Consider the following 72,089-nt stretch of genomic DNA (forward strand, 5'->3'; position numbering starts at 1 on the left):
GTAAAAAAAGCCTTCCTTTCCTAAACATTTTTTTTCACAATCTAGGCTTCCATGCCATGAACTTTGCGAGAAATTTCAAAGCTTCGATAAAAAAAACTCAATTCGGAAATTTGTGATAAATGAGGAAGGATTGTGTAAAAAAAATCTGATATGCACGTGATATTCACGTGCATATTAGTTGAACGTCGCTATTAAGTATTTTACGACTTTTATCTATTTAAATAGTCTAAGATAATACGCTGAACATTGAATAAATTTCCTGATTGACTCCAAAATTCCCTGAGATTTCTAGGATCTTGCTAGGTTAAATAGAAACTCCTCATAATTCCTGATATTATTAGTGTTTAGTGTTAGTGTTTCTTGAGAAAAGCACAGCAGTTCCATTTCTTCACACTCCGCTTCAATATTGTAGGCGTTATTTTTTTTTTCTCCGGATGAAAGTGGCAGATCTGCTGCTCCCCCTCTTCTGTTTGTCGGGTCTCATGCTGCAGCGTGACGGCACACTTCTCGTCCAAAATCTGTCTACACTCCACAATTCGTACCCGACGGTGCGCTCGGCTGCGTCGGTAATGGCTGCTTTGACTGAACCCCAACAGTCCTCTATGGCGCCTTTAACGGGCTACGCTGCCTCAAGATGCTGCGCGTATATCAAGGCGACATTCGATTGTGTCGGGCGCCCTAGCCCGTACCGAGGCGGCCGTCGGTATCGTACATTGTTGCTTACAGGCAGTTTTGGGCGCAGTACACATGACCATCCCATAATTCGAGCTGCTTCCTTGGCATCATCAGTTCCTTCGGAACGCACGTTGATTATGCTGAAGTTGCAGTTGACCCTTGATTCTCAATCTGCACATTCTTTCGTCGATAGGGTAGACCTCCCAACGTTCGCACGCGCACCATGGATCCTGTCGAATACTCCACCTACAGCACTACGATAAAGAATCCGCGATGCTTCAGTGGGTCTACGAGTATTCGGGTGCTCCTGATGGAGTTCACCAGTTCTACGGATCGAGTTTCCAATCACACGGATCGAGTTTCCAATCACACGTTCCATGTTTTCTTTCGTCGCTTGGATCGTTGCATTGGTCTCGGTTCGTATTACTCTTTTGCTGATTTTGCGTTACAATGATTTTTACGGATGGCTCTCCGGGCCTTACAGCAATTCCTTAACTTTCCGGAGGGCCAGGGTGCACAGTTGAGCTTAGAGTCCTTCACTGATACTCGAACGTTGGTCAGCCGTCCCTAATGCGAGGAAGAGACGCTATTGTAAGCAGCTCCTACTGGACAACAGACGATCAGTCTTGCAAAAGTAAACACTTCCCTGTCAGCCTACGGTCAAAATTCCCTCTAGTTGGTTACCCGATCTTCCTTGAGGTTGCTCGCAGTTTGATCGGTGCCACGAGGTGCTACGACTACATAGGGTTTTTGACCCCATTCTCGGCACTACAGGTAAACAGAATTGTGCATTACCTAAATTCACAACAACACGACCATTTTCGTCCACTTCTTCCATCTGAATCAGATACCTTATTGCATGAACTTGTTGTTAACAGTGATTGTTGTGAAGGTTTTCTGCCAGAAACTTGATTTTGAACGAGTTTACTGCACCTAGTCCAGCGCCAATTCCCGGCACCAGTGCCGAACTTCCAGCAAAATCAAATGGGAAATCACTTCGGCATCTATCGTTGTGCTGACGAAGTGCAATCGTCTGCGTGTAATAAGCGGCTTCAGAGTGAAAGTGTAGCTAATTGACTGTGGATCGCGTTGCGGGAGATGATTGATTACCTATGGAAGTGCGTTTTGGAAATATGCGGCAAGTGATATTTCGATTTGTTTTGCTGTGAGGTGCCGGGAATTGGTGCAGGTGCCCAAGTAGTTCAAAACCCTATTGCCTAGCCTTTACCGAGCAATGCAAAATATTTGTTACTGATGAAACAAAAGTCTATTAAATAAATAAATAAATAAACATAATTCTGGGAAAATTATGGCTTACTAGTGAGGAACTTGCCACATGCTTAATTATGAATTTATTATTTTCTTTTGCAAATTTCTCCACTCTCTTTACTGTATCATCGCTTTTTTCTCCTTCTGCTCTTTCTTCTTCTTCTTCTCTTTTTCCTCTTTTTCTTCTTCTTCTTCCTCTTCTCCTTCTTTTTTTCTCCTTCTTCTTTTCTTCTTATGCTCTTCTTCTTTTTCTATTTCTTAGCGTAACGTCTAAGCTGTTCCGAATGATCGCTTATACAGCTATTAACTGAAAGCTATCTCTCAGTCAATAAATATCTTGTATGCCGGGGCCCGTGGCGTAGTTGGTCACACGTTCGCTTCATATGCGGATGGTCATGGGTTTGATTCCCAGCCCCGGCACTTGCAATTTTTCATCAGTTGCTTTTCCCCCGAGAGCAACTGACACTGACCCTCTTCTGGGCCCCATGGCTCAAACGGACCCGGATACCTGGACATCAGCGAACTGCTACTCATAATGAACCCCCAATCAGACTGGAAAGGAACAACGGCCATCCATCATCATCCTTGTGCTCATTATTCTACTAGGTATAAAGTAGAAAAAGTGAAAGCAGCAGAAAGGCAACCAGTTCGATAAAGTAGAATAGAATCTAGGCGCTGTATAAAAATGTAAGTGCAGCTGTCAATTGAAATTGCTCACGTGGTGCCCCAGTGGACAATAGAGCTGTAAATTAGGTTAAGTGATTAAGAATAATAAAAATAAATAGCTTGTATCTTGCCCAAGAAAATCATGAAAGTTTTCATTACGAGAACTTTCTGAACTTGGGGAATTAGTGGCCCGTATGGTTAGGGTCGTCACCAGTCGTCTAGCCGCTTCGTAAGCCTTGAAGTGTGGGTTCGATTCCCGCTCCAGTTGGTGAACACTTTTCGTCAAACGGAAATTTTTCCGTGTTTGTTCAGTCTGTGCAACCTTTGGATGAAGATCAACAAATCCATAAAATATGTAATTCTGTTAAAAATGTCTGAAAAAAATCCGAGAGGAAGTGTTTTTAGAACGAATTCAAGATGTAAGCTCTAACGGAAAAGCCTGCAAAAAATCCTATACAGAATATAGGTAGGAATACTTGAAGGAATCCCAAGAGAAATCTCTAATGTAATCCATACATACAGAGGATAGACAAAATGATCGGGACAGCCAAAATTTTCACTATTCAAAATATTTTCAAGTGGTTGTAACTTTTCGAAAAGTGCATCAAATATACTTAAGTTTTCACTGTAACAAGATAACCTAGTTGTGTATAGTGGTCAAAATTTGGAAAAGATCGGGCTATTCTGCACGAAGTGATAAAGAGTCTAGAAAAAGGTATAATTAGCCGATAGCTAACTTTGAGCTGTCATATATCCGGATTTAAAGAACTGAATGCTATGAAATTTTGACCATTCATGACTTACATAATGAGCTATGAAAAACTTTTGACGAAACTTAAAATTCTCAACACGGAAGAAAATTATAACGTTTCAATTATTTTTCTAATAAAACACCACATTATTCAAAACTTCAACATCGTTTCAAAATTCAAGATGCTAATTATAGTTCATTTAAATTACCTCTAATTGACTTGAATATAAATATGTTTTGAAGGAAAGTAACAACATGGTCGGCAATAAATTGGAAAAGTAATAGGATGTACAGTATCGGACAGTAAGAATGCACCAAGGCCGTTTTACCATACAAACTAAAGACCGGTCCAGAAAGTATGGACGCAGTAAGAAAATACTGCCATTTCATAACTATTGATGACTAGTTCTTTTTGAAAGCTACATCCTGTTGGTCAACCTATTTCCTCAGCATTTGTATGACGGTTTTTGCGGTTCCAACAGTGTATTTCAAAATACATGAACTTTCAACGGAACACAATTGAAAAAATGTGCACAACCGATGTACAGAGTTTGAAAGGTCACTTAGGAAAAGAACAAAATATGGTGGGAGTAAGTTAGAAAATTGTGCAACCAGCAATTAGCAACCACGATGGAAATAACACGTTAAAGCATAGGCAAAAATTGGGTAAAAATACAAATCATGCTATCCCTCGTTTGGATAAACAAATAATTAAGGTGTTTGAGCACAACAAAAAATCTTCTAAATAACACAGAGCGGGGTATGACCAAAAAAGTTACCCTTTTCAGTTCCAATGTTAATCGTGGCAACAAACGTTTGAATTTTCGATCCTTTAGTAAGCAGAAACAGACAAAACGGAGCCCGAAACAAGAACCATCGATCAGGTCCAGACAACTGAAGACTAGGTGCGACCATACTTTCTGGGGCAGTCTTTAGTCAACTTTGGATTGCCATATCTCAGTTATGTCTCAACCGATTGTTTCTATTTTTCTGTGACGAACCACAAAACATTTCAATTTTCAAAAACTATTCAAAAATCTCAGTGATAACTATTGATACAAAAGTTACAGATAGGTTGAATTTTGACAGTAAAAATGCACCAAGACAAAAAATTGAGTAGCCAAAAATGCTGAAGTTAAATCACTATGGTGTCTTCGTCAAATATGTTTCTTGTGTGATGACCAATAAATTTGCTGAAGACACCATAGCTATCTGACTTCAGCATTTTAGGCTACACATTTTTTTTGTCTTGGTGCATTTTTATTGTCAAAATTCAACCTATCTGTAACTTTTGTATCAATAGTTATCACTGAACTTTTTCAATAGTTTTTGAAAATTGAAATGTTATGTAGTTCGTCACAGAAAAATGGAAACAATCGGTTGAGACATAACTGAGATATGGCAATCCAAAGTTGACTAGTTTGTATGGGAAAACGGGTTTGGTGCATTTTTATTGTCCGTACTGTATATTAAAAATATACCAATTTACTAAAAAAAATATAAAATAAATGAAATCGCTATAACTTTTTCTCAAAGTTGGCTATCGGATAATTACACATTTTTCTAGAATCTTTATAACATCGTTTAAAATAGCCCGATCATTTCCAAATTTTGACCACTGAAGTTGATTAACTTACAGTGAAAATTTGAGAAAATTTGATGCATTTTTCGAAAACTAACAGCTAGTTGAACATATTTTGGAAAGTGAAAATTTTGCCTGTCCCGATCATTTTGTCTATCCCCTGTACAATTTTGGAGAGATTCTACAAACAATTAGACCGATTAAAATATTGAATTTGTTTTATGTCAACCAAACCCCCAAACCTGGACCGACCGAAAATCAAACCCGTCACTCTCAGCATGATCATGCTAAATACTCACGCCTTCACAGCTGTGGCTATAGGGACGATTCAGATAAGTTCCTTTCGTTACAAAAATGACCTTTTCCATAAAGGGCCGTTCATAAACCACGTAGACTTTGGGGGGGGGGGGGGGGGGGGGTGTTCTGTGATGCCCAAATCTTGGTCTACGTGATTTATGAACAGCCCCTAGGAAGCTCCCAGTCGATAACTGTGGAACTACTTATATTTAGCAACAAACATTGTTCCAATTGAGAAGTTACACCTCAAGAACATGAAAAGAGAACGAGATTTTACGGATTTTGTCACAAAATGCGTCAAAATAGTCGCAGTTAAAATTGGATTCCCGCCTGTTTCATCTTAAGATGTCATTAAGACCATTTAAATCGCTTCAGAGATGGAGTATCAGTGCTACTTTGACAGGCACTATAAATTAGATGCAGTGATAATGAAACAGGTCGTAAAGTCTGCTTTATATTCGATTATTCATCAATAAAACCGAACATCCAAAACGATTTGCATCACGCTAATCCATTTGAAGGTTCTTTTGTCGCCTTTCGAGTATCTATCGATTTGACTGCGTTCCGGTTCATCGTCAGTTTCGAATTTGAATAAATATTCAATGATTTAGTAGATTAGTCAAAATATTGTTTGGAAACTGACCTACGACGTATTCTTTATTTTTTCGCGAACCATTATGGGGAGACAATATTTGTTTTTTTTTACCAATTTTGATTTTTTTTTTGTCACACTCCTTATACAATAAACCATTTCTACGTATCGATCTCGATAGGAAAAAAAACTAAAATATCACTTTCGAAGAAGCATCGTCTTCTATGTTTATTCTTCATTCGCTTCCTTTCACTTTCCTCCGGATATTTTTACCCAATACGAATCGTGGGCGGAACCCGTTCTCGTCGGCACTAAATTCTATGTCGTAATATAATCCATCCTCGAATGGTTGGGCCCAGGTTCCCTTGACCGTAATAACCAAGCTGCCGTCAGAGGTCGTTGTTAGCGTTCCCACTTCACTGCGCGTAACTCCGTTGGATAGTGTGTACCTGTTGATAATAATTAATTAAAAAAAATGTTTTAGAAAGATGTAGCTCGATAAGCAAACAGTTAATATGTGACAATTTCAATGAGGAAGTGGAACCATCTTGGCAAGGCTCCTATTTTGGACACTTTTCTGCTATAACTCAGCCAATGTTGAATCAATTGACACATTTTTTGCAACGTATGGTATCTACCCGTGCACAAAATTTCAAGTCAATTGGTTTGGAATTGACTGAGATATAGCTAAAGGTGCCCCAAAATACTGACCACTGCCCAATTGGCTCGCTACCCTACCATTGTTTTACAGCATTTTTGAATTTGTTAAGCCAAATATCATTTTTATACAACTTTTTTGAAAATATAAAAATGTTAAAACCAAGGTTTAAACAATATCAGGTGTTTGGTATTTTTTTCATCTTTCAATTTGAATGGGAGAATTTACAAAAAAAAATTCAATCTCAAGTCATTTAAAATCATTTATGAACTTCATCTACTCATATTTTCCCTCCAATCTTATTATTATTATTATTAGCTTTATTAGGGAGATTTTCAGCCCGAGGCTGGTTCATCTCCCCCTCCAATCTTTACAATATTGTAGGAAAATTATTAAAAAAAATGTTTTCTTTTTAATACTGTATAGGCATCATATGAATAGATCATACTATTCGTCACTTTAAAGTTTATGAATGGAACTATTTTTTCTTTTCCCTATTTAACATTTCATTTACAGAAAAGTTGTATTATGTTTCATATTTTTTGCAGCTACATAGATTTTACAAACTTCACTTACATCAAATCGTATCCTTCTGGGGTAATTTCGTTTATTACATCTCCTACCAGTTCAATAGGAGCCGCATGGCACACAATAACTGCTACCATAATTCCAATAACGAACGTTGACAGAATCCGCACATTTCCCATATTTCACTTTCTTCAGATGCCCACTTGACAAGGAACACAATCTCGCTCGGAGGCAACAGTAGGTAGGCTCACGTATTTTTATCAACTGATAGAATCAAACTCGAAGAGATTTTTTTAAGTCGTGTTTATATATACGAAAAAGTTTCTCTATCTAGGTATACCCCGTACGCAAAACTAGTTTTGCATTCTATGCATTTTCTTCCATGATATGACGACCGACGGCACGACGACGGTTTGTTTGATTTTGTTCGTCGTCACTTATGCTAGCTCATCCTAGCTAGGCCGATGTTCTCTTTTGCTACGTGGTGAAGTGTGGGAGCAACCCAGGTTGATAGAAGTGACTCATGTGGAATACTAATGGGGAAGATATATGTCTTGTTGAGAGCAATATCTATCGACATAAGCTTTATTTGTGAGCTTTTATCCTGAATGCGGTTCAGCCGAAACGTTTTTGTTGTTAACAGGAAGTGTTTCAGTTTAAGTTTGTTAGTCATCTTACTACCTTACTATAGGATACCGGACTGTAGGTGGCTTAATTATAGCCTCTCATGCCACATCTTTTCAGTCAGTGTTTTTATCTTCTTTTTTTCTAATGTTAAGATGCTGTTTATGTAATTCTGATCTCCATAGTGTATTCTTGAGTAGATGATGAAAGTTTTAATGGACAAGGGGTCGAATAGATCTTGTTTGCTACCAGCGACGAATGGATGCACATAAAGTCGGTGGTGCACCAAGCGGTGGTCTAGTGGCTTCTGATTCGTATGCAGAAGGTCCTGGGTTCAATCCCCGGCCCGTTCCTCTCCTCTTACTTTGTATATTCTATATACTTTCTCTCTCATCTCTACATATACAACTCATGTATACACATGTCCATAGCAATCGCTAGAACAGAAACGGGTTGAAAAAGCCGTTTCTCTTCCTTACAACTTTCATATAACGCCTACGAGTTATGCAATCATGCGAACTGTGCCGCATTATCTTCAGAGTAATAAATACACTAATAAATACACCTTACGCCTGGCATCCACGCACCAATGTGTGAACCCATTGCCAACCATATCCCACCAACACTCCGACATCCGCATGAATTCGTGCAGACGCAGAGGTATATTCTGTCTGCTGTGGATACAAATAATTGCAATCATCACTTCCCTCTGTTTCCCCACATTGACCTGCATCCTGACGTGGCAGGCGCCATTGTTGCCTAACAATAGAAGATCACCAATACTGACACACTGAAGATGTCTGTTTAATCCCCGGCAGATATTTCATTGGTTCCATGTGTGAGTGTAGCTGGTCTGGCGATACTTGAGTAGCATCCACGGGCGGTCAATCAAGCTCAAGCTCAAGCTCAGCGATGAAAGGATGCACATGAAATGGTGAGCACGTTTCAAGTTATTGTGTTGTTTAAATTGAAAACAATAACCCTCAGATATACATATATCCTGTAAGTTACAGGCAAATTTACCCACTTCGAAATTCAAAGATATGTAATATGCACTTTCCCAGTCAACCAGTGATCGTATAAGATGTTGCATAAGATGGAGGCGACATGCGTACATTTTACTTGCGCCTAAATGGAGGCATGCACGCATATGGCCTCCACTTCATCAACTTATGCAACATGTTATACGATTATTGGTTGACTGGGTTATTGTGTCGCCGTCGGCTTAAACTTTTATGCAAAAAGCACTTTGTTTTTGCACATTTCTTGTTGTCCGTAGGAACGGGTTCGGTGCGTCTAGTGGCTTCAATCCCTAGCCCGTCTCCTACTTTGTATATCTTCTTTCTAAGGCATGTCCACATTAAATTTCTAGCAACTAAAAATTGTAGAACGCCAAAAAAAATACTTAAACTCAAACTTACATCGAGTTCGCTGTAACAAAATGATCTCCATCACTTTCTACACATTTTTTTATCGGATTGTAAAATTACAGGTTGTCTGCAGTATGGAGCTTGTTTACAACTTTGTGTGCAAGAAATTCTTTTATGTGAAATCGAATGAAATGAAATGGAAATTTAAACGTTCTAATATTTACGTCAAAGTGTAGTTTTCCAGATTTTTTTTCTGTGTAAATTTCTAGTCATCGTGTTGCGATAGGTTGGTGGAGTTCTTCCAGCAGATATTAAATTACTCCCGATTCGGTGATAATCAGCTTAAAGCTAAAACATTCAATGTATTTAGGTATGTTTACAGTTTGGATAGATATACGTTGCACTTACAATTCAGTCTCCGACCTGCTTCTGACCTTAATCGCAACAAATTGATGTATTTTAGGCTTACTCCTACAAATTAGCATATAAGTATAATTCAGTTAATGTTAGATAAGATAATAATTCACTATAAATCACAAATTAGAAACCTACAAACGACCTCCTCACTTAACACTGCCTACATCACCTTGAAAACGTTTGTTATTGCTTTTTATCTGTCTTGTCTTACCTAGATCTGCATTATATCATTGAAACGTTCGTGTTGGTTTTGCATAGGGATGGTTGGGGCTGTTGTGGCTTAGACATCGAATTCAAATGGAAAGGTCTCACGAAGCCTCTGCTGGATTGCTTTAGGAGCTGTTCATAAACCATGTAGACCAAATTTTGACCATCTCAGACGCCCAAGCCCCTCCCCCCCATGGTAGACTTTTGTTCACACAAAAATATCGAAATTTGTATGGAGCGTAGACTTTGGCGTAACATTTTATGGAGTTCCAGCCTGGTTCCAGTTGGCTTTAGGCGTTTTCTGAGGATGTTCTTTCAGGGGGTTTCAGAAGGTTTCAGGTCCGTACCGAAACTCCCTGAAACCATCTGGAATGCCTTGAAATGCCTTGTAACCCCTCTGGAACTCCCTATAAAACTTCCTTATAAGCCACCTAAAACCCCTTGAATTGTCTTGAAATGCCTTTATTCCTGAATCCTCCTTGAAAGCTTCTTGAAACCTCCTGAAGCCACCTGCATTCTCCCAAAACGCCTCGTTGTCTTTAAGCTCTTCTGAAAAACCCGTCTAATGTCTTAAAACGCCTTCAAACCCCCTTGAAACAACCCCTCATTGGGTTTCTTCAGAAATTCCTCCAGGGATTAACCCGGGAATTCCTTAAGTAATTATATCAGGAACAACTTTTGGGATTATTTTAACCCTAAAAGGGATACCTTCATGGCCTCAGTTTCGTCACCTCGCAGAGTGTGTTCCATCAAAGACGAGCTCTGAAAGGCGCCTGGGGTCCAATGGACCCCAGGTATCCCTTTTAGGGTTAAAAATGCCTGCAAGAACTCTTCTTGGAATTCCTTCAGAAACCTTCCAGGAATAAATGCAGGATTTCAGGATTTCCTCAGTACTTCCCCTGAGATTTCTTCAGAAATTCTCTCAAAAATATGAATTTTGCATTTCTTCTAGAATTATTCCTCGAGAGATTCCTCCAGAATTTCTTCAAGAAATTTTTCAAGGATTCCTTTGAGAATTCCTGCATGGATTCCTCCAAAAAACCTACAGGCATTCGTCCAGGAATTGTTCTAGAGATCCCTCTAGAGATTCATCTTGCGATTCTTTAAGAAATTCTCAAGGGATTCTTCTAGGAATTCCGTCGGGGATTCCTCCACGAATTGCCCCAAGCATTCCTTCTGGAATTCTTCTAGGGATTGCTATATGTATCCTCCAGGAATTCCTTTTGGAATACCTCCAGGAATTCCACCATGAGCTCCTTTCAATAGGGGTTCCTCCAGACATTCCTTCAGGATTACCCCAGAAATTCCTTCTGGAATTCCTCCAGGAATTGATCCAAGAAGTCCTACCGGAATTCCTTCTGAAATCACTACCGCAATTTCTCCAGGAAATCCTCCAGGGATTCCTTCAGATATTTTCCCACGAATTCCTCCCGGAGCTAACCCAGCAGTTATTTCAAGAATTCCTCCATTCCTGCATGAATTCCTCCTGAGATTCCTCTAGAAGTTTCTTCAAGGATTTATTCAGGAATCCTCCAAGAAATCCTCCAGAGATTCCTTCAAAAAATTCCCTAGAAATGTCTCCAGGATTTCATCCAGGCATTTCTCCGGGGACTTCTCCAGAAATTTCTCCAAGAATTCCTCAAGGAGTTACCCCTGGTAAATTCAGGAACTCCTCCAGGAATTTCTTAAGAAATTGTTACAGGAATTTCTTCGGAAATTGCCACAGCAATTCCTTCAGGGATTTCTGCAGGAAATCCACCAAGGATTGCTTCAGAAATTCTTTCAGGAATTTCTCTAGGAATTTTTCCAGGGATTCATCCAGGGATTCTTCCAGAAATTTCTTCACTAGGGTTTCCTTCAAGGATTTCTCTAGAGATTCCTTCAGAATTTTTTGCACGGATTCCTCTAGAAATTGCACCAGGAATTTCTTCAAAGATTCCTCTAATGATTCTTCCAGAGATTCCTCCAGGAATTCCTCCGATGATTCCTTCAGTATTTCCTTTTGGAATTCCACTAGAAATTTCTCTGGGAATTCCTCTAGGAAATTCTCTAGGAATTTTTGAAGAAATTTATCCAGGGATTCCTTCCAGAATTCCTATGCAGACTCCTCCAAAAATTCATTCAGGGATTCCTCCTGGAATTCTTCCAGGAATAGTTTCACGAAATTTCCCCAAAAATTCCTCTTGGCATTTCTTCAGGAGTTCCTCCTGGGATTCCTACAGAAATTTGTCCAGAAGTTCATCCAGGCATTCCTCCTAAGGTTTCTCAAGAAATTGCTTCGAGAATTCCCCAGACATTCTTGCAAGGATTTCTCTAGAAATTTCTCCAAGGACTCCTCCAGGAATTCCTCAAGAGGTTTCTTCAGAATTACCCCGGGAATTGAATCCAGAAATTGATTCTTCTCCAGGAAATCCTCTTGGAATTCCTTCAAGGATTTCTTCAGGATTCCTCCAGGGATTCCTTCAGGAATTCCCCCAGAAATTTCAACTGGAATTTATCCAAGAATTATTCTAGGTATTCCTGCAGAATTTTATCCAGGCATTTCTCCAGGGGCTGCTCCAGGAATTCCACAAAGAATTTCTTTCAGGAATAACTCCATGTATTTCTTCAGGAATTCCTCCAGGAATTGATACAGGAATTCCTGCAAGATTTTTTTCGGAAGTTGCTACAGCAAAACCTCCATGAGTTTCTGCAGGAAATCCCCCAAGGATTCCAGAAATTCTATCAAGAATTTCTTCAGGAATTCCTCCCGGAATTTTTTCAGGGTTTTCACCGGAAATTCTTCCAGGGTTACCTTCATCAATTAATCCAGGAATTTCTCCTCCAGGGATCCTCCAGAAATTCCGTCAGCGACTTCTTCAGAAATTATTTCACGGATTCCTCCAGAAATTCCACCAGGAATTCCTTTAGGCAATTCTTCCAGAATATCCTCTGGCAATTCCTCCAGAAATTTCACTGGAAATTCCTCCAGAAATTCCACTGGGAATTCCACTAGAATTTTCTCTAAGAATTCCTTCAGAAATATCTCTAGGGATTTCTTCCAGAATTGCTCTAAAGAATCCTCCAGGAATTCTTCCAGGAATAGTTCCACAGAATTTCTCCAAGATAGGGATTTCTTCAGGAATTCTTCCTGGATTTCCGACAGGCATTTGTCCAGGACTCTTCCAGACATTCCTCCTGAGGTTTCTCTAGAAATTGCTTTAGGGATTTCTCCAGGGATTTTTCAAGAATTCCCCCTGGGATTATTCCAAGAATTTCTGTTGAAGTTTCTCTAAGGATTCCTCCAGGAATTCCTCAAAAGGTTTTTTCAGAGTTACCCCAGGAACTCCTCCAGAAACTCCACTGGGAATTCCACTAGAAATTTCTCATAGAATTTCTTCAGAAATATCTCCAGGGATTTCTTCCAGAATTGCTCTAAAGATTCCTCCAGGAATTCATTCAAGAATTCTTCCAGGAATAGTTCCACGGAATTGCTCCAAGAATTCCTCTAGGGATTTCTTCAGGAATTCTTCCTGGGTTTCCGACAGGCATTTGTCCAGAGGCTCCTCCAGACATTCCTCCTGAGGTTTCTCCAGAAATTGCTTTAGGGATTCCTCCAGGGATTTTCCAAGAATTCCCCCTGGGATTATTCCAAGAATTTCTCTTGAAGTTTATCTAAGGATTCCTCCGGGAATTCCTCAAAAGGTTTTCTCAGAGTTACCAGGAACTCCTTCAGAAAATCCTCCAGGAATTGATCCAGGAATTCCTTCAGAAATTACTACCGCAACTTCTCAAGGCATTTCTCCAGGAAATCCTCCAGGGGTTCCTTCAGAAATTCCTTCAGAAATTTCTCCGGGAATCTATCCAGTAATTATTCCAAGTATTCTTCCACTGCCGTAATTCTGCAAATGGCGTAAGCGCCATTCAAAATCTCGATATTTTTGGTATATTATATGTGATATCTGGTGTAAAAATAACACTGTGGTATGCCTGCTGTATTAGAATGCAAGATCTAGTCGTAATCTATCATCTATGGAAAGACACTTATAGGATGAGCAAGAGTTTTATGCATAATAACCAAAACCGGGGTCTCCAGTTAGCCTAGTGGTTAAGGCTATGGATCGCCAATCCGGAGACGGCGGGTTTGATACCCGTTCCGGTCGGGAAAATTTTCTCGTCTCCCTGGGCATAACGTATAATTGTACTTGCCTCACATTATACAAATTCATGCAATGCAATGGCAGGCAAAGAAAGCCCTTCAATTAATAACTGTTTAAGTGCTCAAAGAACACTAAGTTGAAGCGAGGCAGGCCAAGTCCCAGTGGGGATGTAGAGCCATAAAGAAAAAGAAGAGGAACCAAAAAATGGGCCAAAACTATCAATGTCGCTTACGTCACTTTGCAGAATCACGGCAGTCGAGGCATTCTTCCAGGATTTCATCCAGGCATTTCTATAGAAACTCCTCCAGGAATGCAACTAAGAATTCCTCTAGGAATTAACCCAGATATTTTTTCAAGATTTCCTTCAAAAATTTCTTCAAGAATTGATCCAGGAATTTCCTCAAGAATTCCTCTAGGGATTTCTTCAGGAATTCCTTCTGAGTTTCTGCTAGGAATTGGTCCAGAAGTTCCTCTAGGAATTCCTCAAAAGGTTTCTTCATATATTTCCCCAGGGAGCCCTCCTGGAATTCCTCTAGCAAATTCTCCAGAAATTCAGCCAGGGATTCCTTCAGGACTTCCTCTAGGGTTTACTCCAGGAATTTCTCTTAGAATTCTTGCAGGGATTCCTCCAGATATTTCTGCAGGAATTCCTCCAATTCCTCCAGGAAGTTCTCCAGGGTTTCCGCCAGTAATTTGTCCAAAAGATTCCGCAGAATTTGCTGTGTATAAGTTTCATTCAAATCTATTTTGATCTAAAGTGGTATCTTAACGTCTTATAGAGAATAAACTATCGGTATAGTTTTCAGAATGTGAGATCATCAAGTAGAAATCTGACTAAACCTCAAATGGAGATCTTTGGCTCATGTTGAAGAAAGAGGCAGGAATCAGTATCCAGCGAACCTTTGCTTTGTGTGCTGAAGTTACTGAACCAGAATAATCGACGAGGCTAAGAATACTCTCCTGCCTGACATGTTTAGAAATAATAATCATTGATCACATCGATAACGTGTGATATCCGCTGTGCTTCGGACGGATATGGGGGTTCCTTTTTCATTGCCCATCGCACGGTAGCGCAGGGTGCTTTACCAGTCGGGTTATAATCCTTTGATGATTTTAATCGTAGCATAATAAAACGCTACCAAAGCGTTAACTGAACACAAATTATCGTTCCCGCTCACAACACCTTCCAATGGGTAGCTGTACGACATGCAACGTCGTCAATAAAGACAGTTAAAAGCTCATCATGTGTGAATTTTGTAGAAATTATCGTGCTTCATTGGTAAAAAGATACGCAGCGTGACACATTAGCTGCCGTAGGATTAACAAAGATTTTGCATCGGCCACTGGTGGGCTGACCAGTTTGTAACATATTTAACGGAACAGGACCGTAGTTGGAGAGTTTTATGGATTGTACCCAGTGGCCCAAACAAGCGGAAGAAGCTTGGCGCGTGTTCACAGTTAATCAACTGGAGTAAATTAATTTAATTTAGAATCTGAATTAAAATGCTGTCTTCGAAGTTGTTTGTCATTAGTATTATTCAATTAGATAGAACTAGTATTTGCACATTTTCAAGGATAATTGTTCATTTACGTTTTGACTGTCTAAGGAAGATGAGAAAATTTCAGATAATTTTGACAAATTTAATGTTGTCTTGTATGATTAAACAAACTTAGTGTGAAATATGGGAACTGGGGGTGAGACGCCAATTTTAACCACAAAACACTTCACAATACTCAATTTTTTGACACATAATAAGAAGCACCAAAATGTTTCCTTCCAAATGGAAGAAACTATCAACCAGTTTTATGTTTTACTCCTCGAAAATTCAAATAGACTATCAGCATTTCAGTTTTAATGTGGGGTAAAACGTTCCACTAGCCACAACTAACGCCAGGATGTCAAGTTGCGTACATATACTTGAGTGCATGGTTTATTGAATTTGTTACTGTTCGAGAATGGTATGCAATCATTACGAAACTCTACTACAAATTCCATTTAAATGACTTAGAGAGCATAATCAAACAATAATTACGACAAAATGACATATGGATGTGTGATTTGTGAACTTGTTTATAATAAAAAAGCGCTATAATATAATTCAGTAACAAATTTTGAAAACGACGTATAATCAATGCTACACCATTGATTATACGTCGTTTTCAAAATTTGTTACTGAATTGTAAGAATTTACGTAATTTATGTCTACGTAATTTGTGTTAATGACTCTTTTAATGTAATCAACTAGGGGTGGGCATTTTACCCTAAACATGTCTCAAAAGTGTGGACTCTGTAATAAACTTATATTTTTAATATGTATCAAATATTTTAACTTCGATATCTCAAATAACATAACAAATTGTTTGGATGAGTGTAATCAGTTTCGTACACTGAACGAAACCCCCCGCCCAAGATCGACTGAGAGGCGATACGATCACGCCCCTTAACGACATTCGGTCGGAAACCGTATGGTCCACCGACCGAATGATGTCATCTTAAAACCGGATGACAGTGATATGAAAATAGAATGTCGACCATATGGTCGAGCAACTTTGTTTTTAGCGATTGTTAACAATAATGTCACCGCTATCTTTCTAAAAAAATATGTGCTTAGTGGCTAGGGTACCCTTGCGGGCACCCTTTTCCAAAAATATGACATGTCCAGGATAGGGCATGCGACGCAAAGTCGTCAACGATCAAGGAACTTGTTACGCTATCGATGAATAAATTCGGTGCATCTGTGTGGCCTTCCCTCTGCAACTAATATACATTCACATAGCGTGCGTCGACTCATACGCGAATAAGATGATCGTCATCCGCTTTTCAGGATGATTGCCGTATGACTGATTCGTCATTCGAAAACACGATTTTGGTAATTTGGACTGGATGGTCGGACAAATCAGTCGATTTCGGGATGGGGTTTTGGTTCAGTGTACCCTTTAATTTCGCCCTATTTTGCTTAACCTTTGATAGATACGCGTATTTCGACTACCACTTGTAATCTTCCTCAGTGTCACTTAACAGCGTAAACTGATTAAACTGATTAAACGTCGCTATTACCATGGCAATCTTTGATTATTTCATTGGCAAAATCATGAAACGTTTCAAATAAGCAGAAAATCATGGCTTACGCTGCAATTTAATCTGTTTAGTGAGTACCCCTAGTATAAATTCAGAAAATTAATATATTGTTCACGACAAGTTTTTGCGGAATTGAAAGCTAACGTCATTATATATTTCCTCTATCTACTAATACATTTTTATATGTTCTTCCTCACCTTCCACATTCATATGCGCATGCTCCGCTGTTTTCGTGCAGTTGCGAGGTCCGCCGACAGCTGGTGACAGTTCCATTGATTTTCGTGCAGTAGCTTGTTTACAAACAAAAACTGCTTTGGCTCCTCATAAAATAATATCGAATCAATCGCTAGTGCATCAAGATCTTTTTTTTATTAATAGTTCGTACGTGTTTTTACTATTTCCATTCCATTTCCCGATTCGTGATGAGTAGTAGTTACTATTTCGCAATTGTCGGGCATAATGATAATCCAATCTTCGAAATGGAGTTCGTCAACGCCAACAAGGAGGCTAAGGTAAGAGTAGCGCTAAGGATAGGGAGGTCGGCGTCGGTGGTGTAGTGGTAAGCGTGGTTGCCTCTCACCCCAGTCGGTCGGGGTTCAATTCCCGTCGACGCCGATGGGATTTTCTGAGACATAAAATCCGTGATCACGTCTTCCCTCGGATAGGAAGTAAAGCCGTAGGTCCCGGCCCATGTGTTGATGGGTTCGATATGTAGGGTCCTCAGGTGTGGGGCTGTCTCCCTGGGGCGTCGGAATTTAAGGCTTAGCTCCTAGACCCAGCCGACGTAAAACACAACTGGCGCCGAACGGTGCTAGTTGGCCAGAAAAAAGAAGAAGAAGAAGAAGGATAGGGAGGAATACCAAAAATTACACGGACAGAAATCAATTCAGTTTGAAACAAAAATAAATGTGTTTGTTGATTTTCACGACTATCGTCTTCTTCTTTTTGGCATAACGTTCCAACTCGGACAAAGTTCGCTTCTCAGCTTCCTACGGGCCCTTCCACAGTATTTAACCCGTAAACACCTGGTACGATCTTCTTTTGGTAGAAATGCAATATCCTCTTTATTTTCAAATACTGCGCGGCTTCGTGGTCGTACGGCTAGTGTCACCAAGCTCTTAGTCGCATCGTGCTGGGAAGCGCGGGTTCGATTCCCGTCGCAGCTGTCAGGAAAAGTTTTCGGCTGTGCCACTGGGCGTTGCATGCTTGTCCAGTGTCGTGCTTCCTTCGCAGAGCAAAAAAGCTCTCTGGAAGCATATAACGTGTCGGTGTCTTTTAAAACATGTTATCCTGGAGTCTTTTTTATAGTCAAGGGAAATATTTGTGTTGAAAAATGCGGGGTCCCATTTGCTTCCTCCTTTTTGCTGCTAGCTGAAAATACGTAGCGTTTTTGTATTTTTTTTATTAATTCTACATGTTTTTGCTCAAATTTCATCGTTTCACTAATCGTTAACAGTTTTCACTGATCCTTGACATGCAGTGTATTACTACCCATCATAATGTGCTTAAGTTTTCATCCCAGAACTTATCTAAGGTCTTCAAAGTACTCCGAAGTTTGTGTCACAAATCATGCATACTAAACCAAATTTTATACACGCTGCATTTTCGCAGAACATAGTCTACGGTACTCAAAAAAACATCATTAGAAAATAATGTCAAGTATCATTGGGTGATCTAGCTTATCCAAACTAATCTGAAGTTGATTTCTATTATTAGGATCTTCAATATCTACCATCATTTCTGTACACTCTTTTCAAAAAGTTTAGTCACGATGACGACCATTGAACCTTGTAATATTACGAGTAACTCGGTACTGTGGTAGTTGTACATTCCGTGAAAAACGAATAGCCTCTAATACACTGTGAGGTTTGGGTTTCAATATCTACAAATTGTATAGTTTATTGCATTGCTAACTGGACTGCGACAGAGTGCGGAATCTTAAATAAAAGTGCGATATTGCATCAAATCGTTCCGGTGTCTTCACCGCACTTATTCATCATGAGCTAATGAATAAGTGCGATGAAGACACCGAAACGATCTGACACCAAATCGCTCTTTTATTTGAGATTCCGCACTTCCTCGTCGCACTTTTAACTGCGCAATGCGCAATATCATGCTATAAATGTGAAGAGCGTTCGCGGAATGTAATCTAAAGTGTAATCCATGCCACAAACTATTGGAATTACAACCTTCAATGTCTACAGAGTCTGCTCTTGTATCGCTCCTCTCTATCGCGTAATTCTTTCGTAATCGTTCCTGTTGTACCTCACAATAGTATGAGTATCTATACTTTTGTTTCTATTTGGGTGTCCACTTACATACATATGGACCCCAATGTATTTTAAAGTATGGGTCGCAACATCTGTATATCTTGTGATACTTTTATTGTAGCGAATGCTCACGGAATATAATCTACGCTACTTTACAGTAATGATGTAATTAACCCTTTGATCGTATCCTCGCTGGCCTCAAACGTGTTTGTTATGCTCGGTTTCAACATCGGGATCATGTATGACCCCTCCGACTCCAAAGGGTTGGCATCACTGAACGAATCCCCGAAGAAATCCCAAATACAAATTTCTGAATCTTTAGAAGAGTTTTTGGATGAATCCAAAGTGGAATTCCTGTAGAAAACCCTACAGCAATTCCTAGAGGAATCCCGCCAGTAATCCCTGGGAAATCCCCACAGGATTCACTGGAAAAGTTCTGGGAGTTATCTTCTCAGGAATTCCTGGAGATATATACGGTAGAATTTCTGGATAAACTTTAAGGACAAACGACTTGAAATCCCGTTTGAACAGTGCATCAGAACTTCAGATGCATAAATCTCAAGAAGCAAGCTTCAAACAAGAGTGCATTTTATTTTTCTGTTCTTGCTCACTTGTAGCAAACTTAAAATAAGAAGATCAGGTGCACTGATTTCGTTTACGAAGAGATTTGTGCGCTCGAAATTTTGAGTAGGTGCCAAAGTCGGCCTTTGTGGCGGCCATTTTAGGATTCTAACAAGTCTGTCCTTAATACAAAACCAGTCGAAAGCCAGTTGAAACGATATATCAATTCCCAGTCGAAATTCACGTCACTTTTGATAGAATATGTGAGGGAATTGCTGGAAGCATCAAATGAGGAATTTCTGTAATCCTAGAACTGCCGTTCTACGCATCGTTATCCCATGTTATACGGGATTCCCATATAATATGGGACCATTGGGCATAGTATGGCAGAGAAGGAGTCTCGGAAGGATTACCTGGAGAAATTGTAGCAGGAATAGCTAGAAGAATCCTAGTCAGAATTTCTAGAGGATCACAGGAGGAATCCAGTGAATAAATATGAGGAGAAATGCTTGAAAAACAAACCCTGGAAAAATCTCAGAAAAAATGCAGGAGGAAATTTTGAAGGAATACATTCAGGAACACCTTAACTAATTCTAGCAGATTTTCCTGGAAGTGAAAAATATTCCCAAAAAATATTCCTGGAGGAATCCTATCAATACTTCCTGGAGCAAATTTAGCTGGCACCCCCTAGCAGTAATAGCTAGAACAACTGCAGTTCAAATTTCTGGATATATATAAAAAAAAGAAATCTATGAAGAAAATCTCAGAGAGCTTTTTTTTAACATCCCTTGGAAAATTATTGAATACATCACTAGGGTATTTCTGTACACGGAGAGACGAAACTACCCAAAAGTGAGTTCTTTCCACTCAACTTCGGGGTTGCGTGCGTCAAGCCACTTTTGAGTTGATGGAATCGATGTTTTTGTTGGGTTGTTCCCGCTTGTTTCCATGTGAAAGGAATACCTAATTTTAGGTTTTTTTCACCTAACCGAAATTTTGACTAGGTTGTATTCACTCACATTTGAGTACTGTGCTAGAAACTCAGTTTTGGCTTGACGCACTGAACTGCAAAAGCTGGGCTGTTTCTTTCTTCACTCTCTGACAACATTAGAAAGAGCGCATGAAAAGGGAGACGAAAAAGAACTCAAAATTGAGTTTAAAAGTACCTAATTTTGAGTTTTTCAGTTTCTCCGTGTACGAATCCTATCATCAGCTTCTGGATGTTTTCCAGCAGGAATATCTTGGTGAATCCCAGAAGAAACTCCAACAGGCATTGTTCTAAATTTAATAAAGATCTTGATCTTATGATAAAATATGACTAATTTTGAATTAGAAAAAAAAAATCACAGATATATAGACGTATGCCCAATTTAATAAAGATTTTATGATAAAATATGACTAATTTTGATAAGAAAAAAATCACAAATATGTTGACGTAACACTTAAGTTATGTCCATAGTACACCGATTTAACTATATCAATTTAAAGAAAACAGTAGTTAGCTGACTGCAATCCATCGTTTTTACATTAGATAAACATGACTTCGTACATCGCATTCATGGTTTTCAAAAGTAACAGAACACTTCAATTCAAAAAATGATATTTTTGGGGAATCAAGGCAAAATGACCAAAATACCAGTTTGTTCAATTTTTATCCTGATTTATTCGATGGCTCAAATGTATTTACCAAGTAGAAACTCATTTGGATGGACATTTACTGACCTTCTCGCTAGATAAATAGCATATCTTACCAGAAATGCGATAATCTGGGGGAATATGGTAAAATGGGCATGACAATCATTCATGCGGTCAAGTTTAACATTCATTTATATCGGCAATATATATGAGCTTGATTGGTGGAAATTGTATACTTCAAGATCACTTTCGCTTCTGAAAATATATGAATCTCTATCAAAAAAGGCTAAAAATGGGGAATTGGGGTAAAATGAGAATGTTAACGATCCGTGCAGCCTATGAAACCAATTTTATTCGATTCCCCGCATATTTTTACATCAGAAAAGTATGGCTTCGTAGACCGCATGCATGGTTTTCAAAAGTTGCAGAGCTCTTCAGTTCAAAAAATTATATTTTTGGGGCATCAAGGCAAAATGACCAAAAAAGCAGTTCGTTGGATTTTTTATCCCGATTTATTCGATGGCTCAAATGTATTTACCAGGTAAAAACTCATTTTGATGGATTTTTACTGATTTTCTCCCTAGATAAATGGCATGTCCTACCAGAAATGCGAAAATCTGGAGGAATATGGTAAAACGGGCATGACAATCATTCATGCTTTTATATCCGCGAATAGGTTTTAATCTGAGGTGGACTCGAGGTTACCGGAGAACTGATTAGAGATTATTGAATTACCACGCTGTAGACTTTCGGAGCTGTTTGGTAAGACGTCTGTAGCACAAGGCAGTTCGAGTTGAAAGAGGCCGACAGCCGCCGACTCATGTTTATTTAAGAGGTCTAGGTAGCAGACCGTTTGCTATAATAACTTTTTATGGCGAACACACTTATTCGCTTTTAACACATTTGAAGTACATATTAGTCCTTCCTTTTTTCGAGTTAATAGTTTATCTATTATTTAACAAAAATCGATTTCATCAAAAATTAGAACATACAATTCAATATGATCATTTAACATTAAAAATATTCGAATTCACTTTTATGATTTGTTCTTCTTCTTCTCTTCGACCGCCTCGGCAGGCCATCGAGCGCCAGGCTGGCATCAGACTTCCGCTTTCGGTTCGGCTTAACTTGAGATTCGACACCGCGCAATTCGCACTTCGGGAAACCCCGGAAAGGCTCCTCGCTCGGCTCTTCCTCGTGACTCGTTTCTTGTGGCGTTGATCTTGATGGTAACGGTGATGATGGCAGTGATGGACCAGGGTTATCGACAGTGCGATCGACATGCACCACCATCCTTCTTCGCGCACGGCCGTCCGCATCGTCTATGAGCTTAACTTGACTTCGATGCGCCGTGATGATTGTACCGTTTCCAATCGTAATCTGTAAAATATGTTTACAAAACCGTTTTACAAAATACGCCTTTAACCATTTAGCCTGATGGTGAGGATTGCTATTCTTGTACCATAAAGCATCACCCGCCATCAGACTATCCAAAAGATCTTTAGTTGTTTCAATCTCATTATTAGATCCAGCGGTTAGTTCATCATTACGCTTATTATTTGTTAATGGTATTTTTTTATTAGTGTATCGCTTAGGATTAATCAAATCGATTAACAGCTTAGGAGTATAACTGAAAACTTTTTCGGAAGGAAAGCTACCATCCATCGTCACATTATTTCTAAAATTTATTAAAAACAGGTTAATAAGATCCTCCAGCTCTATGCTCAAAAGTTCAGGGTCAAGTAGAAACTTTTTCAATACATCTTTTACCGTACGAACTAATCTCTCCGCCTGGCCATTACTAGCAGGGTTGTATGGAGGACTGTTTAGGACCCGTATTCCTTGCCTCTCAAGAAAGTTTTTAAATTCATGAGAATTGAATGGAGGACCGGATACAAAAATATCCGGAAACCCAAATCTAGCAAAATATGCCAAACATGTTTTTACAACTTTTGAACACGATATATCATTTTCAATGAACTCATTTTCCACCTTTTTCAAAAAACTGCTTGTCAAAAACTTGGATTTCTTTACTCTGCCAACAAAATGCAGAACTACTTCATCAAATGCACCATAAGCTACTACGATTTGTTGTCTTGGATTGAACAATTCAAGGAAATTGTTTCCAAAAGGTGAACTATCTGATTTGTTACAACTACCATTCCAAAAAGCAATAAATTCGTTCTTCAACAAACTATACAACCAATATAGTTTGCAAGACAAAACTGGAATGTTTCTGTTATAGTAATACGAAGGAGTTTCCCACTGCAACAAACCTCCTTTGCAAATGGTATAGTACAGGTATTTCAACCAAATTACAAACACTATCGTTTCCTCCCAATTTGCATTAATATTTGCTTTAGACAAGCTATCTAAAACAATAAAAGGGTTTCGTCTGTAGTCTGCACTTTTATGCATAGGAATTTCAAAACTCTGACAATCTGGACTATCGAAACATTTAGTTACTTTGTCCCTCAACCTGTAGGAAATGTCATAAAATTTCTTAAACATTTGTTTGTCTGTTTTTAAAACCAACTCGGCTTCATAACCATCAATGGGAGTTGCGAAATCTTGAATGAAAACATCAGAAAATTTGTTTCCAACATAATTCATCACGTCTTTATTCTTACTGTCAGTTAAACTGTTAACCATTACTTGTTTGTCAAAATAACATCGCCAATCTGGAAAGAAAACTTCTAACCAGGTTCTCCCTAATAAAGGTACAAACTCATGATCACAATCTAAAACTATAAGCTTCAATTTTGCCTTTATATTCCGAAATTTAACCGAAACAACAACTTCCCCAGCAATTTTCAATCTGGAACCGTTTACCACTATTAAATTATTTAAACTTTTCTCAATGGGAACATCAAATTTAGCCAAATATAACTTCTTCCCAATGACGGAAACAGCGGAGCCACTATCAATCTCCATTTGCAAATTAACACCCTGAATAGTTAGTTCTAGTAAACATGGATGGCTTATATTGTTAACAGACAAAACATGCATGCATTGTAATTCACCTTTATCGGAATCATCACTCTTTTCGTCCCAGGAAATACGATTCATCATACTGGACAAGGTACTTGTCTCAGGCTCTTCCATATTCACGTTGTTGATCGGGTCTTTCTTATACTGTTTCAACTTATAACACTTCCTTCGGACGTGTCCAACTACCCCACAATAGCTGCACACCCTTTGATCGAAGACCAGCTGCCTACCGCTTCTACTATCCGCTCGCTGATTGCTTGCACCCTGGTATCTGTTCCGATGTTCTTGGAATCTTACTTGCCTGGACTCTCTGGATTGTGAAGTATGATTTCTACGATCGTTGTAGCCATAGGAATTTGCGCTGGGCTGACTACCTCGTACAGGAGAAACGGACGGAGGATTGAAACCTAGTCGACTTTTGACTGGTCCTCGGTTTTGAGCTAACTGTTTTACACGCTGCAAGAGAGCTCCTCGCGCACCAACAATAGAAGCAATTTGCCCTAAGGAACCGTCCTGTGTCAATGCTCTTGTATTGGAATTAGCCATTTCCCATGTTGTCACCATCTTCTCAACCTGAGCCAAGTTAAGTTTTTCGCTATCCTCAGCCAACAACTTCTGTTTTAAATTGTCATCCGACAAACCAATCAATATGCGATCTACTATGCGGTCCTGCTTGTCGTTCTTGAAATTACAGTATTCCGCTTGGAGTTTCAGCGAGAAAACAAAATCACTGGCTGTCTCACCAGGTTGTTGAACCCTGGAGCCAAATTTGTAACGTTGGATTAACGCGGAATCCGTTTTATCCAGTTTTTGTTTCAGCTTTTCGATTAATTCATCAAAAGGTGCTGCATCGAGTAACTCATCACTAAGGTACAAGCTCTGAGCTACCTCGAACAAAAAATCTCCTCCAAGTAAGAACATTTGATCCTTTCTGTCCGCTTCTACTACTTTATTCACGCGAAAATGGTATCCTAGTCGCTTGAACCATGACGCAAACGATTGTCCTTTGCGGTACGGTTCGATATTCGGAGCAACACGAGACATTGTTTCTATAATTTTTAAAATCAATTCAAAAAAATCAGTATAAACAGATATTTAACTTAAAACAACATCGAATTAAAATCAGGATATCAACGCAAAAATTTTGCACAAAATAAATCGATTAAAAAAAATCTTTTAAAACTATTCAAAATTGCAAATGGCACTTCCGCCAGTTATGCGGTAAACGGCTTATTGTTCAATGTGAACACACAAAGCACTTTTTCATGAACAATACAATTCACTGTTTTGTGCACACAATAGAAACAATTCTTAAGCATTGATAAAATAAGAGGAAAAAAATAAAACGACTTACCAAAGGCGATTCGACCTATTTCCGGTACCTGGCAATTTCACCAGAAAACTTCCGACGGACGCACGCTCCAGCAAGAGGAAGGAAAATCGTCCGGTAGTCCGGGCTTTGACCAACGAAATCGTCACCGCAAACGTCACGATGTCACGGCCAGTCAGCAAAAATCTTCACACTACGAAATAGCCCAACCGCTGCAAAATGCCGTGTTACCGCGTCGATGGATTTCTACACTTTCGTTAAATATAAAGAAAAAAATCGTTTAATTTAATTTAAAACACTTCTCATTCCGTGCTATCACCAAAATTCACTAGACACAAAATGGCGTTACTGTACAGTGAAAAAAAAATCACCCAATTCTCTCCGTGCTTCGTTTCTTTTCTTCTTCACTGTTAATAAAACAATGTTTAATAAAACAATCACCGCGCTGCTTTTAATGTCACACAATGGCGTTGTAGAAAAGCTAATAAACGCTTACCTCTACCGCGAAACGCCCTTCGCGGGTTGCAAAAAATGCCTACCGCCACCTACGAAATACGTTGCGTCGTCAGCTTTCTCGGGAAATCAAATCCGCCGCCGCCGCGTCGAAAAGACACTTTCTCCGCTGCGGTCCGAAAAATAAAATGATGGCTGCTGCTGCTGCTGGTACGTTCCCCGAGTGGGACCGGCTGATGCAATCGGCTGTCGTCGGTACTACGCCGCCGCCGCTGGTTTGTCTCCACACAGCCCACTTCCAACAATGGGAGAAAAAAACAACCACTGTCCGGACTCGAAATCACACCAGAAAATTCGCGAAATTTGATCGGTTTTCACACGCGCACTATTTTACGTTAACTTTTCTCGTCGCCAACTTTTATATCCGCGAATAGGTTTTAATCTGAGGTGGACTCGAGGTTACCGGAGAACTGATTAGAGATTATTGAATTACCACGCTGTAGACTTTCGGAGCTGTTTGGTAAGACGTCTGTAGCACAAGGCAGTTCGAGTTGAAAGAGGCCGACAGCCGCCGACTCATGTTTATTTAAGAGGTCTAGGTAGCAGACCGTTTGCTATAATAACTTTTTATGGCGAACACACTTATTCGCTTTTAACACATTTGAAGTACATATTACATGCGATCGAGTTTAACATTTTTATTCATATCCGCAATATATGTATATGAGCATGATCGGTCGAGTTTTATACTTCAAGATCATTTCCGCTGCTGAAAATACATGAATTTCTATAAAAACGGCTAAAAAATTGGGGAATTGGGGTAAAATGAGCATGTTAACGATCCGTGCGGTTTATGAAACCGGTTTTATTGGATTCCCCGCACATTTTAACATTAGAAAAGTATAACTTCGTAAATCGCATTCGTGGTTTTCAAAAGTTACAGAATTCTTTGTCGGTTTTGTACAAGGTTTTGTACCTTATTTTCCCACTGTGCATCGGTGCTTGCATGGTTCCTGTTTGAATTTGATTTGCACATTACTGTATTTATACCATTGCAATGCATTGTCTATGATAATGTGTTATTTATTAGTTATAACCAAACGAACATATTTTTGAAAATATATGTAATACATACAATTCTTATGGCATCAATACTGGACAGTTATGACTTATGAGTTCATAAGGTGAATACAATAAATACAGTACAATACTGCACTAAACGATTTAATTTGATGTAATTAGACTCAGAACTGGCGTCAAAGCTTTCCCTACAAAATAAATTATACGACCAAGCTTCATTCACTGTGGCCGACAAAAGTCCTATAACGAAAAGAACAAAACTTCCGAAAATACCGAATTTAACTTTGCTGTTTCGAAATTATTAGTTGAATAAATGAATTAATAATAATATGCCATTTTGACAATATAAATGCAATCACTCATCATCGTTTGACTTATACACTAGGCCTGTCCGCTTTACTAAAATGTTCTTCGACTTCTAAGTCAAAGGTAATGGTCCTCCGAAAAGCTTATTTTTGAAATGCATTTGACTTTCCCGTCCCGAATTTCATTAGTTTTTGTTCAATTCCTACATTATTGGTGCCAAAGAAACAAATAATCATAAGACGCAATAGAATATAATACCGTTTTAGACGATCCAAATGAATATTAGGGTATTCAAGGGAAAATTCCATCAAAATATAAACATTTTAAGGTCTTTTATTGCAAATGTGATTTTTACATATGTATAGACCATTAAATTTTATTGACATAAAGGGTGATACGGTCAAAATTTGGTCACACATTTTTTTTCATAACTTTAGACTGCGTACACCAAAACAGCTGATTTATTAACCAGTAATGCTACATTATATGTAGCTTATACCATAAAATTTTCATCAAAATCGATTGAGTATTGGTTGATATATAGATAAAACCATCGACCTAACTTTTTAAAATTTTGCACAAAGGCGCTCCATAGTAAATTATCGGAAGTTTAAGGTCAGTAAAGCACAATGTTGATTATAAGGTATGCGCACAGCAAAATCTGGCCAAAGAAAATCAAGCAGTAATAATTCATTCCAACTTGTTCCCAAACCAAAAGCAATTCATCGTAAAAAAGCATTAATTTACTTTAAATCAACATCAAGACATTGCTGATTTGACTTATTATATCCGTCATCTCGAGTTTTGAGATTGAGTCCTTCCGTAAAGTTTTGCACAGTACCTTCGACCGCATGCCAAGAAATTTTTACCACCTTTGTGTCAAAATCAATCTTATTTTTCGATGAAAGCTGTCGTTCTTGACATTTTTTGAAGGTTCCAATTCACGGTTACTCAATATATTTCAATTGGGTTGAGTTTTGAAGTGTATGAGATTTTACGTTTTTGGAAAAATGCAGTACAATTCCTACATATGTAGTTTTCTGCATACAAACGCAAGCATTCTCCGCCAAAAACAGAGGACAATAATCAATACAAATCAATACACAATATCTAAGCTTTTGAATAAGGGGTGCCAGCCATTTTCCCGACATTTCTCGTAGTGAAAAAGATGATTTGCTGTACATGTATTTCTAAAAGTTCGGTTTTTCAAACCACAAATTCATTTTGTTGACCAAACTATGTATTTATTGCCAAACTTCGATTTTTTCTTGCTCTTAAGTTGATCTGCAACCTTTCCAGGTTGTAATGATGTATAGAACCGAATACTTGAAAGCTAACTTAGGTCTGCGGGGACGGTCGCTTTAATGTACATTGGCAGATTTTCAGCACGTTTGTGCAAAAACTTTTCGAGGACTTCTTGTTCCCTTGACTCTATTTTAAACACAATGTCAAAATATATCCCGAAGTAAATATTTTTCGATTCCTTACACAATAAGCTTTCATTTGCGCCAGAGATTGCCACGATTCGTTGAAAATAGAGAAATTTCTATCCAAAATGCGGTGGCTAGATTTTGCTGTGTGCATACCTTAGAACTACCAATACTGCTCCGATTTTTATCAAAATTTTACAGTATAGTACTATTATGAAAATATGTTCTTAGTAAAATTTTGAGCCATTTTGTATGAATATTTTTAAAGTTGTAGCAGTTTGAATATGAAAAAAACCGACCGGGTGCCACTTAAGCAAATATAACTTTGTAACGGCTGGATCAAATTGAATGAAATTTTACACAACATTTTGATATGCATACTTCACATACAGGAAAATTTTCATTGAAATCGGTTAAGTATCTCTGGCTCTATAAATAAAACAGTAAATATGTGTGTATCCTCTTTGCACAAAATTTTAAAATTGCATATCTCAGAGTTCAACAATATCTCCGCAAATACTAGACCGATTGTGATGAAAATTTTATGGTACAAGCTACATATAATCAAATATACTATATTAACAATATAGGTCACTTCGTGTTTTCACATACAACGACATGGAGACGCCGTTTACGAATGATTACAGCACCACCTGCTGTCAGAAAAAGTCAATAATTGTATTTTGATCAATTTTTGTTTACCGTGCAAGGTGACATTTCTGAAAACAGATGTTAGGGGTGCCAAAGTTTTTTGTTCCAAAATAATCGAATAATAAATAATCGATTTACAATATAAACAAACAAAATAATATTGCGCATTTCTAGCCTAACTTTACAAAACACCGTATGTAACAATTTCATTGATCGGAGAAAATCGCTTGCAAAAATTTTGATTCATGAAAAAAATCGTAATTAGTTTTTTCGTCGCTAAACAGCTTTTGATTAAATAATTGTATCATATAAAACTCAATTGAGGAATTAGACATTGATTTCTTTAGCATTTTTATTTGAGGAAGTGAAAATGTTAGATAGGGTATTTTTAGTATCGTTTTGTACATACGGTATATGTGGAAACTGCGTAAGATAAATTTTGTTTTCCGCTGCTTATTAGATTAGTCAATTAGTCATCCACTGGTGATACCCATTAACAAAGATGAATCGACAATGGAAATTTTAGACGCTGTCCACAAATTATGGGAACACTCTAGAGAGAAGGGGAGTACTCTCGTGGAATATTTCCGAACCTAATAATCGTATACAAAATAATATGGAATTTCCACACAAAATTAGCGTTGCAGAGAGTGAGGTCTAATATTGTCATTATGAACTCGCCACCATAATCTAGATCCGGAGGTCTTGGCTGATGTGCAAAAAGGTTGAATGATGATCTTTCTGCTTGATATCCATATACAGCATCACCGAAGGACTTGAAGCTTCGCATTTGGTAATTCTAAGATTTGTGTTGAAACCGGCATCAGCGCTGTGCTGCCGACACTTGAAATGAAGTTTCATCGATTATACACTAGGTAGGATAATGCACCGACTGGGAAAGTGGTGTGTGTTGTGGTTAGGTTCTTGGAACGCGGGAAAAAAAGTGACACCAAACGACACTTACCGTATGTCGCAGTTTGCTATGATACCATCAGAATGGTAGATAGGGTGTTGATACCGTATGTAACAAATATATTTGTTATGATATATTGTTACATAGGGTGTTTTTGATTTTAATTCGTACAAACTATTGGAATGCTATTTGACAATAAAAAGAAGCTTTACATATAGAATCTATACCAGTGTATGCAGAATCATCAAAATATCGGTTTGTTTACATTTGTTACATACGGTGTTTTGTAAAGTTAGGCTTGATTTAGTTCACCACTGGACTGCTCACTCGGTCTTTATAAGTGCGAAAACGTTAATAAAAGTGGGCGATTGCATCAAATCCAGTTGATGTCTTCAGCGCACTATTTCTTTGATTTATGCTGAATAAGTGCTCTGGACACACCAAGTTGATTTGTTGCAATCGCGCACTTTATTTACGTTTTCGCACTCATGAAAACTCATGAAACGATAGTCCAGTGGTGAACTAAATGCGCTATATTTCATTAGATGACATCTACGAATACATCGGTAGAAGAATTTGAATGCTCCCTCATTGTAATGTCACCGAAATCGTTTCACTTCGAAATTTAAAACTTTCACCCTCAAAATTAACTTATATTTTGCCCTGGTGGTTGCTATTTTCCTTTGACAATGGCTTTTAATATCATATTTTTTAATGTCCACGCTGACATACATACATCGGATTGGATAGCTTACAAAAATCCGGAAGATCACCAAGCAAATGCACGTCAAATTTCTTGTAGCAGAGTGCAAGACATTGAATCCAAGGGTGCACAAGCTAATGGACAGATGCACGAAATTTCAACGTTTGAGCGTTCCGTGCTTACAAAAAATGAGCTCCGAACCGGACCTGAGAATAGAACCCGTCAAATTTAATTTTTTTTTTTTTTTTCATAGTGATTACGGCGGTAGCACACTGTGCTTATGTTCTAACACCGCACCCTTTCCCTACGTTTGCTTCAATGAGCCTCTGTTTTTGTTTCAACACACAGAAGTACGTAGGCATATCGTGGCCCAAGTCGACACTGTTTTGGCCTGCGTTGAACAAAAATAGTTTTAATAAAAGTTTCCCCTTTTTTTCTTTTTGTCAATTGTTTTTTTTTTGTAGTATGGTCCATGTATTTAGTTAGGTTCTTGTCAATTTGTCAGTTATTCGAAGTAGATCTCCAAGGTAATAGTCAATTCAGTCATTCTGATATGTTCTATCATAGCAACTTTAGTTTTTGCTTTATTGAAGTGTAGTTTTATTGTAAATATGCTGAATGTCGTTATTAAAAAGAGTGTTTCCTATCGGCCACTATTTTAGTCTAGTCCCAACTGCAAGCTTTTTCCCATCTTAGCGTCAATTGTCTTCTAGATACTTCTAGATAGATTCATCGAATCAGTCGAACCCGTATGTTAATATAGTCGATTTTGTGTCAAATTGTTTTCTTGATTTCGCTAATCGTTTTCTACTTCTCTGTGTTCATCTCTTGTGTCCTTAAATTGTCATCGGTCCAAAACCCACAAAAACATGTAACTGAATTTCTGATATTTTTCTGTTAGTGTCATAACACCATCTAAGAGATAAACAAAAATACACCAAGTAATAAAACAAAAAATGCTGGTCACCTAATATGTATTCATCCCCCTACAAATACTATGAAAAATATTCAAATTCGTTCAATTGTCCTATCGGTCCTACCTCGATAAACCATGTCATTTTTTTCATGCGTGGCCTAGAAATGTCAACCTAGTCATACAAAAGTAACGTTGTTCAGTTAATAAAAAGCAGTCAGTTTTTGTCCAAAATGTCACGTCGAACGCATTGATGTCAACAATGCGTTTAAATGTTCGCACGTTAGCTTCGAATCTATCAGCACAATTAAGTGCTGCAAATCTCCTTCCCACTATTAATTCGTCGATTGATTTTAATTGCATTATTTAAAGAAAATATGATCAACTAACATTGTAAAAAATCGAAAAAGCGACTATGACATTAATGATTTACTAATCAAAATCAACCGAGAAACGTGGGAAATAGAGCCCAAACAACATTTTGAAGTCAGCTGGCTGTTAAAGGTTCCAAAATCTGTCACAAATCCTATAATACTTTTATTAGGATTTGTAACGATCATCAAAACCTTCTCAAATCCAACCGGCTTAGAACTATTGCTTGGGAATAGACTCTACTGAGCCCCGGCGGTTCCTCCTGTTTATCGAGCATGTCTGATGCATATGATCAGCCATACTCCATCTGCAGCAGCCGGTTCGTGATGAACCGTTGGAGGCGCATTAAAGTGTTAAAAAGGTGATATGTTTCACTAAAGAACACTACATTACAATAATCAAAATGAAACTCCTTCACTTTAATACCGTCAACCCCTGCGAACTTGGCCAGGGAGAACCCGTCAAATTTAATTTCGATTAATTTCGTTGTTCTTCCGAAGTGAACTGTGAGTTTATTCGAATACTGGTTGTTTTATTCCGGACTAATCGGTTTCCTTTGTTGTTGGATGTGTGAACATTGTGCTGTCAAGGATTGAACATTTACACGATCGTCGCGAAATCTTTGCAAAGCTCATTATTTTTAAATATACAGTCATGGGCTTCTGGGTGAACTTCAGTTAGTAAAAATAGCCTTCATATTCTTGAACTTCAGTTAGTAAAATTATTCTGATTTTCCAACGGAAGTTCCTTCTCAGTTTTCTCTTTTCCTTTGCTAACCGGAAAAATCCGTTGTTTAGTTATCCGTTGCTAACTATCGTTAATCGCGTCTAACAACACCTGCGGCTCAGTTACCAGCGGTTAGCGACGGTTGGGAACGGATATATGCGGATTTTCCGATTAGAAAAGGATATGTCATTCCCCTTGGTTTCCTTCTAGTTTTTTCTGAGATTCATTCAGGAGCTCTTTTTGAAATTCCTCCAGGAGTGCATTCAGAGATTGATTTAAAGTTTTTGTTTCTTAAATTTCTCCAGGGTTCCTTCGAGGAACCGCCAGGAGTTCCTACTGAAATTACTCCAGCAATTTCTTCTGATTTTCCTTCAAGAATTAATTCTAGGAATCCTCAAGAATTCTCTTCAAGTATTCGTCAAGAAGTTCCTTATAGGATTCCCTTATAGGAGTTTCTTGGAGTTTTTTCTTGGATTCCTGCAGATTCCTGCAGCTCCTCAACAATTCCCTCAGGAGTTTTTTTTACGAATACCTCCCGGAGTTCCTTCTGGAATTCCTCCAAAATTTTCCAAGAACGACCAGGAGTTGTTTCATGGATTTATCCAAGAGTTCCTTCAAAAAATCCTGGGAATTTCAACCGGGATTTCTACCAGTATTTTCCTCCAAAAGTTCCTTCTGGAATTCACTCCGTCCTTTAAGGATTTCCACAGAGTTTTCTGGGATTTTTCAAGGAATTTGTTTTGAAATTTCGGAGAAATTCCAAAGTGACTATGTTAATCACCAACGCGGTTTTATATGAACAATTTAATTAATATTTTTCGAGGGATCTTTTCAGGATTCCTTCAGAAGTTCCCTCTTTGAAGTATCAGAAATCCTCCAGGAATTATTTTTGTGATTCCTTCTGAGATTTCTATAAATTTGGAATGTTTTCAGAAATACTTTTTTTCCGGGATTCCCAGAAGGAATAAGTGAATACTAGATTTGTAGTAATGAGTTGGTTTTTTGTATGGTGAGATGCTAAACTCTCCGTTTCTGCATTGAAACGGTGCAAACTCATGGGTATTATGATTCTTAGCCTAGTTTGATGCTGCTTGAGCAAAACTTTGGGGAAATATGTTGTTGAAGTTGCATTAAATGAGAATACAACAACACCCAAAGTTTTGCTCAAACAGCATCAAATCACACAAGCAGTCATAAACCCTTGCTTTTGTGTTACCATTATTTCAGTTACCATTTTATTGCAGTAACGGAGAATTTAATTTCTCATTATACAAATCATTATACTACAAATCTAGTACTTCACTGATTGCGTTTTATTCATGGAGATATGTTATTCCAGATAAAAAAAATGTTGGAAGATGGAGGAGGAACGCTGGAACGCTTTCTCTGAGCAATCCCGAAAGGAGTTACTAAAATAATTCCAGAATAATTTCTAGGAGGAATCCCCCAAGAGATTCAGGAGGAATCTTGGAGAAAAAAAATCCAGGGTGCAATTCTTAAAGGGATCCCACGAGGAAATTCTTGTTTAATTTCCGGAGAAAATACCGTTCATCTCTCGCTAACGGAAAGTTCGATTTGGGTCGTCTGTGTTTTAGTCTGTTATGAACGTTTATCGATTCAAATTTACTTCTCATCTGCAACTTCGCATGTCGCACGAGTCGCAACTTCGATTTGGTGCTGCGACAATAATATACGCCAGAAATTCTTCAAGAAGAGAGAATAAAATTTGTTCTAATTTGAGTAGTTGAAAAAAAAAATCGATCTATGTTTAATCGATTATTTCAGAAGAAATGGGCATCCCCACCATGCAATGACAATTCGACAGAATAAACGTCATTCGGATAGCACATGCATTTAGTGTGTAGTAGTACCTCTTCTGACGCTTGGTGGCTCCACATTCACTAAAAAGGTGTCGCCAAAAAATCGTAAGAGTGACCTATATTGTTAATATAGTATATTTGATATAATGTACCATTACTGATCCAAAAATCAGCTGTTTTGGTGTACGCAGTCTCAAGTTATGAAAAATATTGTGTGACCAAAATTTGACTTCACTTGACAAAATTTGACAAAATTTGACCGCCTGAACAAATATAACTTTGTAACGGCTGGATCAAATTGAATGAAATTTTTACACAACATGATATGTATACTTTACATACAGAAAAATTTTCATTGAAATTGGTTCAGTATTTCTGGCTCTATAAATAAAAGAGTAAAAATGTGTTCTTATTTTTTAATCCTCTTTGTACAAAATTTTAAAATTGCAGTTTTCAGGATTCACAATATCTCCGCAAATACTAAACCGATTTTGATGAAAATTTTACTGGTCCAAAAATCAGCTGTTTTGGTGTACGCAGTCTAAAGTTATGAAACAAATTATGTGACCAAATTTTGACCGTATCATCCTTTATGTTGTTTGAAGAACTTGTAGCATACAAGTAAATATCTTCCAATGGATCACTAAAATAACTAAAACGGCCGCTATGAAATAAACAGATAGCGCCACCGTAGTCGTGTGTGTTTGACGTAACTCGATTGCTGTCACTGTGTTACAGTCCATATACGGTGGCTCTTTTGTTTTGATGCGGTGAGTAGCGGAAAAGTTGGCTTCAATGATCCATTCGTGCTAAAGTAATTACTTTTCGTTAAGTTCTAATGCAGCTATGCTTTTTTAATGTTTGAAAATAGTCGTAAAACATAAATTTGATGCATCTTTTAATTTCAATGGATTTGAATTTCTGACCAGTGACTTCTTATTGGATGCCATAAAATATGGGGGTGCACTTGAGAATTAAGAATATTTTTGTAAAAGTCGAGAAATCTTATACATACATACTTATTGACTTTATTGACTGTAAAGACGTATGGTTCTCAAACGCCCGTTTTTTCTCCCCAATTTCAGAAAGAGGACCACCGGCATCTGAACCAGTTCATAGCGCACGCCGCCCTGGATCTCATCGACGAGCACAAGTGGAAAACGAACAACACCTATCTGAAGTCGATCGACAAGTTCAACCAGTGGTTCGTGTCGGGGTTTGTGACTGCGGCGCACTTGCGCTTTGTAATGGTACATGACACCCGCAACGACGACGGCATCAAGAGCTTCTTCAACGAAATGTACGAAATCTACATAAAACATCTGATGAATCCGTTCTACGCGCCGAACACGTCGATAAAATCGACGGCTTTCGAGAAGAAAGCGCAACTGTATGGGCGCAAGTTTCTGAATTCTTAGATGGGAGGGGAAGTGTGATGTTCGATAGAAGATTTTGTTTTGTTTCGAGATTTAAATATTATTAATAAACTTGTGTGAAATTTCTACTGAGATCATTCAAATGATTTGTTAGAGAAAGCCAAGAAGATAGAATAAACGTGTGAAAAATTGATTAAGAGAAAAAGTTAGTAGTGCAAAAAAATATTGGAGTGCGCGTGTGAAAACCTAAAGTCGATCCGAAAAGTGCAGCTTGACAAGGATTACTGATCTTCAACAAGGATTCAACCCGTAAATTCTGCTTTAAATACTCAGCTATCTCATGGGATCAAAAGGTAAGACATATAGAACTCATGTATATTCATATGTTCATAGCCATCGCTAGAACCAGAAATGGTTGCAAATCCGTTTCCCTTCCTTCCAACTTTCACAGCATAGTGTCAATCTATCAGAAAACGCCTACGAGTTATGCAATCAAGTGAACTGTGCCGCTTAAGCTTCAAATTAATAATTGCACTAATCTAGGGACTGTTCATTAAAGAAAGTGGACACCTGTTTTTCAATAGAAAATATTTATTTTCGAACAAATTCATAAGTTTATTTTTTATTTAATACAATCAACATACATGTGGCCGAATTCACGTGAGTTTGAACATTTACTTCGCATTTCTGATGAACGCTTGGACTTTCCTCTTGATACTTCCCATTAGATTCTGCACAACTTTCTCCGTAACATTTCGTTGTGCCGCAGACCAAATTTTCTTGAAGCAATCAACAGAGCTTGCTTCTCTTCCATCTTGAGATGCCGCCTTATTATTGTCCAGTATCTTTTCACAGGACGCAGTTCAGGGAAGTTTTGTGGATTTTGCCATTTTTCGACAAAATCGACTTTTTCCGTCTTGAGCATCTCTAGTGTAGAAGAAACATAATAAGCGGATGCCAGATCCGGCCAAAACAATGGAGGATCCGTACACGGAACCGCCAAACTACCCAAAATTGAGTTCTTTCGACGCAATCCCATAGTTCGGCCCAATAAGCCAAATTTGAGTAAATCTAGTAAATCACACTAGGTAATTGCCTTCACCTCCAGCAAAAACATTTACTTAAGAGTAGGTAAATTCAACCCAAGACCCCCCCTCATTCAACCCAAATTTGAGTAAACCTGCATTTACCCAAAATTGGCTTATTGGGCTCAAGGACCCCCGTTGGGTAGATGCATCTCTGTTTGTTTTTGACAACATCGGTGAGGGAAAGAGGGAAAACAACCTTATTTTGGGTAACTAGTTTATTCGATATACTCAGCTTTGAGTAAAATCGACTCAAAAATTAGGTAGTTTGATTTCTCCGTGTATGTTTTCGATATATGGGTAGAAGTCGTTTTTAATGCATTCCTTTATGTTATTTTCACCGTTAATTGTTCCTGTTGTGAAATACGAAGTACTGTTTAAGCCGCATGAACAATTGGCTTGCCACACCTAAAACTTTTTTCCAAATTTTTCGGTTCTGATGTACCCTACATCATCCAGCACATCTGTCCCCTGCTCAGCGTTGAAAAATTGCGGTACCGGAAGTGATACTAGTACACAATTCTCAAAACGACACAACTTTTTGGAACACCATTTGTGCAGAATTTATCTGCTAGTCGCTAAGTTAATTCAACACATCGCTCAAAACTAGATTGAGTTTAAATAAGGGCGAAAGTAACATGAGAGAGTTCTCTTCATCGACTCTCTCTTCTGCAAATTAAAGTGACAAGATGCAAATTCAATCGAACTTTTTTACACTTAGACGCTAGATTGCATCGCAACCTAGCGATTTATGCCCAAAAAGTTTAACAAAACTTGCATCTTGTCACTTTAATTTGAAGAAGAGAGAGTCGATGAAGAGAACTCTCTCATGTTACTTTCGCCCTTATTTGAACTCAATCTAGAAAATTTCTCACTTTTTTCGTTTTCTTTGAATGTGTTGCCGAAGTGAACAATGTTTTTACACACTGAGCAAAAATCCACAATTTTTTGTTTAGTTTTAACTCTAAACTATTGGTAAACAGATGTCCACTTTCTTTAATGAACAGTCCTTATTACCTTATGCCTGGCATCCACGCACCAACGTGTGAACCCTCTGCCAACCATATCCCACCAACACTCCAACATCCGCATGAGTTTGTTCAGACGCTGAGGTATATTCGGTCTGATGTGGATACAAACGATTGCAATCATCACTTCCTTCCCCTTCCTGACATTGACCTGCAACCAACCTGACGTGGCAGGCATCATTCTCGCCTAAAAATAGAAGATCACCAACCTTCACACACTGAAGATGCCTACAAGTCCCTGCCAGATAATCTCATTGGTTCCTTGTGTGAGTGTAGTTGGTCTGGCGATACTGGAGTAGCATCTACGGGCGGTGAATCAAGCTCAAGCTCAAGCTCAAAAAACAGAGGATGCGGAGCATGTCATACATCGACTACCTACAAGAATGTGTACGACTCAGTACCACAGTCGTACCATTTCAAGACACTGAAATTGTACAAGGTAGACCTGAGCGTCATTAAGCAATAATGCAGCACGCGATGGAGGTGTGCAGCTCGTCCCTTAGAATTACCGACGGAACAGCTGTTTGGCGGTCCAAAACTCTCAGCACCAGGAGGGGGATACTTCAAAACGATATCATTAGTCCGCTATGGTGCTTGCCTTGTCATGAATCTTCAAGTAGAACACTCAATCAATGCACCCATTTTTGTAGACAACCTAAAGCTGTTTACAACCAACACAGAGGTTGCAAAAATTGTCGCAGCTACTATACTCAACAACGACATCCGGTTGTAGTTCGGAAGTTGCTGTAGTGAAGCAGTGTATACCTGCTGTTTCCGCGTCAACGAATAAGAAAGGTTTCGAAACATGGTTGAAGGCGAAGGCGAACCTGGAGGTATTCGCCACATAACGATCAAGAAGGAGCTGCAGGACAAGTGATCTCTTCTCGGAAACAGAAGGTTTCATGGTAGCCGTCCAAGAACTACATCGAAGTTTTTTTACCACAATAATGGTACCGCTTAAAAAAACACGATTAAATATACCGCCTTATTTAAAGAAATAAGTCGTAAAAAGTCAAGTAACGGTAGATGTGAACAGGTTTCAGTGCGCTTCTAGGGGCGTTTCATGGGGTTACACGGCGTTTCAGAGAGAGTTTAAAGACGTTTTAGGTAGTTTCAGAGGATTCCAGAATGTTTTAGGGGCGTTATATGTGATTCAAGCAGGTTTTAGGAGGATTTCGGAGGCATCTCAAGAAGCTTCAGAGGACTTCCGGTAGATTCTGAAGACGTTGCAGACGCGTAACTTAGGCATTTGCAGGGTTTTCGAGAGGTTTTAGGTGCGTTACATGGGGTACGAGGTGATTTAAAGGGAATCCCCTTCAAAAAGCTTTACGGGGGTTTCTGAGGGTCTCAGGTGCGTTACAAAGTTTCAGACGATTTTAAGCGTCTTTAAGAAACATAACAGAGTGCATCAGCGGCGTTTTCTAAAGTTCCGGAGGGTATTTTCAGGAGCGTTACCCTCCGAAACTCCTGAAAATGCCTTTGTAACGTCTCGAAAACCTCCGCTGAAAATGCCTTCAAATCCCCCTAAAACCCCCTTGGACCCCATGTTACGCACTTAAAACCCTCCGAAACTCCTGAAAACGCCTATTTTAGCCTCTGTAACGTTTCGGAAACCCGTCGAAAACCATCTGAAACTTCTTGAAATGCTTCCGGAACCCCCCAAAAACCTCCTCGAACCGCATGCAATGCACTTAAAATCTTCCGAAATCCTCGAAAACGCCTATGTCACGCCGCAGTAATGTCTCTAAAACACGTCGAAAATCCTCTGAAACTTCCTGAAAAGCCTCTAAAATCCCCCTAAAACCCGCTCGAGCTCTCTTGTAACGCTCCTGAAACATTCTGGAACGCTCTGTAATATTCTGGAACGCTCTTGAAACCTTCCTGAGACATGCTAGAACCCCCTTAAACCCTTGAAACCTTTTCGCGTCTACCGTGACTAGACTTTTTACGACCTTTTTTAAAACAAAGCGGTGTTTTTTTACACGGACCTCGTAAAGATACTGCAGTGTACACGGTGTGTCTGGTGGAGAATATTAATTTTAAAAAATCGGTATCGCTAAGACACCCACCAAGCGAAAGCTAAGGGTCTCCCCTTTCATTTGAGACTTAAAGGAGAAAGTTCTATCGGCGGGTCTAGAACAATGTTTTTTTTGAAAAATATGATATTTTTTCATTTTTTTCGAAGAACACATTTACGACAAATCACTGTTTTTCCATTGCAAGCATTATTTTCCGACGATATATTTTTAATATTATGTTTATTATTCTTCACATAAAAGCACAATAGTCCCATGTGAATGGGAAATCCAGCAGATGACAGTTTTGTGTTTATGGACAGTGTGGCGAAAGTACCTACTAGAACAGTGAGTATAAAATCGAGTTATATGCTGTTCCTTTGAATTCCAATTTAGATTCAAATAATGTATTTGCATCCTATGGCAGATGCGTATACGTCTTTAGGGTCTCGTATTAGACTGGCACCAGCAGGTCACCAATCGACCACCTTTACAGCATATACCGTCTTTTGGTTCTTCAGATTTGTGCTCTTGAAATTTCGGGGTGTGACTTCGTCATATATTCTTCTCAAACAGCTTATCAACTTCAATGCGCGTCTGGTACTCAAGACACATGTTTTCTTTCGTCTTCTTCTTCTTTTTCTTCTTCTTCTTCTTCTTCTTCTTCTTGGCGAAACGTCCCTACAGGGACAAAGCATGCTTCTTAGCTTGTTCTATGAGCACTGTAGGAGATGTAATAACAATAAATGAAATTGTTTGATTTGTTTGAAATTTTCTTATTTTATCTCCTACAAGCACTTTCACAGTTTTTAACTTAAAACTTATTTTGCCAATTACTATTTTGCATGTGTATAGCGTGTGACTTGCACGAAAATACTGCATGCTCATTTAAGTCGAGGAAATTTCCTTCACGAAAAGGTCCTGGTCTGACCGGGAATCGAACCCGTCATCCTCAGCATGGTTGTGCTGGGTACTCACACCTTTGCAGCTGTGGCTTTATGGGCACTTTTCGTTATCAAAAACAAATCATCGGTGAACAAAATCGGTTTACTGTTCTGGTCATTCGTTGACGCCGGTTTCCATCTGGATGGTAGTTCATGAATATTTGAGAGCTTCATCTGATCAGCCTGATCTCTGGGTTTTGCCCGCAAATATTCAGCAACCTCAGCAACTTTATGAGAAGTCTAAATGATGTTCAACAAGTTTCAATGTACTTCAGCTTTAGTGCAAACAAGCTGCTTGCCTTTGATCATCTTCCTGTAGCATCTAGAACACAACTGCAACGAGCAATTTCTTTCTGCGTCATCGGTAGTAGCGCTAGATCTGCCACGTTTGCCCTTTATGAGAAGTTGTAGTTCTTGCAGAACTACATATTCCACAAACAAGGGCCGCAACTCCATGTAGAAGGTTTCAAATAATATGTAAGCTCATAGAGAGTAAATCTAATGGGTAGGGTCTGGGACTATTTGGGCAGGAGCACCTATTTTGGGCACTTGCTGCTTTAGCTCAGTCAGTTTTCAGCCAACTGACTTGAGTTTTGGAATACGATAAGATACGCACAGTATCTAGCCATGAACAAAATTTCATATCAATTGAAAATTCATAATCAATTTGAAATTGGCTGAGTTATAGCAGCAAGTGCCCAAAATAGGTGCTCCTGCCCAAATGGTCCCAGACCCTGTATGGTGGCGAATGAGATAAATGAAATGAGCAAGTCCGAACTTTTTTGTGGGGTAGTACTAACTGCTATCTCTGATATCGTTCAGAAAAAAGTTTTAATAATATCAACAACCTGCAAGTAGAAACAAGTACAAGTTAAGACATTTTCAATCCGTTCTGATTAATATGTATGTTCTCAGACATATGTACTTTAATGTAAAACATGTGTATATGTCAATAAAACTGTAGAATTGAATGAAAAGTTGCTAACTCGTCTACAATGCCATGATGCTAGCAGAAGATGTTTCTCGACAAACACGCAAAATGTGAGTTCTTCCTTCGGAAGGGAAATGAAGCTTGGGTCCCGAGATGAACTAGCCAAGGGCTAAAAATCTCGTTAATACAGATTAAAAAAAAAATAGCAAAAGATCAAACTATTGATAACCGACAGATTAGCACATTGTTCTTACTACATATACCGTTAGACATGTTGCATTAATTATTCTGTTTTTGTCAGTTGAGTAAGGCTACCTGTTCACAAAGATATACTGTTACTAATATTTTTTATGTCTAATTACCCGTTATTAGACAATTTTACTAAAGAAATCTAAAACAGTGAATATTAACTGCTTTCGATGATAATTGTGGCGGAAAAACACTTCTTCAAACACAAAACGTACTCTTTGGTTTGGTTTTCCTCGTCACTTAGGGGGTTCTTGTCGTAGTTGTTTCTTTAAAAGTAAGGAGCTATACCTAACTGCAATGGTCTAAATTAACTAAAAATGTTAAAGTCTTAGGTACCATAAAGGTGCACAAATTGAACAAATACCGGCATGTGATAATTCTATCCGAGCCACGGCATACAAGGATATAAGACAGACCATCACATTGATAAAATTGGTGTGGAGTTCTAGATCGTGTTATTCATGCTTTTGAACGATTTAATTTGCATCATCGAAAAACTTTCAGTTTTCCGAAATGGATTACCTTCCAAATGTTGTGCCCCGTTATCCGAGCTACTTTGATGTATGTTCTATTTTTGTTGACATTACTCGGCCTACTTTGATCGTAAAACTAAACTGTTAAATCATAAGACACTGTCAAAATAAGAAAATTGCAGCCGCAATAACTACTTCCACACAAAAGTCAAAGTTTATTTGTATATAAGCCCAGATACTGCTGAAGTTCTATTCAACTGCCTTAAATATTGTTTTTTGCAATTTATGTCTAAGCGATATTTTGTAAGGAAAATATTTTATTTTTGATTTGACCCGTTTACTCTTTTAAAAGGACACGTTACTAATGGGCGACCTCATACAAGCCCATTTGGCTACACTCAAGGTTGAAAAAAGAAAAAACACAAGCCTCAAAGATAGTAATATATGAAAAAAAAAAATTGTTCTAGACCCGCCGATAGAACTTTCTCCTTTTAGTCTCAAATGAAAGAGGGGACCTTCAGCTTTCGTTTGGTGGGTGTTTTAGCGATACCGATTTTTTTAAATTAATTTTGTTCTACCAGACACACCGTGTGTAGAATGATGAACTATCGGTGGGACATGTTGCACGATGACGTGTAATTCAGTAGGAGAAACGATCGAGCATGTTGTTGCAGCCTATTCGGTGTTAGCTGGATCAGCTTATCTCGATCGTTGCAACGGTGTTGCCAAGATAGTGCTCCAACAGCTTTTACTATTGAACACAACTTAGTTCACAGACTCGTACTATTCTGCAAGTGTAAGCTGGATCCGATTCTGGACAGTGGTTGCATAACTTTGTACTGTGATCGCATCGATCATGGCAAATATGGATATGGATGCTTTTCGCGTCCCCATTCGTGGTCGGTCGACACGTTGTCCGGCAAGACCACGAAGGACCACACCTTCGCGGAGGACAAGCAGATGACTCCTGGAAGACGTTAATATAAGTCCGACTATCATTCCGGCGAGCTTCAAAAGGTTATAGGCCCTGGAGCGTGTTCCACAGCACATACCAATCTGGAAAAGTATCGATCGCATAAGCCGCGGAGTTGCAGTACAGGATCCTTAGCAGTATACTGGTAGCCGCGAAGAACAGGATCCACGGAAACAATATGCGATACGGGTTAACTGGGTGAAAGAGCTAGAAGAATGTGTTGTTGAGTTGGAAGGTCGGATAGAGCTCGATGGACGAACCTAGACAAGGAGGTAAAATTTGAGCGAACAGTTGAATTCTGAACGAAAAGGATTGGTGACAGACAGAGTGTTCTGGAAGACAATTCAAAGGAGGAGTTCGGAGATGAACAGATTTGATCGAAGTTCGAAATATTGCAATCTGCTGAAATCGGCAGTTAAAAAGGATGTAATCTAGTAATTTAGTCGCTTCGCATGCATTTTCCAAAGGAAAAAAAAAATCCAGGTGGCGTAGCGCCATCACGATTCGGCCGGCTCCAGTCAAAACAACGCAAAAGATAGAGCACGCGTAGCAGGTAGTTCGAAAACGCAGTCGTTCGCGCGCACAGTCTGCTACGATCGATTAGATTATCTAGACTATCTAGCCCTTATCAGTTGTAAAAAGCAAAAAAATCATCGTGTGCGTGGCCGGCCTCGCTCTGACTCTCTGCTGAATTAACCTTGTCTGTCGTTCTTCCGACATTCGTACGACGTGACCAGCCCAACGCAACTCGCCGGGTTTTATGGGCTTCTAAGAGTTCTATGGTTAAACAGACAGATGTGTTGAGATCTTTCGAAAGTTCACTGAAAGCATAGCTGAAATCTCAAAGTCAATTAAATGAAGGATTTCTTTTATACGTTATCGTGAGAAAAGAAACACATACATGATTGATTAAGCGATTCTATTGTTTATTGTTTTATGTACATTGTGCCGTGTTTTGTCCTTTAACTTTAATTTAGAGAGGCCAATTTCAAGCTGCAATACTTCGATGAATTTCTATTCTATAAGGCTTTTCTATACGGAATACGTTCATGTTTCAGTCTATTTGTTTATACAAAATACTATTTTCTTGCGCTTCAAAGGATTTTTTTTGTTTTGTGTGGAACGGAGAGTTAGATGGTTAGCGAGTGAACGAACATAAATGCAATTTTAGGCTGCTTGCTAGGAATAAAAAATATATAATATGAGATTCGCAGCCCTCTTAATATAGGTAAAGTATAATTTAAACTGTTTATCATACACATCCATACTCGTACCAAATCGCACTTTCGCGATTTTTAGGTTCGTTTTTGGGTTTCTTATTCGATGTATCTTTCTTGTTGGGGTCGTCTGCGTTGAGAACGACCGTTGCGGCCGAAGACGAATGAGAAGGACTTCCGGAAGGGTTCGGATTGACTATCATGGTTTGCGGTACCGAACTGGATTCCGTCGTTTTGAGAGTGGTCGTTGTGGAAACTCGGTTGAGCAACAGAAACGAGTCGTTGTTTGCGGATGTATTGTTCGTTGCGCTGTTGGAAGTGGATTGGTTCGAAATGGGAGAATTTTTGCTAGAGGTACTCGATCCGGGCGGTGAGGTAAGCGATACCGGAGGAGAGGATGTGGGCATTCCGGCGACGCCAGTAGGGGTACTGGATCCAGAGTTGGTCGCATTGGAAGCTTTTCCATCCATCAGGTATACTGTGCGTCGTGTTCCTGCGGTTCCGAGATTCAGAGAGTCAGTGTTGGTGTCGAATCTACAAGACAAGAAACGAGCTTTCATAAGTATACGGGAAACAAATATTGATTTATTTTTAGTTTTTGTGTATTTATTTCGCCAAAACAGCATATTCTAGTCTAGTTAGTGTTTTACTTACATTTTTAAATTTTCTTTTATTTGATTAAACTTTATTGTAATATCTGAATGTTTCTTACCCAGGAAAGCTATTCCTATGGGACTGGTTGGCCTCATCCCGTCGTGAAGCCTGCAAACTACTGCGTATGCCACCTCGGAGAAGACTAGTGTTCAGGGCTTCATTGTTGGGCTTCCGTTGCAAGCTTTGTCGTATAACGGAGTTTCGTTGCAGTAGATTGGTATCCGAGGCCACCGAGTTGGGCTCTTCAATACTGTTGTCCGATTCGTTGCCTCCCGATTCCGATCCCAGTGTAAACTGGGACTGCGTAAGACGAGACTCGTCCACCCAAGATCGGCGATTCTGTTGAAGATAATAGTAATGTTCGGTAATAATCTTCGCATCTTTACAAGCTTTAATCTTTACTCACCCTATTGGGAACCCGGTTCATCAGCTCTGATCCAGCTTTGCGCACCTTTTTCACGAAATTCAACCCGAAAGGTTTCCTGTAAAGAGTAAAAGAAACTGTTAGTATCGTAAAATCTCTCACTTCACACAAAAAGCCTTACTTTTTCGGCGAGCAGCTGTCCAACTTCCGATAGTGTTCCATGATTTTCTCCTCCAATTTCTCCTTCTGACGGTGAAGATTGTTAACACGATCTGTGAAGTTTTTCTCCTCGTCATGGTAGTGTTGCTTGTCTTCAAGCGAATGGGCCAACAGTTCGTGGTATTGACTCAATAGCTGAGATACGTGATCCATCAGGGTCCTTCGGTCAATGTCCAAACTGGAATTCATTTGCAGTAACATCTGAAATGTAGAGAATAACAACACTTTGTTAGATACCTTGTTAAAGAAACCGATATAGTTGAATAACAGCTCATTAAGCTGGAGAGCTGTTTGTTCAACCCTTGTTAAGCTAAATCGCTTGTTGCACAACTCTTACCTCACATCTTTGGTGCATTTTTGTGTATTCAATCTCCAGGTTCGTTATTTGTTCCACCTTGTTGTTCAACTCTCCGGTCAGCTCGGTGTTCTTAAGCCGCAGAGTGCTGTTCTCCGAGCGATACGAACGATAATGTTCCTGGCGTTTTTGGCAGTCCTGCTTCAAACGTTCGCTGCTGGTGAACAAACAACGGAAGTCATCTTTAAGTTTGGAATGTTCCGCTCTCAAATTGGCCAGGTTTGTGATGCCATCTTTCATGGACGACAGTTCCGCCTTGCATTCCTCCAGCTGTTTCTCCAGTACCATGGCATGTTCTTTCATGTCTCGATTCTCCGTCTTCAGATCTCGGATGGTATTCTTCAGGAACTCTTTTTCACTGTTCAGCGAGTCGTACTCGCTATTCAGCTGTTCGTGAAGACATTGAAGCGTGACTTGATCGTGCTGCAAGGATTCGTAGGCTTGCTTTTTAGCTTCGACTTGCTTAACCAGCATATCTTTCTCTGCTGCGAGCTGTGAATTGGCAAGTTGCAAGGCTACGTGCTGCGTATTCAATGAAGTTATTTGTGACCCAAGAGTAGCAACCTCGACTCTTTGGCGAGCATTCTCGGCTTGTAGAGATTCGTTGGTTGATTGAAGGACTGAATTTTCACTCTTCAGCTGATCCAGCTTAGTTTCGACTTCACTAATGGTAGGTGTCTCATCATAGTTGGAAAACTCAATATCCTTTTCCACGGTGTAGATTTCTTGTCTATGACAAAGAACACACATATCGGCTGATTTGGTTGACTCTTTCCCAACGTTAAGTACAATTTCTCGCACAGTTTTGAATGATTCTGGATTTTTACAAAGCTTCTCGACAAACGATTCCACATTCAATTCGTTCTTTTCGATATCGTTTTCGTTCAGTCCAAGCCGCTCCAGATTCTGCTCCACCCGTTTCTTTGCCAGTGTTCCATCGTAAAGATCTTTTTTGAGTGTTACAATCGTTTCATCTTGGATTTTGGCGTGCGATTGCAGCTCTTGATTCTCCTTCTCCAACTCTTGCACTTTTTTCTCCAATCCAACATTATCCTCTTGCTGCTTGATGAGCTGGCTTATTTCTTTATCCTTTTGCGCTATCCTCGTGATGGCATCATCTAGCTCAACGCTTTTCTGTTCCAGAACTTCCTTATACTTGGCAAGGTCTTTCCCTTGACTAATGTTCTCTCTCTCCAGTGACGTAACTTTTGCTTCGATCTCGTACGAGTTTTTCTTTATCTCATCGAGTTCACTGCATCGTTCATTCAACTGTTGAACTTCCTTCGTTTTGCCCTCAATCGACCGTTCCAAGTCTGCCGTCCTTCGTTGAATACTGTCGCATAAATTCTGCACACGTTGTTTGTCCTTGGTGAGACTTTCGATTTGTTTTTCCAAATCAATTTGCCGTATCCGGTCCAACTCGCGATCTTGGCTTTGCTTGTCGATTATGGTTTGCTTAGCATCCAACGCATCTTGAAGCTTTTTGTTCTCCTCCAGTGCGTTCTTGAAGACACCTTCGAGTTCGCTGTTCTGCTGCGCAAGTCTGTTGCAATTTTCCTGCAGTTGGTCGAGACGTAGGGAAAACTTTTTCTTGTCCTTTTCCAGCTCGAGTATTTTGTTTGATGATTCATGGAAAGATGATTCCTTCAAGCTATCAAGTGCTGCCAGTAAACGTCGATTTTCCAGCTCTAATTTTAAAGCACGAGACTGAAATGAGAGAAACACAGATTAATAAAACTAGATAATTCAACATAAGAATGAATACAATACCTGTGCATTTGTGGTCAACTGTTCCGACAAGCTGTTATCGTTCGAGGGTGCATCTTCTTCCGTATCGGATTGTTGCATATTCATGGCAGTGTCTGGACCGGCCATCAGATTTTTGGTGGCCAACTGTAGCTGAACGTTCTCCTCCAGAAGCTCCTGCAGTTTGCTTTTATCCACATCCCTCTCCAGGGACATGTCATTCAGCATTTGCTTGAACTTTATGATTTCAGCCTCCAAGATCATCACTTGATCGCTGCGCTTCCGTGATCGAAGAAGTTGCTCTTCAAGCATTTCCCTGTAAGATCAAATATGATTAGTAAACTGGTTTCAACATAGCAAACATTAAACATACTTAGTCTCCAGCAACATTCGGTTATCTTCCCGTAGCTCCTCAACTCGTGACCGATAAAACTCGGTATCCGATAGCTTCTCCCTCAGCTTTTGAACTTCAATCTCAAGGCGGTCTGCTCGTTCGCCTCGTTCCCGCAGTACATCGACTTCATCTCTGTAGGCAGCAGCTCTTCTAGCCTCCGAGTACCAATCCTGGCTTTCGGATCGCAGTTTCTCGTACTGACTGCATTTGTGATCCAATTCTTCCTTCACTTCCATGAGCAACTCTGACTTCTCTTCCAGTTCTTGGCGCAATTTCCGCAGCTTGGACTTATAATCCGCCAACTCCACGGCCAAATGGTTGTTCTCTGAAGATGTGGATGGTGTATTGGCGGAACTGGTCGCCGATGAAGAGTTATGCAAACTGGATTTGGAAGTCGAGCTATTCATTGACTCATTTTCTAATATTATCGAAGACATCCATTTACTGTGATACTGATCCCGCTCTTTGGCGAGTCGCACGATGTGTTTACACATTATATCCGAGGGTAATTGATCTACTGCTTCTTGCGTTAGCACCAGCGTTTGACTATCGGTTACTTGCTTAATCACTTCCACTATTGCATGCTGAGTATTCACATCAAGTTCTTTTATTCGAGCAATGAATATTTCCTTATTTGGACACTGCACTGCTGCTCCCAAGAGCAAGGTAATCATTAACTTCATCTGTTCAAGGCCACCTCGAGATTCGGGAGCATGTCCCAAAATCGTGCAGTCCGGCAGGGCCAATATGGTCTGTCCCAGCTCTTCATCATAGAGATTTCGCAAGTTTCTCACAATGGCGTCAAAATTCCTCGAGCGTGCCGAAGAAAGAGTGAGATTTTCGGCATTCTTCAACTTAACTGGGTGATACTGTGGTTCAGGATCGATTTGCAGATATACGCTATGAAGGATTGTTCCATCCAAAAGTGAGACATATCCAGCAATGATCTCATCTCGGGGTAAACAGGATTCAATCTGAAAATTAAAATAAAACCATTAGTTTGATAATAGTTTTCGATGATTGTAAATAGAATAAACATCAATCTTTCTTTATGAGCGATAAATATTCATACATTTAAGTGATTCCAAGTAACGGTTGCTTTAACAATTTTCCTGCATTAGTATGCAGTTTTTGAGCATTTTTTTTTTTTTGTTGGACCACGGAAGCCTCTTGCAAAAGCGACGAATTAAATCATTGAACCTCGCTTTGCGCTGACAAAAAAGCGTCAAGGTTTTCAATGGCCTTGGAGAATATTGATGATTTTGCCAAACCTTGCCTTTATTTGATCAAAAGTTTATGTTCCTATCGCACAAAATCACCACACCACACAAATTCCTCAGTCACAGTTCAACAGCCGCATATTTTTCCAGCAAATCGGTACTTACCCACGATATAAGTGCTCCATTTACGAATTCTTCAATTTCGTTGGTCGACATTTTTCTTTTCGTCTCTTTTTTCACGCACTACTCACTGGAACTAAATACTGCCGCCCTGTATCATATGGTTTGCTTACTACTATTTCACTACACAAAGAGTCGCAACATTCACGTCACATCCAACGTAAAACAACGCACTTCAATTACAACAAACGCGACATCGATTACAGTTAAACCGAACTTCACTTGATTGTGGACATTTTTACAACGAAAATTTGCGAAAACTATCAATAAGCACAAAATAAAGCTGATGTCCACTCTTCACCTAACTCCAACGCAATTTATCCACCTTCACCTACGGTCTTTCTTCTCTTATAACACTGCGGGCTCTAATGACAGGACTTCAGAAACGTACCTAGTTTATGTTACCTTGGTAGGTACGAACGAAACGTGTGCGCATACCTGTGGTAGTGTATACCTGCTAGCTTTTGTAAGCCGCTCTGCTGTCAACAACTGAAAGTAAAAATGTTATTTGTACAACTATATTCGCAATATTTGCAGAAGTCAATTATGCTTCATAGACTATCTCGTACGATTTTCATTATAATACTGAACGTGAAAAATCATTAACTTTTGACCCCTAAATGTGTATGGTCTTCACGTGATTTGTGTATGATTTACACCACTTAAAGACAAGTCAGCTGAGAAGCAATATTGTCTATTATTGCAAAAATCTACCGCCATCAACTGCGCGCATCATCATATCACATGTGTGTTTGTACCACTGAATAGTATTGTATAGTTTTTCACGGCTTTACCTACCCCAAAACGGTCTCATAAAGAATGTTAAAAAAAATACCTATAGCTCTCCAGTCGAATCGCCGTGGTACTTGACATATTGACCTTGATATTGACACGAAGGAAGCGACACAAGCAGGCATGAGAATGAGACTTTTTTTTTCTGTTTACCGTTCATCGATACTAGAAATCCTATGAGCGGAAGTTACATATGTCGATTCGGCAACGCTGTTTGTTTTGTTTACAACAGCTTCCAACACTTGCCACAGAGCTAGATGTTCAAACTTTTTGCGTGACTTCGTTGTGGTGCAAGTTGTTTTGTTTACGTTTGCTAATTATATTCGAACTTTTTTCCCAAATTTTGAAAAAGATAACTACGCAATCGAATAAATCTGAAATGCATTGCGCAGAATAGCACGAATTAAATCGGCAGAAGAGAATCAAGCAGCAGCAATGAAAGTTTTTTCGAGAAAAAGAGCGCAAAAGTTTCTTCATTAGCATAAGCTCTTCAAAGCAGAATTAATTAAATATTATCTTCCTAATAAATTTACATATGCCATCAAATTCTCGATAGTAAAAATAAATAGTTGTAATATGTTTATTAGCGTGGGTCATCGGAACCGTTTTCTCAGATCAAAGCTTTTTTGGTTCCGTTTCGGGGCCTGAGTATCTGTGCAAAATTTGAGCTCGATCGGTTGCGTCTATACTCTGCGCATTGCAATTGAAATTTGTATGGGATGTTGTATGGGAAAACATACTTTTTTGCATTTTTATCATAAGTTGAAAAAGTTTGTCGGAAACTTTTTAACCGATACTGTAAAATGATAGCCTAGGATGTTCTGAAAAACTTTGTTGAAGACCGCAAAGCGATCCGATGCATGTGATATTATGGCGCCAGCACCAAACCGAATAGCGACGTTTTGACTAGCGACACTTTTCGACTAGCGACACTTTTTTTCAGTACCGGGTGGGGTGCGCTGTGTGCGTTTAATGATGCACTATCATATACGTCACTTCCGATGTATGTTGTAAACAACTCAAAATTAGCAAACATATTTTTCTCAAAAAAAGTTTTTTGATTTCCAATCGAATTCATAATAATAGTTATAACCAAAGAACCACATGCATGTGTTTATGTTTTAACATGTAAAGGAATAACAATAGCAACAAAATCATGCTGATTCGGCAAGCAATGCCAACGCTATAACTTTTTTCATTAGCATCAGATCACTTCGCAGTCTTCGACAAAGTTTTTCAGGACACCCTACGCTATGTTTTCACTTTATCGGTTACATGGTTTTAGAAAAATTCGAGCTTGTCATGAGAGAAATGCATAAAAGGGGCTGTCCATAAACCACGTGGTCATTTTTTTTGGGACTTTTCAACTATGGGACTTCTGTTCTATTGATGGTGAAAAAATTGTGAGCACCTTTTTTGTTTGAAGCTTTTTATTGAATTTTAAAAATACGGTTTTTTACATAGAAAATCAGTTGTAACTCTTAAAATCGATGAGATGCAAAGTTGGCGTCTTCGACAATATTGTGAGTTTTTGGATGATTTGAAAGTGCTCAGAACAAAGTATAGCGAAAAAATCAACGCATAAAATTATATTGAATAAAAACCGATTTTCATATGGAAAACAAAACATGCCGTTTAGCCTGAGTTGAAGAGAAGTGTTTCGTCAACCCAGGCGAAGCCCCAGATAGCATGAAAACAGAAAGAGAGTGAGGGAGACGCGGATACAAAATGCATAAATAATAGTAATTCCGTGTATACTTTTATGTCTGAGTGTACTCGTTTTATTTGTATCTCCTACAGTGAAGCTAATAGCATATGACTACTCTCACTGTTTGCGCGAGGGTAAAATGACTGATTTTCGCCACAACACATAGAAATTTTGAACTTATGTATCTCGAGAATATAACTACATAAAATACTCAGGTCCATATAACCACAGCTGTAAATTACGTGAGCCGTGAATTACGATCACGCATCATTAGCGGAAATCGTTTCTACTGCGAGCTTCGGAAGAAGCTGAGATAGATGAGAATGAGATGTGCAGAATGTTTATAAAGTGGTCCTTTATAAAATGAAACATATACCATGCTCAAAGACCTTTGCAAACATTTGGAGTTTTCGAATTGCTATGGATAATCTTTGGCACTGTACAAGATAACGGTGTGTGGCGGCAGAGGGTGAGTCACGTGCTCGCTACGCTCGGCGGTTGCCAAAGTCAGAAGGATAGGGTGGGCAGGATATATTATTAGTATGCCAAATATCAACCCATTATATATAGAAATTATTGGAATGATGCATATTGGAATTCCTAAAAACTGTTGAAAACTATCCATTCATAAACTACTAGTAGATTTGTTTAGTTATTACTAATGTAAACCCTTTCTGGAACATTTCAAACTGTATTTTTGTCTAATATCAACTATTCGTTGCATCATGATCAGTCATCTAAAATAGATTTACATAGCTTATAAAAATAAGATAGCTGCACAAAAAAATAGAAAAATATTTTTTCAACGTTTCATGTGCATATGCCCACTGTGTATTGAAACGAAAATTTCACCGTAGATTTCCGTTTAAATGACTACAATAACTTGTATGGGGTTGAGATACTCCAGAAAAAATCAGACATCTACTGTGATTGTGGCATAATTTGGGCGTTAATGGGCTAATTTACAATTATAAAAACTTGGGTCGGCCATAGAGATAAGTGACATTTCAACACAAGAACACTAGCGCAAGTTTTTACTCACACAAAAGTGCACGCCGATTGAAAGGCTATTCAGATTGCATATGCAAATATTACCCAATCGAATTGGGTAAAACGGGTAAATAATGATAAAACTAACGTCCGGGGCAAGAGTGCAAATATTTCCCTCGCAGTTTCACAACTACATCTACAAAAAAGGCATAGCATGAAAACAAAACGAGAGTTATACTTTTATTTCTGAGTGTAGTAAGTAGCGATAGTATCAAGTGCGTTGATCGCTAGTCGATCACAGTAAGTTTGATAGAATTTGTAATAAAAGGAAACTAGATCCGGGTTGAACCGAAGCCGATAATTATTATTGTCAAGTGGCTGAAGAATTTTAAATGTTTCAAAATGAAAAATTAAACAAACTATTCCAGCTTTAGCTGATTCAAGCAACTACCAGTGTACTCCATCTACTCAAAGAACTCCAGTAAAATTCTACCTCGGCAACACTATGAATCATTGAAATCTCTTACCAAATTGCTGGGCGCTAGTTGATCAAGTTACGTTCAATTTATCCATATTCATATATTTTGCATCAGCAGGTCGGCTCCAGAGTCACGTTCGACCCAAACGAATGTCTTTGAGATGAGAGTCGCAATGGACCCGAGTAAAGATAACAAATTGATAGCACATAGCACGTTATTGAAAATTACGTTATCATTGAGTTCAGGTTGATACTATATATTTTTCACTATATTTTTTTCAACATTATTGCTTTTTTTTGCACCGTATTAGACCCCCTGCAGAAATTTTTTTGTCACACCACAATATGTTCCCACCAGTTTTAGCATACATTGGTTCGTTTCACTGCTAGAACTTCAGGTCAAACATGTCTAAAGGTCCTATCTGCAGAAGAGAGGCTCTCTTTGGTTTCGCTCTCTTTCGTTAATATCTCAGCAGTTTATTTGTATTATGATTGTCTCCTTGCATTGAATGAAGGTTAAAACAATCGTCTTTTGATTTGTACTGCAAAAATAGTTGAAAAGTGTACCATTACATTGCAATAATTGAAAGAGAAAGTAAACAAAGAGAGCCTCTCAAATGCAGATAGGACCTATTGAAATGTTTGGCCTGTTTTAAGCGTCGGTTACACTTTTTGGGTGGTGCATGGAATAATCGGTTTGTTTACTTGCTTGTCGCCACGTCGATGGTTTGATCCAGAGAAAATAGGTAGAGAAGCGAAGAGTGTGAAGCCAAAAAAACCTTATCGAACCGTCAAACTGGTATCCTATCGAACAAAATCAACAAACCTTGACGATTGCCGCATAATTCATGATAAGTATTGCGATCATTCGAAACATTTTTTTACCAATATTTTTCAATATCAAGGATATTACTGTAAATAACATTGATTCCTTAAATTGACGAAAATTGATCCTTTTTGGTATACAATTTAGATGATTTCTTGTTAATAAATCAACAGCATAAATCATTTTCTAATGCAGTACACGAGAAAGACACTACCCTCGATAGGTGGATTAATCTGTTTTTCGGCAGTTGCCAACATCCGAGTTACGAAATCAAAACAGAAAAAGTGTTGCCGTTCAGACGGCTGTTCACTCTTCGCTTCTCTACCTATTTTCTCTGGTTTGATCAAAGTCTCATTTATCTATTGTAAGCACAATATATTCGACGCTCACTCTTTACTTGTTTATAGTAATGGCAAGAGAAGTGCCACACAAATATTCCTATTATAATGATTTATAATAATATAAGGAACATAAAAATTGTAAAAATAACGTTTGATGAATCGCGTTGGTCACAAATTCATGTAGACCGGTGTAAATTCCAATGTGCAAAAATCAATCTGAATCGATTGGAAACGAGCCAACGTTCCACCAAACGTTATCACCATTATACTTTGATCGCGTAGCGTTATGGAAGGGACTGTTTTGGATAAACACATGATCCGGCACGGAGCAAACCGCGCGTAGTAAACGATTAGTCCAGCGCATATATTTATAAACAAATCATTTGCGTTCCACTTCCCTGATGCTTCTACGGTTATGTTTGGCAATGGAGCTCTAGCGCAAGATCAATGTCAATATCAATTATTAAGCGTATGATACGCAGATCGCATACATTCAGAATATTATAGGGAATGAATGATCAAGTTGTATTGAATGAAAACGTTTTCATATTCAGGATCAATCATGATCTTTATTACGCGTTTTCATATTCAGGTTCATTCATGATCCATATGATGCAAGAATTCTAGATGTGTGGTAGTACAGAAATTAGATCGACTCATGTATATAGGCATCTCCGGTAACACGCATGCGTGAGATGAATTATGCGATCGGATTTGAATTGCGCACTCAGATAAAGACTTGCCACTTATAAAGACCGGTCCAGAAAGTATGGACGCAGTAAGAAAATACTGGCATTTCATAACTATTGATGACTAGTTCATTTTGAAAGCTACATCCTGTTGGTCAATCTATTTTCTCAGCATTTGTATGGCGGTTTTTGCAGTTCCAACAGTGTATTTCAAAATACATGAACTTTCAACGGCACATCATTGAAAAAATGTGCACAAACGATGTTCAGAGTTTGAAAGGTCACTTAGAAAAAGAACAAAATATGGTGGGAGTAAGTTAAAAAATTGTACAACCAGCAATTAGCAACCACGATGGGAATAACACGTTAAAGCATAGGCAAAAATTGGGTAAAAAATAAAGATCCTGCTATCACTTTGTTTGGATAAACAAATAATGAAGGTGTTTGAGCACAACAAAAAACCTGCTTACTAACACAGAGCGGGGTATGATCAAAAAAGTTACCATTTCGAATTCCAATGTTCATCGTGGCAAAGAACGTTTGAATTTTCGATCCTATAATAAGCAGAAACAGACAAAACGGAGCCCGAAACAAGAACCATCGATCAGGCCCAGACAACTGAAGACTAGGTGCGTCCATACTTTCTGGGGCAGTCTTTACATAAGCACTATGATTAAGCAATATTGTGAAACCCTATTAAACCAGACAAGCACCGCTAGGATTACAATTGTATGCAACTATCCATGCTCACCACCAAGAGTTAATCCAGGAAAACTCTAATCTATTGCAGAGGCTTAATTGCTGAAAAGATTCTCAACTCGGCTAAATTAATTGTAAGCAAGATTTGCTTGGAAGGTTTATAGCAAGATTATATGTATGCAAGTTAGAATCTCGATCGATCACGGCAAATTAATGATTTGAAAAGGATGAGCATACTTTCTGGACGGCACATATACAAATGGAATAGCTTTCCACAGGATCAGGAAAAAACATGTTAAAAAGAGGGTGCGAAAATGTCTGGAGAGGTCTGGACGAGGGTATATAAGGGGACCCCGTTTCATGAATAAAGCATTCGCGGTAGATTCTAGTACGAGTCAAGTCAGACTCTTTGTTTTGAAATATCCGAAACCACCTAATTCTCTTCGGGTAACCAGTCCCTTTTGGAGGAGAATTTTGTTTTAGAACTAGCCACAGAGTGGATCTCTTCGGGTAACCAGTCCCTTTTGGAAGAGAAGTTCAACCTTAATCCTCTTCGGGTAACCAGTCCCTTTTGGAGGAGGATTAACCCATCAGGGAACAATCAGTGAAGCTCTTCGGGTAGCCAGTCCCTTTTGGAGGAGGCCACTGACCTTGATCTTGATGGTTATTGTCGTGAGAGTTTTTGAGGTACGGAAATTCTGTATCTGCTCGACGGCAATAAAGAGGAAATCCTTCGCTTCCTCTAGGTTGAACACTCCCTCACATTGCTACTTTCTTTGGTGTTTGACGTGTGAACAAATATTTTAGACGATTGAACATTTGCACGGTAATCTAAAAAGCAAAGCAAGATGCAATATATTTAGTTATAAATTATATGAATAGTTTATATGAAATAAGACGGCTGTTTGATACCTAGCTGATTTTGTTATCAATCAGTAGCCATGCAGTTTTATTTTATCTTAAAAACTACTTTACCAATATTAGTTCAGAGTTTTTAGAGCCCACTTGTGCCACCTAGCGGACAAACCTACAATCAACTAGTTCACTATCGGATAGCTCTTGATGTCCTGATCAATTTTGCCGAAGACCAATTTTTTGTATGTATTCTGGTTGTTAAGAAACAGAAGCTAAGAATTTCTATGACTCACTAGCGCCACCTAGTGGATACACCTAGAACCAACTAGTTCAGTATCGGTTAGCTGAGCTCTTGATGTCCTGATCAACCTTGTCGAAGACGAAATTCTGAAATTCTTCAATGTAGTCTGATTTACAAGATACAGAAATTCCGAAATTGTAGAGCTTATTTGCGCCATCAAGCGGAAAATCCTACAATCAACTAGTTCACTGTCGGATAGCTGTTGATGTCCTGATCCACCTTGCCGAAGACATATTTCTTCTGTGTAGTCGGATTCTCGAGATACAGAGGTTTAACATTTTATTCTAAGGATTTAATTTTAGAAACAGTGATATTATCTTATATTTTTTTATAACTCACTAGCGTCACCTAACGGATAAACCTAGAAACAACTAGTTCACTATCGGATAGCTATTGATGTCCTCATCAACCTTGCTGAAGACGAAATTCTTCTATGTAGTCGGATTCTCGAGACACATAGGTTTAAATTTTTTAGGACCCACTAGCGCCACCTAACGGATAAACCCAGAACCATGTAGTTCACTATCGGATAGCTATTGATGTCCTGATCAACCTTGCCGAAGACGAAATTCTTCTATGTAGTCGGATTCTCGAGATACAGAGGTTTACAATTTTCAGGACTCACAAGCACCGCTTACCGGATAAACCTAGAACCAACTAGTTCTCTATCGGATAGCTCTTGATGTCTTGATCAACCTTGCCGAAGACGAAATTCTTCTATGTTGTCGGATTCTCGAGATACAGAGGTTTACAATTTTCAGGACTCACTAGCGCCGCCTAACGGATAAATCTGAAACCAACTAGTTCTCTATCGGATAGCTCTTGATGTCCTGATCAACTTTGCTAAAGACAATTTTCTTCTATGTAGTTGGATTCTCAAGAACGAGCACGACGATATTGGCAACGGCTGTTGACGAAACACCTGTCAAAGCACAATGTTGCATGATCACTAGCGCCGCCTACTGGAGCGAATTCGTACTAAATTACGTACTATTGGAGAGTCCTTGATCTCCTCAACAACTTTGCTGAAGACACCAGTCTTCCAAAATGCTTCATTTCTCCGCAGTTATCGCAAAAGTTACTGATCTATAACTAGAGCACTGGACGTAAATGGGTTTTAATAATATTTACCATGTAATGAATGGTTATTTTTTATCCGGGTCTATATTGCCATTAATCCATTTTACTATATGCCATTAATCCATTTTACGAGCCGATCTTATGAATGAATTTTGACAGGAGGTAGCGTCCAATAACCCGTGAAAATCAATATCATCCAGTGCCGGATTTAGGCTTCGGGGGGGGCCGGGGCAAACCCTATAAAGTGGGCCTAAACAGCAAGATTTTGAAGAATTATATTTTTTTCTTCAATAGGGTATTGTACCATTTGGGCAGGTGTACCTATTTTGGGCACTTGCCGCTATAACTAAGTCAATTTCAAACTGATTGATTTGATTTTTTGTATAGAGTTAGGCACGCACAGTATTTAACTCTATACAAACACACAAATCAATCGGTTTGAAATTGACTTAGTTATAGCGGCAAGTGTCCAAAATAGGTACACCTGCCCAAATGATACAAGACCCTATTTTTACTTTTTTTCAAGTTTTAATGAACACGAATGTTGTTGTTTTTCTGATAATCAACCGATATGGTATGTTAGACGTACGTAAAGACTGAAGTTCATAGGCACAATTTATTTTGAAAAATGGACAAATATAGTGGATGGGGATGGGGATTGAACTCACGTCTTCCACAGACGCCTTCGCAAGACAGGGCGCGTTAACCAACACCGCCATAGAAAAGGTGACAGTTCTGTGAAGTAGAAAGTCAACCTGAATCCAACACTCACCACACCCCACGTTCTTCTTCGCAATTCACCAACTCCATCGGTCCTTAGATGTGCACTTCCAACATTCTCTGATAAGAATACTTAGACATATTTTGAAATTTCAAGATTCAGATAGAAAATTGGTAGGACACCAGGGGAAACTTTAGCAATACATCCTCAAAAACATAAGTGAACCTCAAAATATAGAAACCGCAGCTCCGACATGTTTTTGGAAATTAGATTTCCAAAACTGCCCCGAATTTTTGGAACATCTTGTGGAATCATTATCTTCTTTTTTACATGATTACATCTGTACTCAATGAACTGATGCAGATTGGTACTAAGTAGTAGTTTTCAGATTGTAATTGTATAATCAATAGACTGATTATGAAGTTACTCCCCAAAACTTTTTATAACACTCTGTGCTTAGAGACGTTCTTGTGTAGTAACAGTAATTGTTGTCACTTCGTAAAATGGCTCATAGACTAATACCAGCGGTGTCATGGTCGCGTTTTTTTCGATTTTTTCATTGTAACACGCTAAATATAATTTACACATAAGGCAATTTACACGGAAAAAAATACATCGTTATGAATATTATTGGGTACCGGACTGGACACACAAAATTTTGATCGTTTTCTTTGCTAGATCGAGGTCTTGAAATTAGTCTATGCAAATACTCACTAAACAGATCAAATAGGACGCAATCAGTGAAGTACTAGATTGAAAGTAGTGAGCTGGATTTTTGTATGGTGAGATGAGCAATCCTCCATTTCCGCAATGAAATGGTGCAAACAGCGTGGGTTATATAAATTCTTGCCTAATTTGATGCTGTTTGAGCAAAACTCTGGGTTACTGTGTTGTTGAAGTTGCAAGAAATAAATAATACAACAACACAGTTACCCAAACTTTTGCTCAATCAGCATCAAATTAGGCAAGAAATCATATAACCCACGCTGTTTGCACCATTTCATTGCAGAAATGGAGAATAGGACAGATCGGTGAAGTACTAGATTTGTAGTAATGAGCTGAATTTTAGTATGATGAGAAGGTCAATTCTTCGTTTCTGCAATGAAATGGTGCAAAAAGCGTGGGTATTATGATTCTTTGCCTAATTTGATGCTGTTTGAGCAAAACTTTGGGCAACAGTGTTGTTGTTTTCTCCATTACTTGCAACATAAACTACATAGTTATCCAAAGTTTTGCTCAAACAGCATCAAATTAGGCAAGGAATCATAATACCCACGCTTTTTGCACCATTTCATTGCAGAAACGGAGAATTGACCTTCTCACCATACTAAAATTCAGCTCATTACTACAAATCTAGTACTACACCGAACGTGCCCTATTGCTCATCTCACCATACAAAAATCCAGCTCACTACTTTCAATCTAGTACTTCACTGATTGCGTCCTATCAAAGTCCAAATAAACTCGTTCTTCTCCCATATAATGGAGAGAAATTTCAGGGTTCACGAAGTACTAGACCTATGATACCTTCGTATAATGTTACCTTGCATTCTACTACAAATGAAAAATCTAGTTCTCCGCTACGGGAGCGGGACATTTGGCATAAAGTCATTTGGCATAAGGTCGTTTGGCATAAGGTCACTTGGCATAAAGACATTTGGCATAATGGTCATTTGGCATAATGGACATTTGGCATAACCGAATTGCACCCTTCTTTTTTATGCCAAGTGTTCATTATGCCAAATGACCGTTATGCCAAATGACTTTATGCCAAGTGACCTTATGCCAAATGGCCTTATGCCAAATGACTTTATGCCAAATGACACAGACCCCTCCGCTACTGTTGCTATGAGTTACAAGCTACTGTTTATGCAAATATAAACATGAAAAAAATCAGACTCTGCAGGTATCGAATTGAATGATAATTTTCTTCCAACAATTTAACGTTTATTTGATTTATTTTAGGAAAAGGATTATTAGCGGTCGTCAGCCATTCCAACGACTCTCCGGTTACTGATTGATTTATTGACCGAACGCTCCCTGATTATCTGCAGTTGCCTGCCTTTCCGGTCGCTAATCATTCTGGTTGCTGCTTGATCCATCGATAGCTTCTGTCGGGTTGACTTTTGGCCGCACCCCTGCAAAACTCTGGTTTTGCACTAGCCGATGTGCGACCGTTACTGCCCATATCGGCCACTCCTTGATTCTGCTTCAGAAACTCTCTGGCTTGACTACGCTCTACGACCGCGGCTCATTCTCCGATTAACGACAGTTCCTTTTTCTTCCGCATAATAAACCGCTATTTAAGTTGATTCAACTTTTTGCTTTTTTCTTACTTACCTTACCGGTCAGGCTAAGGCCGGGGTGGCCTCTGCTGTACATAGTAGCCGCCTCCATTCCACTCGGTCCATGGCTGTTTGTCTCCAGTTCCGTACTCTGCGTAGGGTCCGCAGATCGTCCTCCACTTGGTCGACCCACCTAGCTCGCTGCGCTCCACGTCTTCTTGTACCGGTCGGATGACTCTCGAGAACCATTTTAGTCGGGTTGCTATCCGACATCCTGATGACGTGACCCGCCCACCGTAGCCTCCCGATTTTCGCGGTATGGACGATGGTTGGTTCTCCCAGCAGCTGATGCAGCTCGTGGTTCATTCGCCTTCTCCAAGTCCCGTCTTCCATCTGCACTCCGCCGTAGATGGTACGCAACACCTTCCGTTCGAAAACTCCAAGGGCGCGTTGGTCCTCTGCACGTAGGGTCCATGTTTCGTGCCCATAGAGGACGACCGGTCTAATCAACGTTTTGTAGATGGTTAACTTCGTGTTACGGCGAACTTTATTCGATCGTAGAGTTCTGCGGAGTCCAAAGTAGGCACGATTTCCTGCCACAATGCGCCTCTGAATTTCTCTGCTGGTGTCGTTGTCGTCGGTCACCAGTGAGCCCAAGTACACGAATTCTTCAACCGCCTCGATTTCATCACCGTCGATATGAATTCGGGGTGGCGGGCGCGTTGATTCCTCCCTGGAGCCCTTTGCCATCATGTACTTTGTCTTCGACACATTAATGACTAATCCGATTCGCCTGGCTTCACTCTTTAGTCGGATGTACGTTTCTGCCATCGTCTCAAATTTACGAGCAATAATATCAATATCATCGGCGAAACCAAGCAGCTGAACGGACTTCGTGAAAATCGTCCCACTCGTGTTTATCCCCGCTCTTCTTATTACACCCTCCAAAGCAATGTTGAACAGCAAGCACGAAAGACCATCACCTTGCCGTAACCCTCTGCGAGATTCGAAGGGACTCGAGAGTGTCCCTGATACTCGAACTACGCACATCACTCGATCCATCGTCGCCTTGATCAACCGTATCAGTTTATCCGGGAATCCGTATTCGTGCATAATCTGCCATAGCTGTTCTCGAACGATTGTATCATACGCCGATTTGAAATCGATGAACAAGTGATGTGTGGGCACGTTGTATTCGCGGCATTTCTGCAACACCTGGCGGATGGCGAACATCTGGTCCGTTGTAGCGCGTTCACCCATGAATCCAGCCTGATATTGCCCCACAAACTCTCTTGCAATCGGTGATAGACGGCGGCATAAAATTTGGGAGAGTATCTTGTAGGCAGCGCTCAGTAGTGTGATCGCGCGGTAGTTTCCGCAATCCAACTTGTCGCCCTTTTTGTAGATGGGACACACGATACCTTCCATCCATTCCTCCGGTAATACTTCCTCCTCCCAAATCTTGGTAATGACCCAGTGTAGTGCTCTCACCAGTGCTTCTCCACCGTATTTTAGAAGCTCGCTTGGTAGTTGATCTGCTCCAGCGGCTTTGTTGTTTTTCAACCGACCTTTTTCTACACCGTGCTTTTTAAATGGGCGCTGGGTACCCGTGTACCCTGTCGGCCACATAAGGGTTAAAAAATAGAAAATTCCGGACACTGTATTGACTGTGGCTAGGACTGTGGCAACACACAAATTTGACATATTGAATTCATTGTTTAACTAGGTTCGTGGTTCGTTGTCATAGGTTACTAAATCACAATGTTAATAAAAATGAGGTACATCAGTCAAATGTCAAACTTGGGTACCGGGGACCAAATGCAGTACTAGAGTTGGTACCCAGTCTGAGCCTGAGTGTTACGACTTTATTTGGACTTTGGTCCTATCGCTCTGTAAGCCATGATTGTTTGAAATGTTTCATGATTTTGCGATTGAAATAATCAAAGATTGCCTTGCTGATCGCGACGTTTAACCAACCACTAACGCTGTTTAGTGAATTCCCATATTATATTGTTGTCGCGGTTGAAACCCGAAGTTTCCCACACCCGACAATCGAATTTTCTCAAAATCCATACGTGAAACCTGTGGGCTGGGCGGAATAGGTTCCAAGTGGACTACGCGTTCGAAGGAAGGAATTAAACGGCAAAAGAAAGTAATTTGTCGGAAACGAATTATAAAAGCACGCGGTACTTGGAAAAGCTTTATTACTGATGACATTGGCGCGAGAGCGCCAGTACTCGAGCACAACGACGACAAAAATTTCTGTCTCTCCCGTTTTCGCATTTTTCTGCCTTTCAAACCGCTTCTAGACAAACTTCTTTACATGCATCACAAAGCTAGGAGTGTACTCTAGCTATTTGTGCAAATAGATTTAAATTATGTATTAAAACAAGTGAGTTATTAGCAGTTGAAAATATTTGACATTTTTCGCAATCACCCGCCTCAGCATGACTGCTCATAAATATTCTCGTGGGGAAGCGAAAACCATCAAGCGTCTGCTTGACTGCCGTCGGCGCGGCGTCTGATGGTATTGGTGCTGCCGTTGTTTTGTTTTTATTTTACTGCCTGTATCGATGAACGGTAAGCAGAAAAAAGTCTCATTCTCATGCCTGCTCCTAACACTCCTCCTCAACGGTCAGCCCTCTGAAGTCCTAATCCGAGTGACGTTGAAAACCGATGATGTTTCACGGCTCCAAGTGGCTTCGTTAGCAAGTCGGCTTTCATCTCGTCGGTTTGACAGTACTCCAATTTTACGGTTCCTCGCTCACACAGGTCTTTGATGAAGCAGCGTTTTGTTTCCACGTGTTTGGATCTCTTGCTGATCCTCGCTGATTGCGCGAAAGCGAGACAGCCCTGATTGTCTTCGCGGACTGTTGTCGCAGTAGTCTCCTTCTCGCCTAAATCGTTCAACAAACGCCTCATCCAAAGAATCTCCTGGCACGTCTCCCCCAACGCAATAAATTCCGCCTCCATGGAGGAGAGGCTAACGCAGTCCTGGCGACGGCTCGTCCACGACACGGCGCCACCAGCAAAGAACACTACAGAACCAGTCATTGATTTCCGGGTCCCTGGGTCTCCAGCCCAGTCCGCGTCCGAGTACGCAACTAGATTGTTGGTCTCTGCTCCTCCCAGCTTCAGTTTCCAATCGGCAGTACCTTTTAGGTACCGGACCACCCGCTTGGCGGCCGTCCAATCGCTCTCCGTAGGCGCAGCAAACTTTCTGCCCAAAATCGACGCGCTGGCAGCAATGTCGGGTCTTGCACACACTGCCACGTACATCAGCGCCCCGACGACGCTTCGATATTTGGTACTGTCTTCCATCACGTTGCTGTCCGTTGAACTCTTGAGGAAGCCCTGGTCCATGGGCGTCTTCGTAACTTTCGCATTCTCCAATCCAACTTTATTGACAAGCTGCTCGATGTAGCGCTGCACACCCATGCTGTAGACTCCGTCAGGCCCACGCTGCAGTTCCAGTCCCAAAAAATTCTTCGCTTCGCCGAGCCAGCAAACCTCGAAGTGTTTCCTAAGAGCTTCGTAGACACGCCTTATCTCCGCTTCACTTGCGCAAGCGACAAGCAGATCGTCGACATATACGATGAGGTAGATCCGGACTCCATTTCTAATAGCAGTGAACAGACAAGGATCGGCCGAGTTCGCGACAAATCCCATGCTCTTCAACACACCGAACAACTTTTGGTTCCAGCATCTAGCGGATTGTTTTAGTCCGTAAATGCTTCTTCTCAATCTGCACACTTTCTCCTCCTGGCCGCGCACTGCATATCCGGGCGGTTGGCGCATGTACACCTCTTCATCAATGTCGCCATACAAATACGCCGTCTTTACGTCCATGTGCCGCAAAAGTAGTCCGTCGCGTCCGGCCAGTGCCAAAAGTGTCCGCAAGGTGGCATGTCGAGTAACAGGGGCAAAGACTTCGTCAAAGTTCACACCGTACCGCTGCGAATAGCCTTGGGCTATGATGCGCGCCTTGAAACGTGTCACTTCACCCACTTCGTTCTGTTTCGCCTTGAATACCCAGCGACTGCCCACAATTTTCTTGCCGGCTGGCAAGTCGACTAGGTCCCAAGTTCCGTTCACCATGTGCGAATGGTATTCGTCGTCCATCGCACTTCTCCAGGATCTCGATTCAGAAGACTTCATCGCTTCGTTGAAGGTCGTTGGTTCCACCACTACTAAGGTAGCTACACCCACGTCGTAGTCCTCCAAGTGCTTCGGCAACTTGCCGCGATTCCTTCGCGTTGATGGACCAGCTTCGGGAACACGCTCTGGAACATCTTCAAGATCGTCCGACTCTTCGGGTGGCTCCGTCTTGATCGCCAGAGGCTCTGCTCCGGAAAGACCGGAAGCATTCATGTCGTAGAACTGCTCACTCTGCTCTTCACTGTCCGCATCCTCGCTGACATCGTCCTCGGGTTCAACAATCTCCTGCTGCTGAACCGCGCGCTCCGACTCCTGCAGCGGAATCCAGTTCACCTCGTCGTCCATTGGGTCCGGTACAGCTCTCCGTTGGTGCTGAGGCATGGTTTCCTCCTCCTCAAGCTCCAGAAACTTGGCGTCGCGGCTAATCGTCACCTTCTCCGTCTCGAGGTCCACGAAACGGTAGCCCTTATGCTGTTCGGAATAGCCAATGAATGTCATTTTTCGTGCCTTACTGTCGAACTTTCCACGCTTCGAGTCCGGAACATGAACCCAGGTCTTGCAACCGAACACCTTGAGGTAATTCAGGTTGGGTTTCCGCCCAAACCACTTCTCGAACGGCGTGCAACTAACCGATCGTGACGGCAACCGGTTTTGCAAGTGGGCGGCCGCCATCACGGCCTCACCCCAATACTTTATCTCCAGCTTGGCATCGATGAGCATGGCGGTTGCCATCTCCTGCAGGTAGCGGTTTCTTCTTTCGGCGACTCCGTTTTGTTGAGGAGTGTAGGCGGTTGTGTATTCCGCCTTCCGCCTTTATACCCTCCCGCACAAAGAAACTCTGCAAGCGCTCATTGCAGTACTCGCCGCCGCTATCTGACCTCACTACCTTTGGTTTCCTCCCGAAAAGTGTTTCCACGTACCTGACATACTCCATCAGCTTATCCGGGGCCTCAGACTTCTTGGTCAACAGGTACACAACAGCATACCTGCTGTGATCGTCGATGACAGTCATGAGAAAACGGTTGCCGCTCGGTGTGGGTGTACGCATCGGACCGCACAAGTCTGTGTGCACCAGGTCCAACACGTCCGACGTCTTCTTCGCTGCTGTCTTCGGAATCGGCGTTCTCGAGAGCTTTCCTTCGATGCACGGTTCGCAAGTCAAGCGAATCCCGCAGTCCTTGACCACCACTCCATCGCAGAGGTTCTCCTTGACCATCTTCTCCACGGCTGCCGGGTCCCGATGACCGAACCTTCGGTGCCATTGGTGTTGGCACGACTCATTGTGCTGCTTGCACTGCGCTTCCATCGCGGACTCCGAAATCCTCAAGATGAACAAGCTTCCACTACGGTCACCTGTGGCGACAACTTTGCCAGCGTTGTTGGCGATCTCACAGCCCTTCTGCATGAATGCAACGGAAAAACCTCTCTCGGTCAACTGTGCCACCGATAGCAGGCTGCTGTTCAGCGTTGGCACGTACAGGACGTCTGTCAGGGTAATTTCCGTCACGCCGCCACATCCACTCACACCGCTCAATCTGCAGTCACCCGATCCCAGTGACTTCACTGTGGTGCCATTCGCGAGGACCACGTTTGGAGTTCCGTTCTCCACGAACGATGTGTACAGCGACCTTTGATTCGTCATGTGTCGGCTAGCGCCGCTGTCGACCACCCAGCGGCTCTCGGGATGCTCGTCTCCAACAAGGAATAGAACCACACTCGAATGTTCCGTGGTAGCTTGCTTCGCCTTCGGGTTGCCCTTCTGTTTTTCGCGAGGTTTCTCCTCGCCGCTTTACTTCTGCAGGTACAGACGGCAGTTTCGTCGCAGGTGTCCCTTTTTCTTGCAGAAAAAGCATACTTTCTCTGCCGCTGCTGCACCTCCGCCGCTGCTAGTCTTCGCCTGGCTCTTCATGGCCCTTGCTTCTCCGGAAGATCCACCGGCGCGCTCCCTGCGCCGCTCGTATTCATCGAGCAGTTTGGACTTCACATATTCCACCGTCAATTCATCGTCCGGGCGACTTTCGAGCGCCGTCGCAAGTCCCCAGTAGGATTCAGGAAGGCCCCGCAGCATCATCGCAATCTTCATGGAGGTGTCCATATCGTGGCCGGCACTTTCCATTCGATCGAATAGGGCCTCTATCTCGAACAGGTGGCTCTCAAGGTCTCCTTCGCGCAGGTTCAGGTTACAGAGTCGTCTCAGCAGCGTTACTCTCGAGGTCACTGTGATCTTCTCGTGATGCTTCTGCAGCTGGTCGCAAAATTCACGGGCACTCGCTGCCGTCTTCACGAGGTTGTACTGGCTGTCCTCTATGCACAACCCCATGGTAGCCTTCGCCTTCCGGTCGTCTCGCGTCCACTGTGCTGTTTCCGGCTCCGGTTTGATGGAATCGATCACATACCAGAGCTCCTCTCTGGTGAGCAGCATTTCCATTCTAAACTTCCAGGATTGCCAGTTCTGGTTGTTTAGTTTGGAAAATTTATTGATCGCATCCATGCTGCTGCACTCGCCTTGGCACTCGCGACGACGATGACGACGATAACGTAAACAAACTTTTCCGGACCGACCGAAGAACACTTTCGAAACGAAATTTTCGCACGAAAAAACGCAATTCCTTCGCTACTTCCACTGGGCCCATAACCTGTGGGCTGGGCGGAATGAGCCATTTTACGAGACGTTTCGGATCAGCTGATCGCTCATTTCATGAATGAAAATTTGACAGGAGGTTGCGCCCAAGCCCATGAGTGTTAATATCAATATCAACACTGTTGTCGTTTCTGTGAAATCCACCAATTGCTCCTAACAATCACCCAGCATACTGTACACTCTGAACACACAACCGACTGCTTGGCGCGCCTACTGAGGACTGTCGGGTGCTTGAGTGGGTAGAGTCTATCATCATAATAACAATGACAGCTGCTGTCTAGGCTGGCCCAAACCATAGGCTGGCCCACACCACACATCTCCCCTCTTCTCTCATGTAAAAAAACAATTGCTAAAAATTGTCAATTATTGAGAAAAAATGCCACATTTTTGCACGGCAACAGACATGCTGAATCATTTAGCAAAAAGTAATTCCTGACATCACATAAAAAATGCTTCAAAGTTCTGCTCAACATGAAACAATACCTATTTATATGAATTTTTTGACATGCTTACACTCCCGATCTTTTGCGAAAGAATTTTTTTTTTATTTTTGGCAAAAGGAACACACCACCTTTCTTTACACGGTTTCTCATATCACCACTGTCAAAATAAACATGATATCCTACTTCGGTTCATACATCTTTCGTGCAGTTGCTATTGCCACGAGAGCAACTGACATCAGTGCAGCCAGACGCTATGGCGTCATATTTTCGATTCCCTTTTAGTGACAGAAACATCATAATCTATTTTACGAAACGACAATAGTGTTGATATTGATTTCAACACTTACGGGCTACGACGCGACCTCCTGTCAAATTTCATCAATGAAATGAGCCATCAGCTGATCCGAAACGTCTCGTAAAATGGCTCATTGTTCCATAGGTGGCCATCCCAAGCTACACTTTTTCTTTAGACTTAACTCATTTAACGCATAGTTATCCCGAGAAACATGCAATTTCTTTTCGTACTGCGTGACCATCTCAAGCTTCACGCGAATTCACCTTTTTCTTTGGCTGAATTCATTCAATGCATGGTCATCCCGAGCAACATGCAATTTCTTTTCGTTATACGTGGTCGTTCCGAACTACACGCGAATTCACCTTTCCCTTTGGCTGAACTCATTCAATGCATGGTCATCCCGAGCAACATGCAATTTCTTTTCGTTATGCGTGGTCGTCCCGAACTACACGCGAATTCACCTTTTCCTTTGGTTGAATTCATTTATTGCATGGTCATCCCGAGCAACATTCAATTTCTTTTCGTTATGCGTAGTCGTCCCGAACTACACGCGAATTCACCTTTTCCTTTGGCTGAATTCATTCAATGCATGGTCATCCCGAGCAACATGCAATTTCTTGTCGTTATGCGTGGTCGTCCCGAACTACACGCGAATTCATCTTTCCCTTTGGCTGAATTCATTCCATGCTTTACGGTAAAATTTTTAACCACGACTGAAAATTCTAGCAGCGAAACAAACCCATGTATACTAAAACTGATGGGAACATATTGTGGTGGGACATTTTTTTTTCTGGGGGTTGAATACGGTGTAACGTGAAAAAAATGCAATAAGTCGTAACAATAATTTGCTTCACCAACAAAAGTAAATAGTATAGAGCATAGCAATAGCAATAGCAAATAACAATTTGTAAATTCCTTGTAGAACAATATTTTCATGAAAGTTTCCCTCTTGAGTTTAATGTGCAATCTGATGTGTAATGTGTTCATCTGTTTGTTTACAGTTTGAGGACGTCGAGATGACGATGCCGCCGTCGGACCATTTTTTTTTAGTTTTCGATATTAACTTCACATGAGATAACTTTGCAAGCTTGCTCTCAGCAAGCCGCGACTTTGATTTGTTGGTGCGAAGATAATAATTACAAAATACACACTTGCAGAATTCTGTTTTATATTCGCTGAGTGGAATAGTTTTGACCGAGGTTTTGACGCTTCGGCGGACCAAGCCACCACACTTTCTCCTTCATTAATTTTCATTATTCCACAGATTGTGTGGCATTTTAACACAGGTACAAAAACAGACGTCATCAGTTGCGACTGTTTATATAACCAACACAAACACGTATGATTAGCCCCTTTTTCACCATTGACCAATCCAAATGCCTGTGTGGTAGTGATTTGTGTTCAAAATCCCCGTATTAGGAATTTATAAGAACTGTCAAAACATCTTTCGTTCTCCCGTATATGCATAGGCTTGCATAAGGTATCGTGAGATTAAATTTGGAGAATTCAATTGTTTCTACCAGCAACCTTAGCCTACCTTACCTTACGTTACAAAAAGCGAACCGATCACGCCAAACGCTCCTCGCATTTTTCATCGGGGATGGTGAGAGCACGTCGAATTCGAACAAACCACACCTACCCTTCGTCTATCGAGCGGGCCGATCTAAATACCGCAATGCGAAATCGCGGGCCAACCCGCACACATCACACCGTCCAAACAAGATTCGATCATGCACGAGCAGCACTGCTAGTGCCAGCCGACACCAACACATCCACAAAAACTGAGCAGCTGGCTCACCCTGCTGCTTTCATCCCTCCTGCTTTTCACGACCAAGCCGCACACGCACCATTTCTTTCGGTTTCGGATGCGCTTACTTTTTATCCGATTCACTTTTGTTTTTATTGAACTTTTCACTGCACCCACTTCACTGAACTTACACAAACATCACACTCCCGGGCAAAGCAGTTATGCTGGGTGATTTGTTTGAAACATTTTGAAATTTTTAATCCAAAACCTGGCAGGTTCGCCAATGTGAAATCCACCAATTGCTCCTAACAATCACCCAGCATACTGTACACTCTGAACACACAACCGACTGCTTGGCGCGCCTACTGAGGACTGTCGGGTGCTTGAGTGGGTAGAGTCTATCATCATAATAACAATGACAGCTGCTGTCTAGGCTGGCCCAAACCATAGGCTGGCCCACACCACACAGTTTCGTAAAATAGACTATAGGTTCCAAGGTCCCTGGTTCCAAGTGGACTACGCGTTCGAAGGAAGGAATTAAACGGCAAAAGAAAGTAATTTGTCGGAAACGAATTATAAAAGCACGCGGTACTTGGAAAAGCTTTATTAC

At 40.2% G+C, this 72,089-nt stretch overlaps 3 protein-coding genes across 3 annotated transcripts; 1 reads left to right on the forward strand and 2 right to left on the reverse strand.

The window, feature by feature from the left end:
- Positions 1 to 5,793: 5,793 nt before the first annotated feature.
- On the reverse strand, positions 5,794 to 7,286 carry LOC115257216 (cuticle protein CP14.6). The gene is made up of 2 exons (XM_029856661.2): positions 7,067 to 7,286; positions 5,794 to 6,281 (listed from the first exon to the last, which is right to left on the reverse strand). The coding sequence occupies exons 1-2, from the start codon at positions 7,195 to 7,197 to the stop codon at positions 6,068 to 6,070; spliced, it is 345 nt and encodes a 114-aa protein (XP_029712521.2). The 5' UTR covers positions 7,198 to 7,286; the 3' UTR covers positions 5,794 to 6,067.
- A 9,855-nt stretch (positions 7,287 to 17,141) lies between these two features.
- LOC109414203 (probable trafficking protein particle complex subunit 2) lies at positions 17,142 to 36,516 on the forward strand. Its single transcript, XM_062858872.1, has 2 exons — positions 17,142 to 17,366; positions 36,094 to 36,516. Exons 1-2 carry the CDS (start codon positions 17,277 to 17,279, stop codon positions 36,424 to 36,426), a joined length of 423 nt encoding a protein of 140 aa, XP_062714856.1. The 5' UTR covers positions 17,142 to 17,276; the 3' UTR covers positions 36,427 to 36,516.
- An 8,471-nt stretch (positions 36,517 to 44,987) lies between these two features.
- LOC115257194 (girdin) lies at positions 44,988 to 50,809 on the reverse strand. Its single transcript, XM_029856624.2, has 8 exons — positions 50,417 to 50,809; positions 49,011 to 50,005; positions 48,662 to 48,953; positions 46,874 to 48,598; positions 46,499 to 46,737; positions 46,360 to 46,435; positions 46,012 to 46,292; positions 44,988 to 45,833 (listed from the first exon to the last, which is right to left on the reverse strand). Exons 1-8 carry the CDS (start codon positions 50,465 to 50,467, stop codon positions 45,335 to 45,337), a joined length of 4,158 nt encoding a protein of 1,385 aa, XP_029712484.2. The 5' UTR covers positions 50,468 to 50,809; the 3' UTR covers positions 44,988 to 45,334.
- Positions 50,810 to 72,089: the final 21,280 nt, after the last annotated feature.

Source organism: Aedes albopictus, chromosome 3 (genome assembly GCF_035046485.1).
Source record: "Aedes albopictus strain Foshan chromosome 3, AalbF5, whole genome shotgun sequence".
In the NCBI taxonomy this organism is placed as follows: Eukaryota; Metazoa; Arthropoda; class Insecta; order Diptera; family Culicidae; genus Aedes; species Aedes albopictus.

Coding starts and splice junctions, on each gene's coding strand:
- LOC115257216 (XM_029856661.2), bottom strand. CDS start 7,197: ATGGGAAATGTGCGGATTCTGTCAACGTTCGTTATTGGAATTATGGTA. Junction 6,282..7,066: donor CCAGAAGGATACGATTTGAT/GTAAGTGAAGTT, acceptor TATTATCAACAG/GTACACACTATCCAACGGAG.
- LOC109414203 (XM_062858872.1), top strand. CDS start 17,277: ATGAGTAGTAGTTACTATTTCGCAATTGTCGGGCATAATGATAATCCA. Junction 17,367..36,093: donor ACGCCAACAAGGAGGCTAAG/GTAAGAGTAGCG, acceptor CCCCAATTTCAG/AAAGAGGACCACCGGCATCT.
- LOC115257194 (XM_029856624.2), bottom strand. CDS start 50,467: ATGTCGACCAACGAAATTGAAGAATTCGTAAATGGAGCACTTATATCG. Junction 50,006..50,416: donor ATGGAGCACTTATATCGTGG/GTAAGTACCGAT, acceptor TTTAATTTTCAG/ATTGAATCCTGTTTACCCCG. Junction 48,954..49,010: donor CGAATGTTGCTGGAGACTAA/GTATGTTTAATG, acceptor TTGATCTTACAG/GGAAATGCTTGAAGAGCAAC.